Source organism: Suncus etruscus, chromosome 5 (assembly GCF_024139225.1).
Source record: "Suncus etruscus isolate mSunEtr1 chromosome 5, mSunEtr1.pri.cur, whole genome shotgun sequence".
Lineage (NCBI taxonomy): Eukaryota > Metazoa > Chordata > Mammalia > Eulipotyphla > Soricidae > Suncus > Suncus etruscus.
In genome coordinates, this window is record NC_064852.1 from 104,565,877 (window position 1) to 104,637,965 (window position 72,089).

Sequence of the window (72,089 nt, forward strand, 5' to 3'; positions counted from 1 at the left end):
TATGCTATTAACACATCTAAGGTTAATATTTATATATTTATTGGCTCTATGGCTATTTTCGCAGTTCTCAGGGCTTGCTCCTGACACTGAACTCAGGGATCACTCCTGGAGGACCTTGGAAAATTAGGTTGGATACCGGGGATCAAACCTAGAACAGCCATGTGCAAAGAAAGTGCCTTATTTTGTCTGGACTCTAAGGAAACAATATTTATAAAAAATTCTTTTTCAGTGAATTAACAAAATTTCCACATATAAGTAAGACATTAAAAATGTCTATTGAATCAAATGCTTAACAAAATAGGTAGTCTAGAAAATGTGGTTACAGAAACTAAAAAAATTACAAATTTCTGTGACAGGTCTATAACAAAACATTGGGGAGGATTTAAATCAAGCTCATGATACTAACATTAAAAATGTGTCACCTTTTGTATGCTTCTAAATAAGGATAAACATTGGATTTGGACTTGGAGAGCTTTTAGTCTTATACAGTCTTTCACATAAAAAAATTTATTTTATTTTTTTGTTTTGTTTTGTTTTGGGGCCATATCCGGCAGTGCTAAGGAATTACTCCTGGCTCTGCCCTCAGAAATTGCTCCTAGCAGGCTCAGGGGACAATATGGGACTCCAGGCATCAAACCCGGGCCCATCCCAGTCAGCAGTGTGCAAGAAAAATGCCTTACTGCTATGCTATCACTCTGGCACCACACATGAAAAATTTTAAAGACAAAATAAATACATTCTGGATTCTGCCTTGGTGTAATGCTCATATCTAAATTATCTAGAAAGCTGGAATAGTGATGCTCTAAAACTATGAAAAGATGAATCAAATAAAATTTTTATTTATTACAAAAAGTAACTATCAAATGAATATCACTAAGACTGGATTATAATAATAGTTGTGCAATCATGATATATAATGTGGTTCATAAGTTGTAAACTCCATTGGTGGAACATATTGATATTAATAAGGCTCTTCAAGTATAGGGAAAGAATATGTGAAAACTCCCCATACAAAACCTTTAATTTTTCTATACAAATAATAAATTTAAAATAATTTTAATTAAAATAAATATCAAGAGGTATCAACAAATAACTTTCTTAAAAAATCTAAGAAGATGTAAGAAAAGGCAAAGCAGTAATTACTAGTCAAAGGACATAAAATTAAATGTTTACTCTGGAGTTGATGTAAACTGGACACTAGTAAGAGAAACTCAGTTGAGGAGGTTGAAATATGGATACAGATTTTGTGTGCCTCGTAGAACATAGTGAAATCCCTGCTGTTGTGAAATATGTTGAATCTGGATCCTATAGGAGGAATGTTTTCTTAAACATGTGCATCCAAAAGAGAATCTTGGAGGAAGGATGTAATAGCTCTGTGGAAAGGGCAAGAAAAGTCATCCAGGAGAAAATAAGCTATAATCAGTGGAAAAAGAGCAAACGTTGGCTTTATGACACTAAAAAAAATCAGCATGGGGGCTGGAGAGATAGTACAGCGGGTAGGGCATCTTCCTTGCATGTGGCTAACCTGTGTTTGGTCCCTGCCTTTCCAGCCTCTGTGAGCCCTTCCAGGAGTAACCCTGAATCCGGAGTCAAGAGTTAAGTTTGAGCATAGCCAATGTGGCCCCCAAATAGACCAAAACAAAAAACCTAATTTCAGTAAAAGAAGGAGAACAAAAATTAAGAAGCTTATTTCACGGTCAATGTGGGGAGAACTAGATACTAAATCCATAATAGCAACAAGGAATGAAAAAATAGAGGAAGGTACCCATGGTGATCCAGCTATGCCTAAGAAATAGTCTTCATCAGTACAATATCTCCTAATTCCCACCATGAAGCTATGGTGCATAAGAAGTGGAAAGAAAAAGTAGTATACTTCTTAATCCAGAAGATCAAGAAAATATTGCTTAGTACACATTCACCCTTCGACCAACAAATTATGTGTGGAAATTTAAATCTATATACACTTAATATAATCATGCAAAACTAACCAACTGACTAAAAAGCCTCATGATCAATCTGATCACTAATTAGATCAAAGAAGAAACGTTTCATTAAAATTCTTTGTAAAGATTTCCATCCTCGAAGACTTTTTACAATCCAAGACAAAGCAGAAGTCTTCCATTCACCATGAAAGCACAGAGGGGAGAGTAAATGAACATGCAAGGAGTTTATAGTTAATCCCATGACAATATACTTCAGGGGTGGAGAAACCATGTATCTCCTAGGCCAAGGGACTTCATTCCCTCTATAATGTCCCCAATAGTTACTGTGCCTATGCAGGGGGGAAAAGAAAAGGGAAAAAAAGCACAAAACAATCATTTTTCCACATATTTATTTATAGATTGATTGATTTTTTTGACGTCTTTACTCTGGTGTAGAGATTGAAGTTGATATCTCCAATATTATTTTATTTTACTTTATTTTATCTTATCTTTATCTTTCTTTTTGCACTCCAGCATGATTTGATTTCAGAACCGAAACTATTGTGTGGTGCTTGTCTTTATTGCTCTAGTGCTCACTGGATATTTAATTTGATATGTCTTTCTGTATTGTTGTGGTGTTGCAATTACCTTTTTCACATCCTCTCTCAAACTGAGGTTGAAAGCCTCTAGAAGGACTCTGCTCATTTTCAGCCTACTTGACTTCTTTTTTTTTAATTTTGTACCCCAAACTATTACTTTTCTTTACTTCAAACAAAACTACATAACTCGATTTATCTAGCTCCACCTCTCAAATAGAGAGGGAAACAAGGACCAAACAGATATATGATCACTAATAGTAAGCTAGACAAAAAGGAGCCACCTACTCTAGCAGCCTGGGGGGTGATGGTGGGGTATATGGGTTGCAGAAAGGGAACTGGGATGGAGAAAGGACAAATTTGGTGATGGGTATTCCCCTTATTCAATTTTAATATGTACCTAAAATATTACTGTGAAATATATATAAGCCATTATGATCCAAATTAAAAAAAAAAAGAATTCTATGGAAAGAAAGGAATTAACCTCAATTTCTTTGGCCCTAAATATTATATATGTATTTCAAGCTAAAAATAAAATGAAAGAACAGCCATACATAAAAGTGAGCAAAATTATATAGTTAGTTAAGAATCACTCTATAGCATGAATGCAATGAAGAATGTGCTATTAAAAGATAGACTTTTTATGGGACACAGCAAAAGCAGTAATTAGGGGGAAACTCATAGCAATACAGGCCTATGTCAAGAAACAGGAAAATAGCAAAACCAACAGTTTAAAAGATCACCTCAAAGAATTGGAACAACAGCAACAGAGAAATCCAACCACAACCAGAAGGCAAGAAATAATAAAAACCAGAGCAAAAATAAACAACATAGAAACTAAGAAAACAATACAAAAAATCAATGAGACCAGGAGTTGGTTTTTCGAAAAAATAAACAAGATAGACAAACCATTGGCAAAACTCACCAAAAAAAAGAGGGAAAACACCCAAATCACTAGGATCACGAATGAAAGGGGAGAGATTACAACAGAACCCCAAGAAATACAACATATCATGAGATCATATTATGAACAACTTTATTCAACTAGGCTAGAGAACCCACTAGAAATCGACAGATTCTTGGACAAACACCCTCTTCCAAGACTGGAAAAGGAAGATCTAGAAAGTTTAAACAGTCCAATCACTTCAGAGAAAATTGAAGATGTAATTAAAAAACTCCCTAAGAACAAATGCCCAGGCCCAGATGGATTTACAGGTGAATTCTATCAAACATTTCAAGAAGACTTATTACCACTGTTCCATAAGCTTTTCCAAACCATAGAAAAAACAGGAATCCTACCCAACTCCTTTTATGAGGCTAATATCACACTCATTCCCAAAGAAGGCAAAGACACCACCAAAAAAGAAAACTACAGACCAATCTCACTAATGAACATAGATGCAAAGATACTCAGCAAAATCTTAGGAAACCGAATCCAACACTTCATCAAAAAGATCATACATCACGATCAAGTGGGATTCATACCAGGAATGCAAGGTTGGTTCAACATACACAAATCAATAAACATGATACATCACATCAACAACATGAAAGACAAAAACCACATGATCATATCAATTGATGCCGAGAAGGCGTTTGACAAAATTCAACATCCTTTCATGTTAAAGACACTCAGCAAAATAGGGTTAGAAGGCACCTTTCTTAAGATAGTTACAGCTATTTATGAAAAGCCTACAGCCAACATTATACTTAATGGCGAGAAACTAGAAGCATTCACACTAAGGTCAGGAACTAGGCAAGGCTGTCCACCCTCTCCACTCTTATTCAATATAACCTTAGAAGTCCTAGCAATAGCAATCCGACAAGAGAAGGGAATCAAAGGAATTCAAGTAGGGAAAGAGGAACACAAGCTAGCTCTATTTGCCGACGATATGATGATATACATCAAAAACCCTAAAGAGTCCACAGAAAAACTTCTAGAAACAATCAACCAATACAGCAAAGTGGCTGGATACAAAGTCAATACACAAAAGACAGTAGCGTTTTTATATACAAACAATGAAGTTGAGGAGAGAGAGATTAAAAATACAATCCCATTTAAGATAGTATCAAAAAATATCAAATATCTAGGAATCAACCTTACAAGAGAAGTGAAAGACCTATACCAGGGAAACTTCAAAACACTTCAGAAAGAAATTGAAGACGATCTAAAGAAATGGAAGAACATCCCATCCTCATGGATAGGTAGAATTAACATAGTCAAAATGACTATCTTACCCAAACTGCTATATAGATTTAATGCAATCCCTATCCAAATCCAGGAACAATTCTTTAAAGAAATAGAACAATCAATTACAAAATTCATCTGGAACCACAAAAGACCCAGGATAGCCAAACACATACTGAAAAAGGAGAAGTTGGGAGGCATCTCCTTACCTAACTTGAAACTATACTATAATGCCATAGTAATTAAAACAGCATGGTACTGGAACAGAGACAGGACCTCAGACCAGTGGATCAGAACAGAATTCCCAGACATAAACCCCAGATATACAGCCAACTAATATTTGATAAAAGAGGCAAGAATATGAAATGGAACAAAGAAAGCCTATTCAACAAATGGTGTTGGTACAACTGGAAACTCACATGTACGAAAGTAAAAATCGACCGATATCTCACTCCTTATACAAAAGTCAACTCAAAATGGATCAAAGACCTGGAAATCAGACCTGAATCTATAAAGTTTATCGAGAATAAAATAGGCAGAACACTCGAAGACCTTTATATCAAAAGGGTCTTTGAGAATGGAGCACCAATGGCAAGAACGTTAGCATCAAATATAAACAAATGGGACTACATCAAACTAAAAAGCTTCTGCATGGCAAAAGAAACCCTACTTAATGCAAGAAGACAGCTAACAGAATGGGAAAAAAATCTTTTCACTTGATATATCAGATAAAGGGCTGATATCTAGAACATACAAAGCGCTCAGAAAGCTGAGCCCCTCAAAACCAAATAAAGCCATAAAAAAATGGGGAGATGAAATGAATAGACACTTCTCTGAGGAAGACAGAAGGATGGCCAACAAACACATGCTCACCTTCACTCATCATCAGGGAGATCCAAATCAAGACAACAATGAGATACCACCTCACACCAGTGAGGTTGGCTCACATCAAAAATAATGGAAACAACCTTTGTTGGTGAGGATGCGGTACGAAAGGAACTCTCATCCACTGCTGGTGGGAATGCCCCCTAGTCCAACATCTTTGGAGAAAAGTCTGGAGAGTGCTCAAAGAACTCAGAATTGAGCTGCCATTTGACCCAGCAATTGCTCTCCTAGGCATATACCTCCAAGATGGAAGGACATTCATTCCAAAATACGTATGCACCCCACTATTTATTGCAGCAATCAGTATAATAGCCAAATCTTGGAACCAACCTCGATGTCCAACAACAGATGAATGGATTATTAAGATGTGGTATATATATACAATGGAATATTACATGGCAGTTAGAAATGATACAATCACAGACTTTGCAGCAACGTGGATGGACCTAGATCATGTTATGTTAAACGAAGTAAGTCAGAAGACAAAAGAAAAATACAGAATGGTAGCACTATTCTGAAACACCTAGAACACATATTTTATACACAACTAATACTTAACAATCAAATAACAGGGTTTAACATGGTAGAAACTCCGAACACTGTAATAGTCAACATATACGTGGGAGCAGTGTCCAAAAAACATGAAAAAGGAATAATGCAAAATTTTGATTACACAATATACCATAAAGAAAACAATAACAACAGAAACGGCAGCATAGAGAGAACAGGTAGGTAATCAGACTTCTACAACAAAGGCCTACAATAATCCCTTGGAGTTCGTATACAGGAACATAAGTATAGAACACCAAGGGAAATCACGGACTGCAATGGCAACATACCATAACACTACCTTTTAATGCCTTTATCTTACTATATTTTAAATAACCTCTTAGCTTTTCCGTCCACAGGCGCCCTTGGATACAATGGGCGGACAAACTAAGGTGGCAATTCGGGATACCACACGGGATACCATACCTTGCATGCACTACGAGATGGCCACGAGAAAACTCTTTAACATACACTTTATCTCTAGGTAATACCTCCATTTAGGAATTGAAGCACGTGATCATTCAGATCATCGAAGCAGTACCTGAGACGTACAGACTTAAACCACAGGTTCTATTCTTCGAACACTTTTAATCAAACCAGCATTCCCTTGCTATTCTCTCCTCTCTTCTTACTACTTTTCTTTTCTTTTTTTTTTTCTTTATTCTGCTTATTACTTTTTTCCCTTTCTCTTTCCCTTTTCTCTCTAAGGTATTTTCTCTTTTCTCTTCCTTCATACCCTTCCCATATACCTTCCCCTTTCTCCCCTCCGGAAATCCAACTATCCCTTTACCCCTCAATCCCATCCAGATCTTCCACCATATTAAAATTTTTCACCCTCAGTCCTTATTCTATTAGGCATCAAGATCGACCTCCTACTCAACGAACCAGTACCCTGCACCCAGGCGAGGGGACACCCAGATAAACCCACACCTCGTCTCCTGAAAGAAAAGACAGCCAACTCCCCTGTGGACTCATGCTGCGAGGCCCTCCCTACTAACTCTCCCTAAAACTGGGCCTAGGTCTAAAAGTATCCCCAATGCAAGAACTCTTCCAAGACCTCCCTGCCGCAAATTTTAATAATCTGAAGAAGGTCAGGGGATGTGTTAGGAAGATGCCTGGGAACCCACACACCACAAGAAAAACCCAAAAGACAATGGGAAAAACTGTACTTCCAACATAGGCATAAAACCTGTAATACACCACCTCTTACCTGCTCTCCCCCAAATGTAAGGTAGTCCTCTGCACCACTTTGGTTCCTTAAAAACTTTGTTAATTTATTTTATTTTTATTTATTTTTTTTGTTTTGTTTTGTTTTTTGTTTTGTTTTGTTTTGTTTTTAATTTATTTATTTATCTTTTTTAAATGATTGTCCTACATATATATTGGTGAGCACATACTTTTTTAATTCCCTTTTTTTTCCCCCCTCGTTTTTGGGTATGTGACCTGTTTCAGTTATCCCATCAATCCACCCACAAATATACAGACATTATAATGTAGCACCACTTCCCCCTGCAAAGGCACACTAAGTAAAGGGGAAATCTTACATAAAAAAAAAGAGCTCCTATCTACTAGAGATAGGAACTCATAGTTGTTTACAATATGGGGATATCTCCTGCCTTGAAAATATGTCATGTGGAATCAACTTAGACCTCAGGTGATTAGATACCATTCATTCAGCCTTGAACCCTTGAGCCCCGACATAGAAACGGCACAGCTCTTCACAACAGCTGCAGGAAACAAACTTTATCCGGGACAGCCTTGATACGGCGGGACTAACAACAAGGCCCAGCTCTAACATGTTATCCTGACAACGAGGAAAATGCGAACATCTTGACCTTAGAGCAGATTAGCCTACCTTACCAACTAACGACAAGACAAAACCAGAAGTCTTGGCACCCTTTGGTTAGTCCAAAAACCAAGATCGGGATTGGCAGATGACTGGCTGCAAGAACCACGACCAGACTGTATACATCTTGGGACCAATAAAAAAGTCCTAGTTTAGGGCTTGAACTATGACCTGCACAATAATCATGATCCCCAGTCCCAAAAGGTCCGGCAGAGATAATTGTAACGGAATGGGGCTTTTGGAAGCACAAAGAAAGACGCTATCCTAGGTGCCACCCTAGGTTCAGTGCAAAGACCAAGATCACCAACCACAGAAGATGGATTAAAATGATACTGAGGTAACAGAACCTCTAGAACCACAAAGACTGACTTCATCATAAGTCCCACCTCAGGATCTGTGCAGATACTGAGACCTCTAAACATAGAGCAGAAGTCTTCCACACACTAAAAAACAAAAAACAAAAAACAAAAAACAAAAAACACCATTGGGAAAGTAAAGGATCCTGATCATGAGCAAAGTCTAGAGTTGATCCCATGACAGTATGCTCCAAGGACAGAGAAACCCCATATCTCTTAGGCCAAGTGAATTCCTTTTCGAATGACCCCAACATTTACTGTGCCAGGGCAGGAGGGAAAAAACAAATACAAAAAGCACAAAATCTTGGTTAATATATATATATATATATATATAAAACCTTTATTTATTATTGTTATTATTATTTTTTATTTATTTATCTATTTTGGTCGATTTTTCTGTTTGGGTACGATTATTGAAAGTGTTGTCCCCAATTATATTTATTTATTTTTTCTTTCTTCCTTTCTTCTCTTTCGTTATGTGCTATACCATGTTTCTTAATTCAAGATTCAAGACCATGGCATGATTTTAGTTTGTTTGTTTTAGGTTTTTTTTTTTTTTGGTTTGTTTGTTTTGTCTGTTCTTTGAGGTGCTTATCGATATAGCTGAAGCCCTCAATTCATGGGAGGACTGCCCTGGTTTGTCTCTAAGGAGGCGAGATTGGGGAACAGGTGACTGGGCTGCTAGAGCAGTTCACATGATCTGTGGTGGTTATTCATTGAAAATGTACCTCATTATATCTGCTTTTGCTTTTCTTGGGCAGCCCTGTCAGCCAACCCACCAGCTGTTAAGCAGTTTACAAGTAAATGTAATTTTTTTTGTGGGGTTTTGGTTTTTTTATATTTTATATTACATTTTGTTTAAAGTCCTATGAATGTATATGTGTGATTAAATGGCTTTTTCTGTTTGAAAAAAAAATAGAAAGAAAAAAAAAAAGAAAAAAAAAAGAAAAAAGAAAAGTCATCCTTACCCTTCCCCAATTCTCTTCTCCTCCCAAATCCTTCCCTTTGAGTAAACTTAATCCCATCAAAAAAGAAAAAAAAAAAAAAAGAAAGCTATTCAAAAAAAAAAAAAAAAAAGATAGACTTAAGGTTTTCTCTACTGTCCTGTGTCCTGAACCTCTCCAGAGTGGGCCGAGAAGGGCCAGCAAAATCGCTTTCTAGAGTTGCCCAGGCTGGAAAGCCAAAGAAGACTGTGTCCGAGAGTGAAAACCGGCTATCAGCAGTAAATTGCAGAAAGGCAGGTCCTCTGTCTGTGACGTCAAGCCAGAGGAAGTTGCACCTGCTGTGTGATTACTAATTGGGAGAGACTGTGCGTGTCGCCTTTGTGTGTTTCTCTACTGTCCTGTGTCCTGAACCTCTCCTGAGTGAGCCGAGAATGGCCCAGCAAAATTGCTTTTCTAGAGGCTCCAGAAGAGCACGGCTCCTCTGCTTCTTTTCACGGCCGTGTGCTCTTTGTAAAGAATGAACCCCACCATAAATCACAGGAAAAATCACACTACAAGTGTGACAATGGGGAAACCTCACAGGCAAACACCATGCAAAAAGAATGAAGATGATAGCTCTGATGACACAAAAAAATACCAACTATCTGATTAACCTCTCAGAAAAAGAGTTTAGAATAGAAATATGGAGAATCCTCATACATTTCAAAGAAAATATAACTCTACTTGAAGAGAACACAAACACAAAGAAATAAGAAAACTCCAAATTGAAATAACAGATCTGAAAAACACGGTAGTTCAACTGAAAAACTCAATGGGGAAACTCTCCAGCAGGGTATCAACAGCCGAGGACAGACTCAGTGAACTGGAATATCAAATGCAGAACAATGCCATACAGCAGAAGAGACTGGAAAAGAACCTTAAGGCAAATGATCAGACAATGGAAAAGTACTCAAAGAATGTGAACAAATGAAAATAGAAGTCTTTGATAAACTCAACAGAAACAACATAAGAATCATTGGAGTTCCAGAGGCCCAGGAAGGGGATCCCCAGGACGAATAAACAGTCAAAGACATCATCACAGAGAAGCTCCCAGAGCTAAAGACTGCATGCAATCAAGTCCTGCATGCCCAAAAGGTACCAGCTAAAAGAGACCCAAAGAAAAACACCCAAGACACATCCTAAGTCACAATAATGAATCCTACAGATAGAGATAGAATACTGAAGGCAGCAAGATCAAAAAGGAGAATCCATAAGATTTACAGCAGACATATCACAAGAAACTTTCAAAGCCAGAAAACAGTGGTGGGATATTGTGACAAGACTGAATAAAATGAAGGCTTCACCTAGAATACTGTACCCAGCTCGACTCACATTTAGGTTTGAAGGAAGGATACATAGCTTCACGGATAAGCAACAACTCAAAAACTTCACAGATGCAAAACCAGCCTTAAAGGAAAAACTGAAAGGTCTACTTTAAGACAAGAGAAACCAACAAACACACCAAACTTATCTACAAAGATGACATTAAGTCCTATGACAATCATCTCCCCCAATGTCAATGGACTAAATGCATCAATAAAGAGACACAGAGTGGCAAAATGGAACAGATGAACCCAACCTTCTGCTGCCTATAAGAAACACATCTGAATAGTCTGAACAAACAGACTCAAAATCAAAGGCTGGAGAAAAATCATCCAAGCAAGAAACACCCTTAATGAAGCTGGGGTGGCCATATTAATATCTTACAACACCAACTATAGACTCAGAAAAGTTGTAAGGGACAAAGATGGACACTTTGCCCTAATCAAAGGATATGTGCAACAGGAACAAATCACACTACTAAACATATACACACCCAATGAGAGACCAGCAAATTATCTAATACAATTATAGACACATTAAAAGAAGACATCAATAAAAACACAATAATTGTGGGAGACCTCAACATGGCCCTGTCAACACTTGGTAGGTCAACCAGACTGATGAGGATTGAGCAGTCTGTTTAGCATGATAAACCCTCTTGGGAACAACAATGGTTTAAAACAAAACAAAAAGCAAAAGAAAAAACAGACCCTCCCTGGCCATGTTTTTAGTCAGTCACAATCTAGGTAACTGAAGCCTTATTTTTCTAAGAACTGAGAATTTTAAGTGAAATATACAAAAGTATGTATATGGTAAAATATCGTTACTTCTCTCTCAGATCCATCTTAATTCTACCACTATTGTAGCTTGGATACAATCCATAATACTTGATGGTGTCTAATGTAGCTATTCACTACAAACACAACAGAAAGTGCTTTCAAAAGAGTCTAGAGGACCAAATGCTTACCCAAATTCTCTTCTCCAGCATAGTCAAGCACCCCTCCATAGCAGAAACAAAGTTAAATTTTCTCATAGAAATAGGAGTCAGAGGTCCAAAATTAAAGTGTCTGAAAACTGTCTTCCATACAACCAGGCTTTAGGGGGGAATCTTTTTAATTTTCCTACTTAAGCAATGGTCACAATGTACCTGTTTCTGTCTCTGCAATATCACCTCCTTATTTTTTTGTCTTTTCTTTCTGAATAATTCAAGATGTTTTCCTTCCCTCAAGATTCTTACCTTTATCTACAAAACACTTCTTCTAAATAAGTTCACATAGATAGATTCTAGGGAATAAAATATTTGGGATTTGTTTAAAATGTAGGTTTCACCACATAACTTGAACCATCTTATTCCACCTCACAAATTGAGGGGAAAATAATGGAGGGCACCAAGACCAAACAGTCATATGAACATTTAGTAGAAATAAAAAAAAAATGATCAGTCTTAAACACCAAAAGCAAAGCCAATGACAACAGGATCGATACCCAATCTACAACAAGCTAGACACAGAGGGGACCACTAATACTAGCAGCCCAGGGGACAAAGGAGGGGGACATGGGATATATGATGGGAACAGGGGTGGAGGGAGGACAACATTGGTGGTGGGAATGCCCCAGATTCAATGTCACTATGTACCTAAAATATTACTGGGAAAGATTTGCAATCCACTTTGGTCAATATAAAAATAATTAAAAAAAAATAAAATGTAGGTTTCAGCCTTCCTCTACAGTTTCTCAACATGTTTTCTTTAACAATTCTTAGATAGTCCTCATTATAAAATAATAGGGAAATTTTTGACAGCTCTGATCTATCGGTGTCTGATTCAAATAAAAGCAAGAGGTAAAGCAGTAAAAAATAATTTGATAAATTTAATGATGTTCATATGTTAAAACATAAAATCTTTTAAATAAGGTACATTCATTTTCTCAGAGCATCTAATATTCAGATAATTTATATTTCATCCATGTTCCAACGATAAACTTTTGATTTAATAATAATTATTTTCTATAAAATGATATTACAGCTTAGACTAAAACAATATTATAAAATCACCCCACACAGGAAGAATGGCAGTACCTATTAGAAAAATGCTACAAACTCCATTAAAAATATATTTCTTATATCTTTCATTTGTCATAATAAACAGAATATATTTTTCCATTCTAAAATTATGTCACAAGAAATTGAATTAATATGTACAAACCTTATATCTGAGTGATATAAATAGCAAATACTGTAATAGTGTTAAAGATATATTAGTTACTTTTATTTAAAAATTATAGCTTTCTAATAAAAGCCTCTAAAATAGCTGAGAACTCAAAGTATTTAAGTTAGACATTCCCAATTTTTTTCAGGCACATCAGAGTCTAGTTTCTTATTTCCAGTTGAATTACTCTAAGTAGTAATAAGGGGAAAACAATAGTCAGTAGATATTGGGCCAGATCTTTTAGTTGGGAAAACAATTTGGAATTGAATAAACTTAGAGAGCAGAGGAAGGAATGAGGGAGAAGTTAGTTCTTTCCTACACCACAGCTTCTAGTGTACTTTATGGCCAGATTTAACACTTGGTGAGGAGAAAGACGTTATTGCTCCCATCAGGTGCCTGAGAAACAGTTCACTACAATGTGGCCCAGAAACCACTCAATGACCATTCCCAGTTATAGGCAGCTTATTTTTACGGATTGCACCTGCTTTTCGACCATTTCTATAAATAGTTTCTGATACAGTCTGTACATTGTAAAGCTGTGCAGGAACCGAATGGTCTTCTTCAGACTCTGAGTGACAGTTTTAGGGAAGTGGTATGTCTTCAAATGCTTGAGGGCCTCCATCAGACCCTTCAGGCTGTCTTGGTCACCATTTCTTATTCTCCACAAGCTGAGCAGCTTCAGGATTTGCTCGCTGGAGGTACATGTCTTTGTGGCTCTCTCAATGTCTTCCATGGGAACTTTCTTCCCTGGCAAGCTGTCCATCAGTCTGTGAAGCTGCTCCGAGGTGAGGTTGGCCTGTCCCATATGGCGTTGCACGTTGCTTTCACAGAGGCCAATATCTGCATCAAGGAACCCAGAGACATTCACATGACATATTTTTCTAAACCATATATTCTTCTAAACAATGATGAGCACACATTTCTTCCAGACTTTTAAACTTTTAGTAAAACATTTCCTCTCTTTTGTTGCATGAGGAAAGGGACAGGTGGGTGGGAGGTGTGATGGGTTAAGTGATACTAGTGATTTCTGAGAACTAAAATCAGTATTATTTTGTGTTAGAAATACTGATGTATGTTCTAGGTATCTGTCAGAGTTTCGTGGAAAACTCTCAATGTATAAAAACAACAAAAATAAAAAAGCAGCCAAAAAATGAACCCAAAAAACAAAATGTAGGAAACAAGAGAAATGCTCTATTTTCTAAAAAAAAGGTTTTGGGAAATAAAGACAATGACATTTTGGAAAAACATAAAAGGCTTTTTGAGTTAGCTATTTTGTAAGATTAACTTTCTCCAGTTGAGAGTGGACAATCTTAGAAAAGAGAGAGTTGCTTCAGTGAGGTCTTCAACAAACAGCATCACCAGAGAATTATCACCAGGGAAGAGGCCATCTGAAACACTAATCTATGAGCTCAAGAAATGTCCGTGGTTTAGAGAATATTTCAGTAATGAGGTAGGGCATATTTAAGAGAGGGAGTAACCAGTGTTTCTATCAAAGTCATTTAGAATCTCTGAGCCTAAAGGCAAATAAGTTCATCTTCCTGGGTTGAAGTGTCCTCATTTCTAAAATAGAGATTTGGTCTCCTCTAAGTCTCTGCTACTTCACTTCCCTTTTTGCTTCAGGGCTAATTATACCTTCAATGTATGTATGTTGGCTAAAACTTGAAAAGTTTAATCTTTGCACAAGTGGAAACATTCAGCTGTTCAAAATCTTCCTCTCCTTAAACTGGCTGCCTCCATTACACACTTCTTGGGGATATGTGAGACTCTAGTCACTTAATTACAAATCAAAATCAAAATGCATAGTTCATCATCATGACAGATTTATAATAAACTTCTGTTTGTTTTTTTATATAACTTTCCATTGTTTGTTGAAATCAGAACACTCCCTAATGCTTCTATTCACACTGGATAAAACTTAATATTTATTCTGCATTTTCCACCATCATCATGACTATCATTATCATACAACATCTCTCTCCCTTTCTCTTTATAAACTTAAAAATATGAGAGTACTTGGTTTTAACTAGCCCTTTCTTCAATAATGCTTAAACATGATACAAAACTTTATCTCATTAATCCTTATAACACATGCTATTAAAATGGTAATTTTAAAATAGGCATGTTGTGAGGATTAATGGAAAGATATCTGTTAGACACTTAGAAGCTCTCTGGAGAGACTTACCAAATAAATGCAAAATATAATTTGATGTTAGAACTGCAAGGTCAGTTCCAAAGTGCCAAACAACATTCAGGCATACCAGTTTGTGTGCTAATAAAATTACTAAGGAATATAAGGTAGATTTTTTGAGGCTCAGCCCTTCATTTAAGTTTATTCGTTTTGGGGAAAAGGGTAGTAGAAGTGATAGTAAAATCATGTCTAATGTCTCTTAGAATAGCATTTACACAATCACTTGGTAATAATTCCAAAGGGAAGAATAACATTCAATAAACCTACTGGAATATAGACTTGTTCCTGCTTGATGATAAATAGGTATCTTTGATTTTGGATCCTCTTACTTATTTCAGATTGCCATACCTTGGATGATCTTCTTGACCATATCTTGGTCTTTGTTTTCATGCTTCCACAACTTTAGCAGCTGAAAAGTTTGTTCTTGAGAGCTGTGCCGACGTTTTATTTTTTCTATGCTCTCTGCATTTATTTTGTTGCCAGGCAAATTCTCTACAAGGACACTGAGCCAGTTAGGGGTAATCTTTGTAGGAACAGCAAACCTGAAAAATGCCTCCTCACACAGAGTGACATCTGAAAGATAACAGGAAAGCCATCAAAATCTATCGAATAAAATTAAAAGGGAACATACCAAATCTATCTTGAATTTTCTAAGATATAAAATTCTAAAATGATAAATAGGAATGAAAATAGCCTTCTGTTGATGGGCCTTAGTAGCAGATTACAGCCCAACTTGACTTATATTCATACTAAAGTTTTTTTAATGCATTGGGGAAGGATTTAACAAATATAAAACAAGAATGTGATAGTGCTATAAATTACAATATTAATTCAAATATTAACATCTCATCTAATGCTTTTCTAGTAGTGTCCACAGAATATTTCAATTTCAAGACAAATATTACCAGTACCTTTAAAAGAGCTTGAAAGGGAATGTGGCATAGTATATTTTATACATATTTGGTAACATGGCATTTACATTTGAATAAAGGATGACAATAAAATATATCAGCATGTAGTCAGCAGTAAATCAGTTAAATAAAAACACAGGTTACTTAGAAGAGGGTGCTATGGAGTCTGGAGAGATAAATAGTATAGGAGCAGGGCACTTGCCTTTCACACTGACAACTCAGGTTTGATTCTGGCACCCCAAATAGTCCCCTAAACCCTGCCATGACTGATCCTGGAGAGCACAATTAGAAGTAATCCCTAAACACTGCCACATGTGGCCCCACAACAAAACAAACAGAAAAGGTTTCTATGGCACGAATGTTTAGGTAGAGTCACTATATTCCAATAATTAGGTATTTTTGAGCTTTAAAATTTGTTTTAGTTTTTGACTGCACCTTGCAGTGCCCAAGGTTTACTCCCAGCTCAGTGCTCCCTCCAGTCGGCTCCCCATTGATTCTCTGGAAATTCTGCAAGGCAGGGGCCTCTACACTAAACCTTTAACTCTTTCCCCAACCCCAGGAGTTTATCTTTGAATTCATCAAATCTGAATTGAATTCTGACTTTCTTCTTCACCACCTGTATTAAACTAGCAACTTTCACCATATTTTGTGAAAATTAAATCCTATTTAGCAAAGTATTTACACCTAGTATCTTATGAATGATTGTTTTTAAATGAACTAAATAAAGATCATATTAAAGTTAAAATTCACTCTATTTACTACTCTCCTCATTCTATATTTTAGATGATTGTACTAAGGCTAAATGATTTGCTTAAGATTTCAATTATACAATGCAAAAACATTCTGGGACTGGGCCGGAATCTTAAATCTTAACCCCACATTTGTATGTTTCACTCACTTCTGTAACATACAAAGATGTTTGAGAAGGGTGAAGTTGGTGAATGCCATACCAAATAAATAAGGGCTTCCCAAAGTGACTGATCTTGCCTCTAGGGATTGAGAAATCTAAGCAAAAGTAACCTCAAATGCAATCCAGTGGGAAAGGGAGCATGGTTTTCTATTGATACTCTTTAAGAAAATAGTTATCCAGCAATGGGGACACTGTTGGGTGTATTTTCTGCATAGACTCTGTTTGAGAACTCCAAATATGCTCAAAGGCACATCTTCGTTGATGTGATGTTTGATGGCCTGTAATCAGCCTAAGAATGTGAGTGATAAGGTGAGGAGACTAAAGTCATCAGTGCTGGACTAACCTGGGACACATTCGGAAAGATTACTTGGGCTTGGAGCCAGTGACCTTAGCTAAGTAAAAATGTCAGACTATCAAATGAACTTGGAGCTTCTCCCATAATAGATGCAGTTAACACTGCTTACAGCAAATTCCAGCTTCATATTTTTAATTCATCATCAAAGTACCTCACTTGGCTTCTAAGTTGTGAAAATAATTTTACAATTGGATCACTTAGCCTCACACAATCGTAAAAGTCACCTCTTCCCAATAAATAAGAGTTGATTCCAGGGTGAGAGCGAGAAAGAGTCTGGACTTTTATCTGTGAGAAGTTAAAAATTGGGGGGCAACTTTTGCTTGATGACATGGAAGTGATACATAGACACTAGTCAGAGCTGGTTAAAGTTCAGAAAAGATAAAATATGGATTTCACTTAAGATGGCCACATATTCAACTCAGAGGTGGAACAAGACTGATGTTTTAAAATATAATTACCTATTCCGCATCTCTTATTAGATTCACTGTTTCCAGAACATATATTGTCATGTGTTGCATTTCCTCTCTGAGTGAGATGCAGACCAAAATCACTACAATTTGTGTGTCTTCTACAGGGTGCTTTGTATGATGTTTCATTCGAGAAGAACCCATCTGGACATCTTTTGCAAACTGTATTTCGCTCTGGGGTTCCTATGAAAAATACCAGCAATTTAGTACCTTCTTCTCAAACACTTTCACAACAGCTACATACCCTCTTAACATACTTTTGGAAAGTGATTTCACTTAGTTTTTATTGCAACTAATACGCTGCACAAAGCTTGAAGCATGTTCATTTTTTTACTTCCTTGAACGGAGAGAAGGAAACTTCAACACTTAACCCCTTAGGCAGCCTCTTTTCTTTGCACAGTTTTGTTTTCCTGTTGCATGAACAACACTCAAGAAAATGAGAAAGGAGTGAGGGAAAATGTCCATTAGTCCTGCCTATGTTGATGTGTTCATAAAATCTTATTTGCAACTCTATTCTTCACTCAGTGATTCCTAAGAAACTGTGCTGGTATGTTCCTATGAAGTACCTGCTTTATCTTTCTTTGAGCTCAGAGCCCAGTGAATACTAATGGTTAAATTCCAATGGCTTTCTACCTAAATCTTCTCTTTCCTGAATCCTAATTGAGAAGCAACTCATAAGTATGCTAATCTTGAGAAGTAAAAATTTACAACATTATAATATACTTTTGAAGGTGCCATAAAGTTGGCTGCTATCGCAAAAGCGTAAGCCAGCAGTTAAGTTACCCAGCAAATGGAAATGATATATACCATGGCTTAAACCTTTGCGTTTTAAAAGAGCACAGTCATTAAAATTTCAGGGAAGGGTGACTACAAGGGCATTTTATTTCATGCTGAAAAGATACTAGATAAATTTTGAGAAATCATTTATAGAAAAACTTGAACCTGTCAACAACTAAAAATGCAATTAAAAATAAATATCTTCAAACTCTTGACTCTATTGTGCATAAAGAGATAACACATTATAGCATATTTGCATAAGAAAATACCTCCACCTAGTGTAAGCTAGTTGAACAAATTTGATCTACAATATTCATATATGGCTGTCTAAGGCCAATTTTGATTTCTGCAAAAGAAAAAAATCCAAAAGAGACAAATGAAAGAAAGCAAAAATTAATAAACTTTACTTCTTAAAAAAACCTTTTTTTACCTCACTAATCAAATCCTTCACCAAAACTGGAAAAATTATAAAAGGGTTATCTCCTCCTTTAGTTTTTAAGGGCCTTGTTGCTATTTTAGTCAGTATAAGGGACTGGCTAGGGGCAGAGAAAAAGATGAGGGGAAAACCTGGGTTGGGATCTTCACATATTAAATGTCATTTCCAAGGTTGCAGTGGCATCACCTCAGTTATCACCTAATTTTTTTTAATCTGCTGAAAATGCTTTATTGCTGTATCATACTCTTTAATTGAATTTCTCCTTGATGGCCAAATCCACAATAGTGTAAGTGATGTGTTTAGACAGGAATTCTAGGATACTCTGTCATTAATAATGTTCTAGGAATAAGTAGATTTGGACCTCTAGATCCAAGCTTCCCTTAGCCAATTGACACATATACTGAAAAGCCAATTGTCATTGTTCAGATAGAATGCTATGACTTGAGTCTACTCAGTTATTCTACTGAGAAAGTTATAGATATAAGGTTTTCTTTCACCTACTTAGCCTTTAGATTTCTTTGACAAAGGAAGCTAAGAATAATAGAAGTATAAAAGTCTTCATCTACATAGAGGCTTTATTTAACAAAATTTCCCAGCTTCCCCTCTATTATAATTGATAGAACTTTGATACAAAAAGAAATCCATCTCTTCTCTTTAAGTAAAAAACTTGGTTTCATTAATATCAGTGCAAATATAAAAAAGAATAATCTTGTAGGCAAAATGGAAATACTAAGAAGAAGTAGTTCTGCTGTGGGACTGAGAATGTTGCCAGTTAGTTAGGTATGGGTAATTAAATAAAATGATGATATTAACATATATAATGAAGAAAGTGAAAAATGTGGCGAGCCTTCAATGCAACAAAAAAGATACAGCTGTTGAGAGGGTGGAGAGATATACAGCTGGTAAGGCACTTTCCTTGCACACAATCTACTGGGGTTTGTTAGATCCTCAGCACCCTAAATGGTCCCCTGAGTCCCTTTAAGAATGATTCCTGAATGCAGAGCAAGGATGTGAGCACAGCCAAATGTGCCCTCTCCCCATAAGAAAAAAAAAAAAAGAAACAGCTATTAATTAATATTTAGCAGGGGTCCTCAAACTTTTTAAACATGGGGCCAGTTCACTGTCCTTCAGATTGTTGGCGGGCCAGATTATAGTAAAGACAAAAATTATGAACAAATTTCTATGCACACTGCATATACCTTATTTAGAAGTGAAGAAACAAAATGGGAATAAATACAATATGTGGCCAGCGGGCCGTAGTTTGAGGACCATTGATTTAGGGTATATTTTCATTCTTAGGGGGGCTGGAAATGGCTTATTTCCCACCAGAAACTGTACTGTGGGTTTTATGAAAGGGAGAGTAAATAATTGCCACAATGATACCTTTGTCCTAAATTGCCTTGCTGACTCATTTTATAGTCAGATTTTTATAATTATGTAAGAAAAGAATTCTGCTCTTTTCTTTATTTTTAAAAATATGCTCACTTATAAGCTAACCAGTTTCCCCTTAATTTATCTGAGTGTTCCAACTTACTGTATTGAATAAAATAAATGTTTTTGTTGGATGGGTTTTCTCATTTTACAACTTGGCTTAGTTTTGATTCCCAACGTCTCATTTGATTAAAAAAAAAAATGGGATGTGTCACTTATTTCTCCCTTACATTCCCAAGAGTTATTTTGAAGGATTCTTATGCAATTTCCACATTGTGTGATTAATCCATTACAGTCAGACTTTGGAAAGATAATAGACGTCAGTTTTTGAATAATTGACTTGGTCTGCCAACTGAAAGTATTTGTCTTCTAATAATCTAGACTGTATCTCTCATGTTAAGCTTTTAGTTACAAATAATTAGCATCTTCTAAACCAATAGTTTGAGACATTTTCTCATCTAATGGGAAAATGGCCATGCCTGGAGACATTTTTGTTGTCACAACTGGGAAAGATTGGTATTGGAAATTAGTGACCCAAAATCCAAGAATGCCACTAATGACTGCAATGCATTAGAACAGCTAACACAGAGAGAATTACCAAGCTCAAGATGTCCATGGAGCTGAAATCAAGGAACACTGCTTCAAACTAACCAGAATCTATGCCGTTTATGAGTATTTACACAAAAGTAAAAGAATACTTTTAATTTTCCTAAGTCATGAAAAGTACAGGCTAAATAGAAACTTCTGAGATGTGATGTGCATCAAAATGTGCATCAAAACTAAAAATACATGCAGCCTTCTCCGGCCTTAACCTTTTTGCTGTTCAAAATGCAGAAGGTGAAAGTACTTTGTAGACAAGTACTTTACTCTTGGCTTAACGATCTGTTTTGTCTGAGATAAAGAAGAAGCTCAGGGGAGAGAAGCTGCTGCTATGGCCTTTATCCTCCCAGACACTCAACTCCCAGGCCAAAGGAAGAACTAGCTTCGTTTTTATTAATGAAATGCATCTCCCTATTTAGTCTCTGTTCCTACATAATTAATGATAACTGCTCATTGTGAGTGCTCCAGAGCCTCATTAATATCAGCATAATTACTCTCTTGGTATCAATTAACATTTCTGATGTTTGTCAAAAAGCACTGCTGTTTCAAGATGGTCAGGCTGAAATGAAACACCGAGGTCTACAGCAACTCAAAGCAGCGCAACTCCTAGTCTAGGGCTTTTTTTTTTTTTTTAAGCAATCCATCACGCATCTCATTAGAGAGCAATTTGCCGATTTGAGATTTGTCACTAAATTGCCCTGTAGTGTCAATGTAATCCTCTGAGAAATGGTCCTTTGGCAGCCTTCCAGAAGTAGAGTATGTACCTAGCAAGTTCCATTATCTTGGCAATTTACTTTCCTGTAATGTCACTGTGTTCCCTTCAACTCCCCCCCCCCCAAATACCTATGTTGTGAATTTCTATTGCATGTTTCCAGCCATGGAAAAAATTATGCATACCAGGGTGTAGGACTCCAAACCCCGGGGGGCAGGGTCTGTGCTTGATGCAGAACTCCAGGTCCAGGTAGCGACCTTCCTCGCACTCACACACGCGATTGTGGGTGGCGTTGCACTCCTGCTTCACGTACTGCAGCTCCTTGCACACTGGGCTGCAGTACAGACACTCGACATTGTTGTGCCATCTGTCGGTGTAGTGGTAGTCAGGGCAAGCGACACACACGGTCTTCCAGCTTGTGGTGCAGTGTTGTTTAAGCGCTGTGCCAGGAGGACATTGGTCACACATCAGCTGCCTAGAAGTTTCTGGGTCATAATGAAGGTACTTCGGAGGAAAGGTTTCTTGGGTGGTCCATTTAATGGAGATGTCCAGAAGCTGAAAGGTGAAGAGGAAACTGGCATTTTGGCCTTATACAGGGCAGCTTGTCTGAGCAAAGCCATCATTGAATTCAAGATTTTCCTTATAAAAGATAAGCCATGAATTTGATGTTGGGAAATTAATATTTATGGGAGTGCAAGGAATTCAAACTATTAAAGATACAACATATAAGGGAATAGTCATGTACTGGAGTTTGTGCTCACTAATGGAAAGTCTTAGGTAGCTTAACTAAGGGCAAACCAGACTCATAAATAATTGGAGTGGAAAGCTCATCAGAATTGGAAGACTTTCATTTTGATGCAGTGCCAAATAACCTATGTTTATGAAAAATGCTGCACTCAAGCATTACGTTTTATTTAGTGAGTTGGATAGACTAGTTGATCTTTGAACTTATGTGAATCATTGATAAAAATGAGACGCATACGCCCTAGCCTTCTTATTTCTCTCTCAGGTTTGAAGTAAGAACTGGTATGTGGCAATGCCCTGCAGAAAATCTTGTACATGGAGTCCATGCTGGAAAATAATTCATGTATTTATTTACTTGGTAAATTGTTACTGAACCTTTAATTCATGCCAAGCTCTGATTTGGGGCACTTAGAATATAGCAGTAAAAAATGGGCAAGAGGGCCAGAGCAGTGGCGCAAGTGGTAGGGCATCTGCTTTGCCCACACTAGTCTAGAAAGGACTATAGTTTGATCCCCGGCATCTCATATGGTTCCCCAAGCCAGGAGATATTTCTGAGCGCAGAGCCAGAAGTAATCCTTGAGACTGTCACTGGGTATGGCCCCCCCAAAAAGGGCAAGAAATTTAGTTCTTGTGGAGTAGAAGGGAAAGTTTGAAATTAGCAAATCATAGATGTTATATAAGTTAAGTGATTTGGGGGGAGAATAGGGTAGAAAAGAAATAATTACAGAAAGGTAGGGTGATGATATTCTTCAGATGCATTGATTAGATAATAAAATTTAAGACTAGATAATATTTAAGCCTGTTTTTTCTATTCCAATACAGACTGATTCCAAACACAGTTATACAGAGTTGGATCACTTGAAAATATGATGACATGAACAGTTATTCTGATGAAGCATTCATTCATACAGCAGATATGGATTGAATTTCTACCAGGGAGATCCCAGAACTACATTAGAAATGATCCCTATTCCCATGGAAATTGCATTCCACTGGAAAGATTCCTAGAATGTTAAGACTCAGGCTTTCTTTAGAACAGGGGTCTCAAACTCAATTTACCTGAGGGCCGCAGGAGGCAAAGTCAGGGTGAGGCAGGGCCGCATAAGGGATTTCACCAAAAAAAAAGTCCTCAAACGTCATTATTAACAGTTTTAATTATTTCTTCTGAACATGAATAGAACATTGAGTGAAGATCATGAACAGTTCTTCTGAACATGGCATCTTTTGCCAATTCCTTGCTGCCAGAGACTTGACAGTGCTTCTTCTCACAAATCTGAACCACATTTGGCTTTAGAGAGAAAGCAGTTGAGACCCTCAGTATGACTTGAAGATGATCATCATTAAGTCTAGACCTGTACTTTGACTTATTGAAGTTCAATGTGGAGAATAACTTTTCACACAATTATGTGCTCCCAAAAAGGCACATGGTGTGCTTGAACATTCAGGAAAGCTCAGGGAAGCTGAGGGGCAATTCTCTCAAAAATTGCCCATGCATGTCTGCTTTTCCACTAATCTCCCTGAACTTGGCTTTGAGATCAGAGTTGCATTGCAGGTCAATGAGCTCCATTTGAAGCACAGGAGGGGCATCTTGTACATCAAAGGAAAAGGGGTCCACAAAAATTTGGAAAGTAGCTCTGTGCTTTTTGAAGTCTACAAATCTGTGATCAAATTCCTTCTCTAGCTTAAAAATAGCATCAACGTATTTCTCACCACTGAATGGTATACCTGCATCCACAAGTTCCTTGCATGCTGGGAAATGGCAAAGGCTTGTCAGAGAGAGCTGGGATTTCCATAACACAAGTTTTGTGGAGAATGCACTCATGTTCTCATAGGCAGCACTGATAAGCTGCCCCGGGCCTTGTAACATCTTGTTAGTACATTCAGCTTATGTGTGATGTTAACAAAAAAAGCTAAGTCCATGAGCCATTTGTGATCACTCAACTCAGAAACAGCATTTTCATCCTTCTCCATGAAGGCTTTCACTTCTTCTCTCAATTCAAAAAAATCTTTTCAGGACATTTCCCCTACTGAGCCAACGTACCTTGGTGAAATAGAGCACATCTTCATATTCTGACTCCATTTCCTCTAAAAAAGCATGGAATCACATTTGTTCTTTAAGCCCCTGGATCTGATTTGGTTGATGCATTTCACAACAACAGACATCACATTGTCACATGGCAGGCATTACTGCAAAGGGCCTGCTGATGGATAATGCAGTGAAGAGCAATGGCCTTCTCTACACCCTCCTCTTCAAATTTTTTTTGAACAAGTGCCACCAGTCTATTTTCCTCCCTGTCACCAATGGCACTCCATTGGTTATTATTCCAATAAAACCTATTCCATGGCAAACCTGCATTCTCAATGGCATCACACAGATGCCAAAATATCTCATTAGCGGTGGTCTGGCCATTCTTTGGAATTATTGTGAGCAGCTCCTCTGTTAACTCAAAATTGCAATCAACATCACGGACATAAATTGTGAGCTGTGCAGTGACTGTTATATCTGTGCCCTCATCAAGAGCAACTGAGTATGCATTAAAACATTTGGCTTTCTCACACAGTTGATGATAAATGTCACTTGAATTGTCAGAAATGCGCTCTGCCACAGTGTTGGCAGAAAGGCTGATTTTGCTAAACTGACCTTTCTTTTCCAGACAGATAATACTTGCAGCCTGTAGCATGCATTTTTTTTTAACAAACTCTCCTTCTGTGAATGGTTTCCCTGCCTTAGCAATCATCTCACTAACAATGTAACTAGCTACGACTGATGCAATATTCTTTGGTTGTTTTCTTGAAGAAATCTTGTTGCCTCATTAAACATGCTTTAAGACTGGCAACCCACTTGGCTTTCTCATTTCCTTGAGCATTCTCAGCATGTTTAGTTGAAAAATGGCGTTTTAAGTTGTATTACTTGTACACTGCAACTTTCTCTGAGCAAATAAGACATGTGGGGATGCCCCTGTGCTCAACAAAGAAATACTGCATCTCCCACTTTTCCTGAAATTGTCTGTCTTCGTCATCAATCTTTCTCTTCACTGCAGGCTTTGATGAAGTCATGATGAAGGTATGACAAAATCTAATTCTGTACTAAACTTCTCTCCCTTCTCTCCCTTAGGCCTCCGATAATGCAATGGACAGCAGGCAGGAGCAGAGGAAATGACGTCTGCACTAGATGCAAAATATTCATGATTCACAATAAAAAAATTGTATTAGTAAGAAAAAATATTGCAAAATATCACATTAAACATTTGCATACCCCTAACGGAACTGCTCGGGGTATGTGAATGTTTAATGCGATTTTTTTCTTCCTAATGCGATATTTATTGTGATTATTTGGTAAGCGAATAATCACGAATACTGCAATATCTGAAGGCCGGTTGCAGGCCACAAAATGTTGTACGGAGGGCCACAAACGGCCCGCGGACTGTGAGTTTGAGACCCCTGCTCTAGAACATCCTATAGTCTAAACTTTGCTCCTAGTATGGAATGATGTCTAGAAAATAAAGTGATCATCTCTCTTGAAATTAATAGGGAAGAATTTCCCAGAGCATACAGGGTGTTGCAAGTTTCCATACAGGGAGTCAGGAAGCAGTTTTTCAGTGTTGCAGGCTGCTCATTGGGAAGACTGCTCCACTTGGTATTATCTCTTGTATTCTTGATCTCAAATGGTTTTCAGGGGAGGTTGAAATAGTATCTTTGTTCATTATTAACAAGAGATACCCCTGAGGGAACAGTGGTGCTTGTGCGTTAGGGTGATCTTGTATTACTTGTTTTGTGTTCAGGGATTAATATGTAAGTGTGATAGGTCAAACACAATTCTTTTTTCCAATCTTTTTTCCTACAGAACTTAAAAAATTTCACAGAAAACTCCCAAGACTCTCTAGCTAAACTTGGGTAATTGCATAGGCTCTGTTGCTTGGGAGTTATTTCTGGCTGTGCACACAGGAGTGATCCCTTATGGTGTTCAGGAGACCATATATAAGGGAATTCAAGCTAGGGTTAATGGGGTACATGATAGATGCCTTATTTTCTACACTATTTTTCCAGTCTACCAAAGGACTTCTGAGTAGTTGGACATTGTTTTAGAAATAACGTAATTCACTTTATATTGGAAGATGACAAAAGTGAGGACTGATTGGAATAATATAAACTAAAAAATCAAAACAAAAAAACAAGCCATCTTATTCTGGGCTATAAAACTTTTAAATGCAACAACGATTTTCATAGTCATGGTCTTTGAACTATCCTCACAGTTTCAGGTTTACTCCTAGCTCTGTGTTCAGAAATATTCCCGGCTAGCTCAGAGAATCATATGAGGTGCCAAGTATCAAAATCGGGTCAGCTACATGCAATAGATAAACATGCTACCCACTTTTCTATTTCTCCAGTCCCTGATGAAGACTTCTGAGGAGAGAATTTTTTTTTCATTTTTCTGAGACTTCCTTTTTTTTCTTCATCAAATAAAGTGGTTTCAGATTTGTGAAAAGGTATCAGTATTGAGTGAACATATTACTCTTATTTAGAAATCATCAATTAATTCAAGTCATTTATCACCCACAATGAACCATCCATAGTAGAAGGAACTAAGTTATGGTGATGCACAAAATACTTCTTGCTTCCTTCAAGGATCTCAGTCTAGTGAGAAGGATAAAACAAAAAAAAAAGTGAAGAGTTCAGTCACTAACAATAGGAAGGAAAGGAAACCAGATACAAAAACTGTTATAGCTTGTTGAAAGTCTATATCTTCAAGGTTTTTAAAATATATTTCAAGGTATGTTGGAGGGAATTGGCTCAAATCGTCAGTGCTAATGGATAAAATCACTTAGAAACAATTTTCTCTTGCTGCTTTCTTTAATTTCCTTAAAATAGGCCCCTTTGAGGGTTGTGTTGCTCTGAAGGGTCTTGGGCCAGGTTGAGAGAGATGCTATTATCTCCTTTGCATACACTGAACAAGCACCAAAACCTCAGACTCATTGTGACTTTTCCTGATCTAATAAATTGTAGTTCATTTTTTCATCTCATCATAGTTCAATCTTGTCCATTTATTCCTCCTCACTGACTTTTTCCTCATTTACCACGTGATGAGGTTGTAATGAAAAAACAAACAAACAAAAAACAAACAAAAAATCCAAGATAATCCTTGTGCTTCTCACTAGAAAGAGCAGGATAAATTAATACAAGATATGACCAAAAATGCTTATATTATTTGTCTTCTCAAGGTAGCTAGACATGATACTTTTGGCTTCCAGAAATTACGCTTTGGGAATGTGTTTCCATTTCTTCAACTACAAGGACACTGAGGTTAAAGGATTTCACCAAGAATAAAAATAATAAAATAAATAAGGTTAACAGAAGGATTAGAGAGCAATTATGCTAACATTTCCAAGGCCACCACATGGAATTATATCATAATTTTTTTTGAAAAAATAAGAGAGCTTTGAGAAATTACCAATTTTATTTTTCAGCAAGTTTCATCATGCCTGTGTTTAACTTAAAATTTTTCCACTTTAGTGAATAAAACAGAATTATGTGTGGCCAAAATTCAATGTTTAGGACTCAGTCTCTGGTTAGCCCCAATCCCCAATCCCCACACAGAGTTTCTGGTTAAGATTAATAGGCCCTTCATGAACTCAGTCTTCTCACTTTCTTTCATCTATCTTACCATGAATACCAACATATAAGAGACCAGAGGACAGACCATCTTAATATTGACATTGACCTTTTTGCCAGCTAATGATGTTTAAAACTATTAAGGGCTTATACCTATTTCAGTGTAAAATTAATTCTCTAAAACAAATGATAAACATCTGTGAAGTCTAGGACTCCTGTGTTAGTGTGTTTTTAGAAGCATAAAAGTTATTATGTAAGAGAAGCAATTTTGATTTTCTTTTGTTTTTCTTTTTCTTAATCTCTAAAGAAAACGATGGACCCCCTCCCCCTTTTCCCACTCTTTATCCTACCATTCTCTTTGGTATAGACCACTCATACTTAAAAGGATTACAAAATTCTCCAACATAGTGGAAACAAAAAATCATTAAATTCTTCATGAAGTTACATAAATATATTTTTCTTGAAAGGACAGCAAAGCTTTTATTTCTAATAACTTTATTTCCTCCATTTTTTAATGTTGGACCAATCAAGAATTTTGTATTTCGATTTTAGCTATCTTTCTCCTTGAATTAAATGTTAGCAGTTATTGGCAGAGCAAAGTGACAGATGGAAAGATTTTCTAGTTCTACCATTGGAATGTTTTCTGGGCTTATTTGTTAGTTGTTGGGTTTTTTTTTTCCTTCAAAATTTAACTAGTAAATGAACTTGAAGACAAAAGCTTTGCTCTAACTCTTGTTTACTCTGGGGAAACCTCACAGCTGAACTTGGTTTACTGACATCCATTTTTCACATCCACACATGCCTTCCATTCTCCCCCATAAAATCAATTGATGCCTCAGCTCCCTAAGTTCTTAGCTAAGCCTTCTCCTCTAGCATGTCACCTTCTGTTGTCTACTTTTCCATGAAGTTTCATGCTTACCAAAAGTTGTATATTTGTTGATGAATCAGTGTGTTTGTTGCTCATAGATGGCAAAATCATCTACAACTTATAATATCTATCTAATTAGATGATTCAGCTGAATATTATGTAATCCAATAAATATAGATATGAAAATATTATTTTCTTAAAAAAAGTAAATAATATATTTTGGGAACAAGTTGAGAAAAATAAAGCAATACAATAAGCTATGCAATTTGGTGTAGGTGAAACAATTATAGAACCAAAATGGAATAAACATTCCTATTTTTCCAAAGTTCTTTTAAAAAAATAAAAGGATGATATAATTAATAGGTTTCATTAATGTCGCTAAGTTTTAAAATAAATGAAGAGGCATTAATAATAAATAACATTTATTTACTATAAATTATAATAATTTATTATAAATAATAAGTGGAGATAAGGGTTACATAAAAAGACAAAATGACTATCTAGTTATCAAACAGATATTCCAAAAAAAGACTTGGTCTGGTTTAGTTGAAGATTCTGTCTCTAGGCGAGGCAGTAAGAACAAATGAATTAAATCTGTTCCTAAGTACAGGCTGATTTTTTGTCAACAGCTTTTGCTAGGTAAATAGGGAAAAGATAATGCAAGTAATTATGATTTATTAGATGAATCCCTGGGCCAGAATATGCAGTATTTTGCTTCTTTTGGGTTGGAGAAACTATCTCCAAGGTAAATGGAATTTAATGTGATTTTTCTGCTCTATTCAAAAGTTTTTTTTAGTTGTCAGGTTTAAGAGAAAAGACTTTTAAATTAGATAGCAGTACCTTGTTTAAGTTTGGAATCAACCAGAATTGTCAGGCAAGGTTGGCTTAAAGTGCTTTTGGTACTGCTCTATCCTTTTATAAATGATTAACAGATTAACATTGCTGCAAGTCAGCCCCTGAAGAGGTTGATGGAGGGATGGAGGATGAGGTCTTTCCCCTCCAACTCGGAGCACACGTCTGCCACCCCATCGGAACGACGGTTCTGAGGTGAAACGGCTGGTAAACAGCTCACAGTCAGGCTTGTGGAAATATTAGCTTTATTCGGTGGACAAGACTGAAGTCCAAAGTCTCAGCCTTAGTTCCAGCGAAAAGCCTCTCGCCTTCCACAGACCCTTGTTTTTATCCCCCAGAATCAGGTACCACCCAATGGTGGGATCAGATACACCCAATGGTGGAAGCAGAATCAGTGGAAGCAGAGTGGTGGAAGAATACCAGGGCACACTCTAGGGTAGGGCACAATCACCGATAAGGGTAGGGTCAGTAACATAATAATCCCATAAAATATTTACTAGTAATTGATAAAAATAAACAAATATACAAGGGAAAAGAAGTTGAAGTGCAGGTAAATATTAAAAACTTTGCAAGGATATGTAGAGCTCTCAAAAATTTTGTTTTCCAGATCTTAGCATTCTTTCTCTGCTTCTGCTAATGATCAGAACTGAATTCAAAAAAGCACAAATTAATAATTTATATTCACAGGTTGGTATAAATACCTCAAAGTTTTCAGCTACAATTTCTGATATGTGGGGCTCAGGATTGGCAATATAGCTTTGAATTTCAGTTCTTAAATTCCTTTTCATTTCTGTCCACAGCGCCTTTCTTTGGAGATAATGCTTTCCTTTTACCACTTTATGAAAACTTTTTGGGATTTCTAGTGACCTGGATCAAATTTCAATGAGCATATGGTTAAGGGAAGATGTCAAAGAAATAAAAAAGCAATGGGGTATATGAATTGGAATGGAAACCAGATAGTGAATAATAAAATTGTCAATTAAGCACAGAAACATTCAGTCTGCCCTTACAACTATGAAACATATGAGGACTTTTACTATCAACACCATATTATACCATTACAAAGAATGAACTATATATAAATCCCTTTCTTCTGCTCATTTTATCCATCTCCTCTAGTCAGCACTAAAGAAATAGGATTACTCAGAAAAGTTGGGTAATCTGTCAAAGGTCACAGAGTTACTACATAGTTTATATTCTAATCTATAGAGAGGTTCTAGTCTAACCCTTCCTAAATTTATGGCTTTAAAAACCAGTCTATAGATAAACTTGAAGTCTGATGAAAGAGAGATAAATATAGCACAATGTGAAATAGTTTAATACATTTATCTATGTGTCTATGTATAAGATAAAATTATCTATTGTTAATCTTTTGCATATTCTATTTTATCTATTGCCATCTATCCATCCTGGAGAAAAATTTCCCTCCCTCTCACACACCCTCCCTTGAAAACTTTAAGACTAAACAAAAATTTGCACTTGTACTAAGCACTTGGTCATCGAACATCCCTCTTAATTTTGCTCTTCCTTCTCTTCTTCTTTCATTTGCCCCTGCTTTCCCAAGACTATTCTTGCAACAAGTTACCAGAGATAAGTATTTGACTCATTCTCTTATTTTTCTAAGGAATCTGGATTTAGAAACTCATTGCTAACAAGGGAACCAGAATACTTAAGCAGAACCTCTGGGAAGAAAGGGCCAGTTGGAAACTAGGACAAGAAACACCAATGTTTGCTTACACTCACATAATGAGCTATTTGATTTATTGACTCCTCTTAAGGGTCTCTTGTTTGCCCTATTTTACAGCACAGTTAAAATTCTGTCTATAGTTTGCAACACTTTGATTTTTTTAGCACAGAAGTAAAAAGAGGCTCTTCCTCATGAATTCTTTAACAATAACTTGGATGATTTTTTTTTTTTTTTGGTTTTTGGGTCACACCCCATGGTGCTCATGGGTTACTCCTGGCTCTGCACTCAGAGGTTGTTCCTGGTAGGCTCAGAGACCATATGGGATGTCAGAATTCGAACCAGGGTCCATCCTGTGTTGATCGCATGCAAGGCAAATGCCTTAATGGCTATGCTATCGCTCCAGCCCTAACTTTTTTTTATTTTAGATTTTTCAATGTCCCTTGCATTTACTTCCTTTTATCAGTCAAAATTGGCTGGGTTTTAGGCTAATTTGATAAAGAATTTAAAGATTTCTGTGGCTTAATAATAGCAAAATCTTATTTCTCACTCATGCTGCCTTCTTAGTGGATCTTCGTAAACTGTTAACATGGTTCTCTGCCCAGGTTCTAGGATGATAGAGCAACTAATCTTTGACTGATTTGCCATGCAGGAGGGCAAAGGACAAAAAAAAAATGTTAGTGGCACCTACATGCTCAAATTTGGAAGTGGTTCATCATTGACTAGAACTATTCATATCCCCAACCCCTACCAGAAGGTGCTAACAATTACAGTCTTAGCCATAGGGAGTATAAGGGGGAGTAGATTGGGAACAGTTTATAAAAAGCTATTCTGGTATTCACTCAACATCATTCATGCTTTCTAGTTAACCTTATTTTAGCCTAATATAATTCCAATGTGTTTTTTTGGGGGGATCGCATATTTTGTGGAAGGAGGTTGCTGCTTCCATTTATTTTATCCATTTTTAAAATTTAACTTTTTCTTTACATTTACAAAGTATTGCTTGATACTTGCATTGTTGCTATCCCCTGCTCACCATCGGAGTGTCAAGATTCTTCCATCATTAGACTGCATATTCAAAGAAAATAGAAGGATAAAGGGAAAGTTCTTGCTTTGCATGTGGCCAACTTGTTTCAGACCCTCAACTAGCATCAGCACCATCAGCAATGATTCCTAAGCAAAAGTAAGCCTGAGCACAGCAGGTATTCAATAGGTCTGTCAATTTACCCATTCTCAGGCTTACAGGACCCTAACAAAGAGAGGTATGCTATTGCCAAGTTCCTTTCCTGGTGCCTCCTATTGCTGTTTTCTCCTTGTGACTACAAATTCAAAGGAAATTCTGCTCAATGAGTCTACAGAAATTATTGCCAGTGAGCATAATTGCACTCTTTAGCATATGTCTTTGGGGAATATTTTGAACTTGGTTTCAAACTAACTGAAATATTAAAAAAATATTAAAAATATTAAAAAATATTAAAAAATATTTTAAAAAGTACATAAATGACTTCCTTCCATACTAGCTAAAGGCAAGAAAGATTTAACAATAGTGAATTTTATTTTTGCTTTAAGAGGAAAATATGCTTTTTTAAATTTCATTTTTAATTGCTTTATTTAAGTTCTGTGGTTATAAAATTGTTCATTGTTGGGTTTCAGTCATACAATGTACACCATACTTCTCCAGTGCACTCTTCCAGTCACTTATGTCTCCCTTTCTCCACACACACCTGCCTTGCTCTAGGGCAGGCAACTTGCTTCTCTTTTCCTCTCCCTCCCTTCCTCCCTTTCCTTCTATTCTCTCCTTTAATACACTGTAATGTGCACTATTGTCAATGGAATGAGGTGCCTTGCCTATTCATTTCTCCACTTTCAGCACCAAGTTCTTATCCAGAGTGATTAGTTCCAACTATCATTGTCCTAGTAGATCCTTCTTTATTTTAGCTACATTCACTGCTGTTTGTGGTGAATTTTCTACCCTGAGCTGAACCTCCAGACCTTTGTCTCTATTGTCCCTGGGTATTATTACCATATTATATCTTGTTTTTATTATATACCACAGATGAAGGAGATTATTCTGTTTATCCCTTTCCCTCTGGCCCATTTAACTCAGCATAATAGTCTCCATGTCCAACCATGTATAAGCAAATTTCATGACTTCAATTTTCCTAATAGCTGCATAGTATTCCATTGCGTAGATGTATTATAGTTTCTTTAACCACTCATCTGTTGTAGGAAAATGAACAGACATTTCCTCAAAGAAATACAGATAGCCAAAAGACATATAAAAATTGCTCCTCATCACTAATCATCAGGGAGATTCAAATTAAAACAACAATGAGATATCATCTCACACTACAGAAACTAGAACACATCATATAAAACAAGAACAACTAGTGCTGATATTGATATGGAGAAAAAGGAACTCTTATTCATTGATGGGAGTGCAAAATGATCCAGTCTTTTAAAAAAAGAATATGTCATTCCTCAAAAAGCTAGAAATTTAGCTCCCATATAACCTAGCAACACCACTCCTAGGCATATATCCTAGAAACACAAAAACCCAATACAAAAATGCCCTCTGCACTCCTATGATTAACACAGTGCTATTAACAATAGCCAGATTCTGGAACTATCCCAGTTGCCTGACAAGAGATGAGTGGCTAAAAACTTATGTTCTTAAAAACTCAAGTTCTTAATAAAACATAAAACTTATGTTCCTATAAATCTTACTACATAAAAGGAGATAACATTTTTAAAGCTCCTTTTGTAATCTCATTGACTTAAAATAAAAATTTTCACATGAGAGGTCAATGGAGTAGAAAAAATGACATTTTCATAAAAACCTTTTGGATAATTTACTTACCAGAAAAATTATCCTGACTTTTGTGTTTGGAATATTATGCAATATACAACAGGTTTTTAAAATGTACTATGTATTGACAGAAGCTTCAACTTAAGCCAAACCTTGGCATATCCTCAGCTTAACATCCTGCTTAAAATTGAGTACACGATACCCAAAGAAGTAAAGTCACCTGTTCGATAATTTTAGAGTCTAATGCAGAACTGAGAGTTAGTCTGTCATCTTTCTGCCATTGCAGAGGTGTTATAGTCACTGTGACCTACAACTGGATGCCAAAATTGAATTTAGTTTTGGTTGGAGATGTTGCTATATATGATGGTGGGAAAATTATTTTAAGAATTGAATCCTGATATTCATACTTTCTAGAACAAAAACAGATATTTGAATAATAAAAGTACTATCACATGGTAGATACACTGAAGTTGGGGTCGAAGATCTGAGAGAAATAGAATTTATTAAAGACAGTCCAAAAGCACAAATAAACTAGTCTCATTTGAAATCTAAATTCATCTCAGCACCCACTTTCCTACATTATAATTGCTTATATGAACTATTATAGAAAATGTTTCAAAATCCAGATTAAATCCAAACAAAAATTCTTAGACTATTTTCAATACTATTATAGAAGATGCTTGAATTATGCAATGTTTTCAAAATATTAAACCCTCATGGTTTTGGAGATAAGCTTCTAAAAATCACTATAAATAATAAAAAAAATCAGGTTCATTGATTTTTTTCTTTTTAATTGATTTTTATCTTTTTAATTTAAATGATTTTTTTTTTTTTTAAAAAAAAAAAGGTCTTTGGGAGTGAAGTTTCCTTCCTCTTGGTCCATTTGTGATCTGGCTGAATCAGAAGCATTAGGGAAACAAAATCTACCCAAGTATCTGTGTACTTGATATTCAATTGTTCTATTATCAGTTGAGAGAAACCATTGTAGCTATCCTAGCAGGCCTAAAGACTGTTTGGACCTATGGTACATTAATGTAGAGATTTCAGGTAGACAGAATTATAAAAAATAGGTCACTATAAAGTGCCTCACCTGGTGTTGTGAGCTAGTTTCTATCCCTTACAAGTCTCCAAAAGAATTCTTTATATAGAGTTTCTAAGATAGTCACACCAAAATATTCTGTGGTGTTGAGTTCCAAAAACTAATTATATGTCACATAAAAATACTGTCCTTGTATCTATTTCAAGTTGCCCATACCTCACTCTTTCTTCTTACACAGATAGTTTACAGATGTTGCTAAGATTTCCGATTCACTAGTTCCTGCTATTGTGGGTTGCTAAATTTTATTTTGATTTTTGTTTTCTTTTCTAAACATGACTGCGATTGCTGTTCATATTTGTGTTTTGTTTACCAGAATAGCAGAAGTATCAGAAATGTTTCTAAGGATGCTTTACCTTTCTCTGTCTGGCATGTGAAATCTTCCCTGAGATTAGAATAATCTGCTCTGGGTAAATGACCTAGGTTTTATACCTTCAGCTCAAGTTACTTTTCTGTTAATATTTTATTTTTTAGTCTCAATGCCTTTTTTATTTTCCTTGCAGTATTTTTCAAATACATCAAATGTATTGATTCCCATGGTTGAGGATATAAGTACCCAAAAGAGAAGTTAGAAAGTGGTTCTACTGACCTATGACTGCATCTTCGTGGGTCAATAATGAGAAGGTCCTAATTTGTTGCTTAAGAATGGGCCTATATAAAAATATACCCGTGAATCTATGGGTAGAGATGTATAAAATGATAATATCTTAGTCAGGAAGGCAGTTTGTTTATATTTTCATGTAGAGCAAAACTAATATGACTGACTGACAGTAAGCTTTCAGTTGAAATAGCCATGGAAACTGCTGATAGATTATACGGTCCTAGAAAATTTTAATGTAGTCTTTGACTCAGAAAATACACACTGAGAGTCACACACTGTAGGAACTGGGAGCTACAAATATGAATAAGATGAAAATCTATGTTTGCAAAGAGCTCATTCTTGGTTTACCACAGGGGTGGTGCTAGCTCCTAGAAGTTCTGGAAATTTGTGGGGGATTTTTGTTGATACAATCACTGTGGGCTTCTAGCTGTCTTAAACAATTAAGAACAATCTTACAATTTTCAAATGTCATACAGACAACCAATTTGCTACTGATATCTCAAAAATGTCTATCATTTTCTGAGCCAATGTTCAAGCATAATTTTAAATCTTACACAGGAGAATTTTGTACAATTTTTGTACATACTGGGCTTTACATCATAAAACTTTAAAACATAAAACATGAGACAGTTGTACTTGATTTTGTTTAAAACATTAGTCATATTTATTCACTGTTTCAAAAGAAAAAAAGAGCAAGCACCAAGTATGATTTAAAATTCCAGTGTATATCACCCAGTATTAGCTCTTAATGGTCTATTTAAGTCAATTCTACATAGAAGTGCTAAAACATACATAAAGATACTACATAAAGATGACAGAGTACCTATGCCAGAGTGTTGATTTAATAAAACTATGTGTTTAGGTTCAAATGTATATACTTCACTTTGAAAGAGAGAGAATTATTATAAAGACTTTCATAAGAAATAGCATAGAATAAATCTGTAATAATTGAGAACTATTTCCTATGGAGTAAAACTTACCCATACACCAATGATTTTGGCTCTTTAGTAACAAAGTAAGGACACCAAGCAGCATCACTATTTATGTGTGGAAAATGCAAACACAAATATTTGTAAGATCTCTCATCCTCTTCAGTAATATTTCCCAGATCCCCTCCCTCACACAAGCTTTTGTGAAAAGGGAGCATGCAGCCAGGGTGCTGCTGTGGGTTGTACAACACAACCTGATATTTTAGTGATTAAATGGAAGGCAAGAATTTTGAGTGTGTTCAGGGCTTCGTTCATAGGCTCTGTTATAGCTCTCCTTCTGGAGCTAAGTGGATGAAACATCTTGCTTAGAAACATCAATGCTGTTTCACCAAACAATGGAATTTGACAATTGGTGGTTTTAGCCTAAGAAGTAAAATTAAAACTAGATTGGACTTAGGGACAATGCTGAAATTTGCTAAATGACTGAAGTCAGAGGCTTCCTAGAGACAGGAGCAGCATTGTTTTGGACGTGACTCTACGTCATGTTCTTCGAGAAACTTTGAGATAATTTTCTGAAATAAACATGTTAGATAAATACATACTTCATCACTAGGTAAATAAATGTAAACATTTTTGCCCCCAATAATAAAACAGTAGTTAGAAAGTGCTTTATTCTAAAGAAAGCTGTCTTGAGAAATACAATCTCTGCCCTATCAGTTTCTTTTAATCCCTCACTCCAAGTTCCGCTGTTAAAACAGGAACTCAGATCTGGCTTTGAGAAGTTCAATGGATGCTTCTGTAACTGTAATGAAAAAATAGGCCTTTTCCAGGGGCTTCCCAGTCTAGTAGATGACTTCTGAGCCACATTAAAACATTTAGCATGTGATAAGGATAGCCTGCCTTGCAGAGTTTGGTTTGCACTTGACTCCATTGATGAGCATTCTAGACAAAGTCAAGAGGATAGAATTTTTCTTCAAGGCCATATTCATCCCAGCACATCCTCTGTGCTCACCAAATGGATTTAGAATTTTACTTGCCATACAGGTTTGTCCCTCTTAGGTTCTGGACAATGAGATTTTCCCTCTATCAGTAAAACATTCTACTATGGATCTTAAAAGTGACCATATCTCCCTCCTTTGGAATATTAACAGCCCTGTATTTACATAATTCACCTATTTTGAAAGACTCCCAATTATTTGTGTGCAAAATATGGGAAGGTGTTGTTCATATGTGGGTATATCAAGATATCCATTTTACAGAGTTTACTCAAGAGAGATTTAATATGTTCACATTTATTAACATGTCTTTATTCCTTTATTAAGTAAATACTGGTGGCAGCAATTGGAGTTAGGTCCCAAATATCCAAATTGATAAACACAGTTCTGTTGTTTCCCCTAGAAGGTCTGAATTTTGTTTTTTTTTTTTGTTTGTTTGTTGTGGGGGGGGGCTTCCAGTAGCAACCAGAAAGCCTGCAAGACAAATTCTAAATGAGCTGTAACACTAAAATTTCTGAGTGCAGAGTGCCCAGTAACTCAGCATCTTCTTTTTGTTATTTTCATCAGACTGCCATACGACATGCAATGGCCTTGTCCAAGATTATATTTAACACCAGACTGAGTTCCACAGAGACATGGATATTCTTCACTTGTCCACTTTGACTCAGATAGCACACCTGGTACAAAAGACTAGATCCTTCTAGTGCTTCCAATTGCAATATCTGTATCTCAATATTTATAAAAGGCCATTTGGACTCTAAATATATAACTACAAGGTATCTATTTACAGTCTTCCATGAAGTTATTTGACAACCTCTAAAGATAGAAATCTTTCCTGGTTATTTACTTATCTCAAGTCACACTATCAAGTCTTCTCTTAAGATAAGGCTGCTTCATTTCTGATATTTTTTTAGCTTCTGGGCCACACCTGGTGATATTCAGGAGTTACTCCTAACTATGCGCTCAGAAATCGCTCCTGGCTTGGGGACCTATGGGACATCAGGGGATCTAACCGAGGTCTGTCCTGGGTAGCCACGTGCAAGGCATACCATACCGCTGCACCATCTCTCTGGTTCTTCATTTCTGACTTGTTTTATCTACACACCTCTGCCACCACATTTCAAAATCTTTTCCATTATTTAAAAATATTTAGTAAAAAGTTCTATACACCAATAGTAATAAGGATGAAATGGACATTAAGAAAACAACCCCATTCACAATAGTGCCACACAAACTCAAACATCTTGGAATCAACTTGACTAAAAATGTGAAGGACCTATACAAAGAAAACTAAAACACTCTGCTCCAAGAAATAAGAGAGGACACATGGAAATGGAAACGCATACCCTGCTCATGGATTGGCAGGATTAACATAATCAAAATGGCAATACTCCCCAATGCATTATACAGATTTAATGCTATTCCTCTAAAGATACCCATGACATTCTTCAAAGAAGTGGATCAGGCACTTTTGAAATTCATTTGGAACAATAAACACCCTCGAATAGCTAAAGCAATCATTGGAAATTACTTTCCCCAACTTTAAACTGTACTACAAAGCAATAGTTATCAAAACAGCATGGTATTGGAATAAGGACAGGCCCTCAGATCAGTGGAATAGGCTTGAATACTCAGAAAATGTTCCCCAGACTTACAATCACCTAATTTTTGATAAAGGAGCAGGAAATCCTAAATGGAGCAGGGAAACAAGTGGTGTTGGCACAATTGGATAGCCACTTGCAAAAAATTGAACTTAGACCCCCAGCTAACATCATGTACAAAGGTAAAATCCAAATGGATTAAAAACCTCGATATCAGCCCCAAAACCATAAGATATATAGAACAGCACATAGGCAAAACACTCCAGGACATTACAGGCATCTTCAAGGAGGAAACTGCACTCTCCAAGCAAGTGAAAGCAGAGATTAACAGATGGGAATATATTAAGCTGAGAAGCTTCTGCATCTCAAAGAAAATAGTGCCCAGGATACAAGAGCCACCCACTGAGTGGGAGAAACTCTTCACCCAATACCCATCAGATAAGGGGCTAATCTCCAAAATATACAAGGCACTGACAGACTTTACAAGATAAAAATATTTAGTAAAATGTTATTGAATATTATTGAATATAGATTCTAAACTTTAAGTTGTTCACAAATTCAAGGAGTAGAAAGAATACGTATTCTGATTTAGCAAGATTTTTTTACACTAGCCAAAAGCTAAAACAGTGAAAAAAAATCATTGTGTATCCATGTGATGGAATACTATACAGTGATAAAAATGAGGGTATTGCCAGCAGGGGAGATCTCCTCTTAATAGTCAAGTAAAAGACTTAAACACTGAGAAGTACATAAATTTCCTTTCTATAAAGTTCAAGTCTAAGTTTCTATAGTGTTAGAAGTCAGAATATTGATTACTCTAGCAAGGACACAGTCCAGACAGGGAAGGCTCCGAGGAATGCACAGGAACCTGAAAATGTATTATTTATACAGCTGGAGCTAATCCTAACCATTCACTTTGAGAAACATCATAATAAAATTATAGTCTGTACAATTCTATGTTTAAGCAAAGATTAAGTTTTTTAATGTATTCAGATTGGTAGATACATATGATTATCATACTTACAAACTCAAGCCAGTGTTACTTTGCTATTTCATTTACATTTGTACATCATGGGAACTAATCAAAAGAACTTCTTAACCTTCATTTCTTCACTGTCTATGGGTGAGATATTAAAATTTAAATATTTACTCCAAGGTGTCCAAAATAAATGTGATTTAAAATTTCATTTTCTATCCATTTGCGAATGTCTGCTTCATATCAATGCACTTTCCACATTCTAGTAGCATAAAGGAAGTTATTCATTGCTTGTAAACAACCACAAAAAAATTCCACAAACTTGATTAGTACGGATTTAACTCAAAATAAAAACAAAATCATAAAGACTCTCTTTTTTTCAAATGCCTACAGATTTAGTCCTTATAAGACTTTATTTCAAAACTGTTAAAAAAAATAGCCCTACTTAACTCTGAATTCCAATTTTAAACTATATTTTGGTGCACGAATAACATCTGCACACGATATTGATAATTCTTTTAAATTTTAAATTGCTCAGGTAAGGAAAGTGTGTGTGTGTGTGTGTCTGTCTGTCTGTCTGTCTGTCTGTCTGTGTGTGTCTGTCTGTGTGTGTGTGTCTATGTGATCTTTTATTCTGGTGCTATTTATTCAAAAGGTCACCTAAGTGGGGCTGAGCATATTGTATAATCATACTCATGGCAACTCAATTTAATTGGAATAGTTTTAAGACTGCTAGCTCCTCCAACTTACTCTGATTCTAAGAGAACTCGCTATTGACCAATATCGATCCTAGTGATTCTCATTGTATCCAAATTGAACCTAGCAAAGATGGGAAGAACTAACTGGCGGGCATTAATAACCTGTGATGAAGAAAGGTAGTCAAGAAAATGATTATTGATTTTTTTTTTTAAAGAAAGCATTTATACAGAAAGATCTGGTACTCCTTTCTCTGCCAGAACTTTCCAATGCAAAAGGGAACCCCTAGTTGGAGCGAGCCCTTTTCCAATGGGGGGGAAAAAAAAAAAGGAAAACCCTAGTTTGGAGCAAGCCCAGACAGCTTCCAAGTCTGCGTTTCCAGAGCCCTGGGAACCTCTCCCAGGAGCTGAACTCTGCCCGCCAGAACCAGATCCGCAGCGAGGTCAGGAGAGCACAGGCGCCCAGCCTCCCCTGCGCCCGTGCCCGGGGACCTGGGGCTTACTTACCAGCAGCGCGCAGCACAGCAACTTGGTCATTGTGGTTCCCGGGAAACCTCAGGCACTGGGAGGCCGCGGAGGGGCGAGGGCGAGGGCGCTGTGTCTCCGCAGCCGGTGCATCGCTTTATATAGCGCTGAGCAACAGGAAGTCTTGGAGAAGAAGCTTTGATCACTCTCCCCAAACTCTGCACCTTTCTTTTTTAGGAACCTTGGGTGGGAGCGCTGTGTGTCCAGCTCCTGGGTTAACGCTTTCCGAGCCAAGGAGGACGAGATCAACAGGAGGGGCGGCGGGAGGGGAAGTCACCGAACCCGGGGAATAAAACTGCTCTGTAGCCGCACGGCTTTGAGGCCACCCGGCCCCTTCCCGCTAGCCGGCCTCTTGGCAGCAGCGGGAGACCTGCGGTGGGTGGGAGGGCTGGCACCGGAGCCCGTGACCCTCGCATTTGGCTCAGATCCGTGCACAGCAAGGAGTGAGTCCCAGACACTTGATCCTCTTCTGTCTGGCCCCTCAACTGTGGCTTATGAGAACTGGAACAACAGTTTCTGCTGCACCGTCTCCAGGCTCGCTCCGTTTGGGGGAATTGGGTCTCTTTGCTCTTCAAGATTACCTAGAAGGGATTTCTCCTTTGTTGCGTTCTAAAACTCCCCTCCCTTCTGCCCCTTTCCACTCATTTATTATTGTCTGCTGGAAATAGCACCATTGGATCTGGCTCTCTTGCCCTTAAAACTTTGAAGGTGGTGCCTATTTATTGCCACCATCGCCCAAAGTCTATGATTACCCCATTTAGTGTTCTGGACTTCCCTTAAAGCTCTTTCTGCTGTCCTCTAGTTGTTGAGAGAAGTTTGGTGCTTGGCATAAACTATCCTGAATACTTCTCCAGGGTTGCTCATCAGAGTGGGATTCCCTGAATGCATGGTCAAGTTCCCGTCTGACCACCAAGTGGGTCTCAGAGCACCTCCTGTTTACAGGTGCTGAAAACAACAGGGCAGATGAGGCTATGCACTAGCACATGGTCAAATGCTGAGTTCTATATCTCCCTAAAGGGGCAAGTTCTACTAGTCCAAAGAGAGAAGGAGACAAATCAAAAAGGGATTCTCCCTTGGGGGCCTGGGTTACCAAGTAATTTCAGATCAGTGCCTGACCCTTCTTGAAGTCATTCCACAAATGTGCACAGAGAGTAGAAAAGATTTCTAGGGAAATAAACCCAGCTTTATTCTACTGACTGTGAATTACAGAAGGACGTCTCATTTAACCCTGTCCTCCAGTGCCAGAGCATAATAGATTTGCAGTTTCTTACATGTTGTTAGTAATAAAAGAAGGAAATGGAACGAGGGAACGAGAATCAAGTTTTATACGATCTGAAGAGAAACCATAGTATGAGAACAAAGTTTTATATGACTCCAGCTCAATCCCTCAATGTCTGCCTTTCCTTTTTGAGATCTACAAGCTGGGCTTTTAACACTTGGACTTATCTGAGATGAGAACCGGATTGCGTGTTTTTATTACGGCATTGTTTGTCTATAATTTAAAGGCTTTTTTGACACCCCAAATGCCCAATGAATGACAAAAAATAGATATAAAAAAAAGTAGTTGGGCCAGAGTACGTGCATGCAGCAGATCCAGTCCCACACATGATCTGGGACTGGACAGGGTGGTGTAAGCATAATAAGTTTAAAGGGGAAAGATAATTACTGGACGGTCTAATTGATCGTTGGTATATTTCTACATTTTTCTACAAATTGAGAAAAGAAAAAAATATCGGATGGGGCTCCGGGACCAGTAGCCTTAGGTGCATTGGGTGTAAAACAACAACAACAAAAAAGGTCAAACTAAATACCCAGGCCAAAGTCAACAATAAAAACAAAAGACCCAAACTATAACAAGCTCAATACAAAATGGACCTGTTTCAATAGAAGTTCAGGGGACTAAAGGGGGGTGTATTGGATGCATGCTGGGAACTCTGGTGTAGGGAGGTCAACTCTGGTGGTGGGAATAAGCCTGATTCACTATCACTATATGCCTGAAATACAACTATGAAGGACTTGTAATATACAACGGTCTCAATGAAAACAAAAGAAGAAAGAAAGAATGAATGAAAAGATCCAGGCAAGAAAAATATAAATAAAACAGCAGTATAGAGAATGCCCAGAGAGAACTAATCCTTAGACTCTGACAGTAAACCTCAACTTACATTTAAAAAAAATTCATTTTTTTAAATTTGAGCCAGGTTTGGAGAGATGCAAGACAAATAATTTAATCTTGCTATCTCTCTGGCTCCTGAATATTTATATCTTTATCAACTACATTTCCTCAAAATGTTTTAAAGAAATAGAATATTCAGTAAGTTGTATTTTTCCTTAAAGGATAAGAGTAAAAAAAATATAGTAAAGGTGTGATAGTGGCAATCGCCAATGTTTGCATAGGTCCAGAAAAAAGGGGGAAATTGAAAAAAAAATCCTTGACCTGATTACAAAAAGGCCTCACCCCAGAAGTTTATTGGCATAAGACAGACTCTGGGTTCCAGGCTTACCAGTCTATCCAACTCCAGTCATTCTCAAGGTCCCGCAGTGAACTTAAAAATAAATTACTGTAGTAGAATGCCTGTCTCGAATACAGGCAGGGGATGGGAAGGGGGGAGGGGATAATGTTGCACTGGTGAAGGGGGGTGTTCTGGTTATGACTGTAACCCAAATATGATCATGTTACTTAAATAAAAATATATTTAAAAAATAGAATATTCAGAATACAAATATTCAGGAATCAAACTTCAGAGAAAATTAATAAAGGCCTGAGTCCTACCCTGTAAGCTCTTAAAAAATTTCTTTAAGATTCAGTCTCTTCATTGGTAAGATAAAAGATAGTGGTGTTATATAAATGTTGAAGGTAATAAATACATTATTTTAAAAGAGTGACATCAGGCTAGAGTGATAATACATTGGATTAATACATAACTTGCATGCATTATAAATTTAATCACAAGTATTCAAAATGGTTCCCCAAGCACTGCCAGGCACAATTACTGAGTAAAAAAACAGGAGTAACATCTGAGCATCGAGTATAACCCCCAAACAAACAACAACAAAAACGAGATACATAAATTATTTGCATGTATGATAATTTACCACAGTGTCTGCCACATAGACAAATATACAAATTTATAGCTATCATTTCCCTACAGGAGTATCCAAAGTATTTTTCTTCAGAGCCACATACCTTGACTTGAACTTGAAAATCACCCTAAGTGTGTGAACTAAGGCATGATATGTAAACTAGTTTGTTTATCTGCTTTTAATCTCTATAATGAGAATAAAATTATACAGACTGTTGATTATTATGAAGATTATTATGAGGAGTAACACTGGATGAAAATATAAAACACTCACAAAACTAACAATAATAAGGGCACATTAATTGCTAACTCCTGTGACTCCTATATATTTCTTTCTCTTTCTTTCATCTTTCTTTCCTTCTTCCTTTCTTCCTCCATCCTTTCATTCATTCCTCCCTCATACCTTCCTCCCTCCCTCCCTTCCTCCCTTCCTCCCTTCCTTCCTTCCTCCCTTCTTTCCTTCCTTCCTTCCTTCCCTCCCTCCTTCCCTTCCTTCCTTCCTTCCCTCCCTCCTTCCCTCCCTTCCTTCCTTCCCTCCCTCCCTCCCTCCTTCCCTCCCTCCCTCCCTCCCTTCCTTCCTTCCTTCCTTCCTTCCTTCCTTCCTTCCTTCCTTCCTTCCTTCCTTCCTTCCTTCCTTCCTTCCTTCCTTCCTTCCTTCCTTCCTTCTTCCTTCCTTCCTTTTTCACTTCTCTTCTTTCCTTTTTTTCTAGACCCACAACCACTCAGGGGTTATTCATGGCTCTGCACTCAGGAATCACTCCTGGCAGGCTTAGGGTACCATATGGAATGCCAGGGATCGAACCTGGGTTGGTTGCATGCAAGGCACCTTGTGCATGCAAAGCACCTTGTGACTTTGCTATCTCTTCAGCTCCCATGTTGGGACTCTTTTCTAAGATGAATCTAGATATACTTTTGTGAGGACATTAAGCACATATTTTTTATATTTTTTGAAATTTGTAGCTCAGCTCTCTAGATCCCTGAAACTAGATAATAAATAATAGTATTTGGTGTTAGTGACATGTGCTATTGATGAGTGTATAATTAGTTGTAATCTTGAGTCATAAAAGAGATTGCGTATTGACTATGTATTCTGGGGCCTGACTAATCTTTTTACTAATCACCAATTGATGAGACAGACAATCACTATGAATTATCAGTCACTACATTCTACATTTGTCATATTCCTGGATAAATCTGTCTGCTTCAACACTATCTGTGTCATCCACTATTGCCAGTAGCATCCTCTGAACACAATCAAGTTAAATGTCTCCATTGTATGCTCAAAATGGGAATGGACCAAGAAACTGGGGATGGAACTGATCAAAAAGTTTGAACATAAACTTGAATGACTACATTTAACTTCCTGTGACAGATTCCTTAGTGACAGAGGTCATAAATAACATTAAATAGAATGCCCTGTAAATGCAACTCCATGTTTCTGAGCACTAAGTGTGACACTGCCTGTTTAGGTAACTTTTATCAAATCATCTTCCTCATCTGTACTCTTTCTCTCAAAAAAGTTGAATACATTTTGGTATTGCATGACTGTGACAGTCTCTCTTCTCATTTCAAGCTTCTCCGAAGCCATAGGAGAATATGTCTAAACATTGGGAACTCCCATGAGAAAGACAGTTTATCTCTAGCATAGAAGCAAAGCACCTGGCCAAGAGAGCCATTAGTAGTCAACATTATAATGAAAAGGCCTGAAACAGCACAGGACTTGAATTAGGTCATTCAGGAACCCAGGATATTCTGTGGGCTCTGAAGAGATTGATCAAGTATCCAGAATAGCTCTAACAAAGATTCCTCATTTGAAAATTAGAAATACTATTTTAAAGTCATGAATAATATAAATTATAAGTTTGAAGAACAGGAACAAATTCCTTGTTAATTCATTGTTTTAAAAAGTACTATTTTTGATTTTATAAGTAAAGGAGGTAAAAGATTATGGGGCCAGCCTATTGGCTTTTATTGCATTTTATTAATGTTTGCCAGATTTTTCTCAGGTTAATTCTAATATCTTAGACAATATCTATTGATATTTATGATGCTATAAAATAGTTACAGAAATGTCCATAAGTTGATTTAACAAAAAGGAATGTATAAAGAAGGCAAGATTGTATCTCAGAAGACTTTCTGATTGAGTAAGATCTCTGCTTCTTATGGTACTGCCTCAAAGTGTCACAGCAGGAAACAATAGAGCCTTATTGTTTCCAGCTAGCTCAGAGGAACTGTCTTATAAGATTTCATTAAAATGACTCATTAAAAATGTGACATTAATGAAGCAATCACAAACTATATAAATGGACTGAATGCAACTTGAAAAGAAATGAAAAGGTAGTAAGATTGATTACCTGACCCTATGTTCATGATAATTAGATTCTTGTAAAATAATATTTAACTAGTGAAGAGGAGAATGTATAGGAAGAGTGCCCTTGGATAGATAAGATGAGGTGGCAGAAGAGGCTGAAGTGAGAGAACGTTAGGTGTGTGATTTGAAGGAATTGAAAGAAGCTGATACACAGAGAGAGTCATTGTAAGGACAGGAAAAGGATGGAGAGGGGAGTAAACAAGTATCAGGACCCTAGTTTTGAACTTCAAGCATCAGGGCAAGCAATGGTGAGCAGTTTCTTAAATACTTTTTTTTGTTTATTTTTGGTTTTGGGCCACACCCTGTGATGCTCAGGGGTTACTCTTGGCTCTGGGCTCAGAAATCACTCCTGGCAATCTCAGAGGACTATATGGGATGCCAGGAACCAAACCCAGTTACATCCCGGGTCAGCCTCATGCAAGGTAAATACCCTGCTGCTGTGCTATCGCTCCAGCCCATCTTAAATGATTCTTAAAATTAGCATTTCTTAAAATGTTTCTTAAACATTGGTGGGGAGTTCTTTCAAGTAGTTTCCAGGAGGCCTGAGCCCTCCTCCTGGTGCTTCTCAGCTCATCAAACTGATGGTTCAGGTTTGATCAGATCTTGTGGTGCCAGTCATTACTTGGGCCAGGCTGGCAGTGTTTGGGGTTCTCCAAAGCTGTACCTGGTGATATTTAGGGGATCATGTGGAGCCAGGATCTGACATTTGCACTATGTTTCTTAAATAAAAAATTTAAATGTAATTAATTAATTTATAATTAATTTATATTTTTAAAAATAATTATTTTATGTATTTATTTTTGGGGGTTTGGAGTCACACCCAGCAGCACTCAGGGGTTACTCTTGGCTCTGTGCTCAGAAATTGCTCCTGACAGGCTTGGTGTACCATGTGGGATGCTGAGAATCAAACCCAGGTGTGTCCCAGATTGACCACGTGCAAGGCAAATGCTCTACTGCTGTGCTATTGTTCCAGTCCTTGAAAATAAATATACTTATTATATATGTATTTATTATATTTACTTATATTAATTTATTTAATTAAATAAATTTAATTATTTTAATGCCCTGCATCTCATTAAAAATGCAAAAGGTATAAGTACAGACAATGAAGGGTAAATTTACACTAATCTTTACAGCAGCTACCCCTGCTAATGATTCTCATATTGTCTTCTACAAACACATTTACTTCATGTAAGCAAGAGCATACTCTATAGTATTAAAAAGGTTATTTTTGCCCCTGTAGAATCCTTTGTTTTCCATATTAGTGTTGTGTTGCAAACTGCAAAACTGTTAACTTAAGACATAAAATATATTATAGATTATAAAATTACAAAGAAATTAAGCAGAAGATGGCAAGCTAGCTTCAAGATGAGCAAGAGCATAAACATAATACCCTCTCTTACCTGGAGGGCTCAGAGGAGAAGTGGGAGGCTTGAACCACCTGAAGGGAGGTGGACCACAGCAGCTAGACTAGTGGAATCTGAACTCTAAGGACAAATTATCACTACAACAGCTTTCCATATGCCAAACTCAGACACGAATCAGCATGTTTCATGATGAGAAGTGGGCATACAATTAACACCAGTGGGTGCTCCTTTGAAACAGAGAACAATAGGGATAACAAGGATCATCTATGGGAAAACAATACTAGACAAGCATAATGAGAAATATCTCATTCTTTTTCTTTGTAGCACAATATTCTAGTGTATAAATATATAATTTATATCTTTGTAAATCAATGTTTTATTGATTGGCAATTCAAGTAATTCTGCATTCTTTCCTGTGTTCTAAGAACCATATGAGAGTGATCACACAATTATCTATATCTGTGTGTGCTTGAGTAGAATCTTACATATAAATTATTCTACATGCAACTGTGAAAACAATGGTCTGTGTGTTTTATATTTTAATGTTGCCAGAATGTTACCAGAATTTACCTCATATCATACTACTTTTAGTACTAATCTAACCAGTTTGGGGGAATTATTAAACTCACTTAATGCTGCTATTCTTTGTGACCCCTGTCAAATGGCATTGGAAAGAGAATTATATTTATCAAGTGAGAGTTCTGTTCTCTCAAACTGACACCTCCATTATTTGCAATTCAGGGTTTAGTGTGTGCTTGCAGCCCATCCAGAGAAGAGGAAGCTAGGATAATTGTTCATCAGCTTAGGCTGCCATGTCAAACATCAGAGAGCAGACATGTTAACCACAGACATATATTTTGTCACCTCTCCAGAAGCTGAGAATTTAAGATCAGGGTGCCAGCTTCAGTTCAGTCTCTTCTGGCTTGAATGTAGCCACCATACCATACCATGCATGCTCATGTGAATATATCTGAATAAAGTACTAGAACTGTCTCTGACCATCTAATTGCATGGTCATAATCCTATAAAATTATAATGTAACTTTAATTAGTACCTTAAATCCTTATTTTCTTGTATAATTGGTTGATGGAAAGGAGTTTAACTTATGGATCTGGGAGATACAGTTCAGCCTATTCAATTCAGACCAGTGAGTTCTCCCTTCACTTTTGGAACTCGTCATCACATGTTAATATACAATAGGAATTAGACTTTTAACATAATTATTAGCAACCAATAAATATAATAAATATTTAGCTGACATGCTAGTCTTTTCTCTTAACATTATTTCTCTCAATATCTTCAGTCTAATTAAATATATTATGTAGTTTAAGCAGTTCCAATGTATATTTATTTTGCAAATAATAATTAATATTATATATTCCTTGGTAAATACTTTAATAGAAGAATTGCATTAAATGGCATAATAGTCTCTTCCTATTGAGCTGAGGAAAATAAAATCAACTTTTATGTATTTGGATCACAGAACACAATTTTTTATTGAAGTTTCTGTCAAAGGTTATACCAAATGCATTATCTTTCAGGGTAAGTTTGGAAAGAGGTAAAAAAAAATCTCAGCAGATCATTACAGAGTATCAATTATGTCAAAAGTCAGAGAAATAAATATAACCAAGCCTTATAAATTTTGACCTTGTAGTCCAGTTGTTCCACTCAATTTAGTTGGAGTTTTTCTGAAACTCAGATATTATCTAATGCTTACTCAGTCCCTAAAAATTTGTTCCCTAATTAAATCAGATATATCTAAAACAACTACTCACCTGGAAACTTTCAGACAAATAAATATCTACATTAGAAGAGTAATGAAAAATATTGCATGCCCACTCAGTTACATTTTATAGTCCTGATGAAATTTTGAAATCTCTAGGATTAGCTCAAAGATTCAGTCCTTATCCCAACTCACCTGCAATTTGTCTGCACCTGGGTAATGAAGATAAGAACTATTCTAATAGTAAACAAAGCACTTCTAACTGGGAAATTCCCCTCCTTTAATTAAAACAAACCTTTAGCATCAAAGGTCTTGATGAAGTAGTTTCTTGAGAAACTGTCCTCCAAGAGATGATTACTTCTTGACACAATGATTTGCCTATTAAAAAGTTTAGCTTTAAGCAGTATCTGGTGACTATTAGGTGTAGAAATAGAGAAGTGTAGCTATTTAAATTCTGCTGAAATAACATCATTAGTAAAAAAACCAAGAAAGAAAATTTGCCTCAGTACCACTTAAATAATTTGTCATCCATTTATTCAACTAATATTTATTTAGTGCCTAGTAGGTGCCAGACACAATCCTTCATACTTCTGAGTTAAACAGAAGCAGATTCATACTCTAAAGTTTACAATTATATTGGGCAGGGAAAGTAATGAAGTAAATATAGAAAAAATGTTTTTAATTGTGATAGAACTACGTCAGAGAATAATGAAAGTTGAAAATCCATTATTTTAATCGTGTGTGGATAAATGGGTCACTTTAGCCATGTAGAAAGAATAGAACCAGATAGATGGTTGGATAATTATTCAGGACTATGGTCTTTAAATCCTTAGATACAGAGAAGCAGGGAAAATATTCTTAGCACCATCATTTCTAACAAAGTGCCTTTAATCAGTCATGTCACTTCTCCTAGCCTTCAAAGGTGACAGTTTATAAAAGCAATACATGTTATATAAAATATTCTAGTAGATAACAGCACTATAGTTCCTGAGTCCTAAAACACTATATCAATTGTCATCAATATTAAGACAGACTACAGTAAGAGAGAAGGGACAGAATTTGGTTGTGGAGATATACAAACAATGTGAATAGGAACAGCAGCCCAACTCTGTCACTACAGTTCCTCCTCAAATCCATGAAATAGCCTTTGAAGGGATTTCTTTCTGCGGGTACCACATGGCAGTCAGTAAGAATTAGGCAGGGAGAGCAAGGGAACCTGAGGACAGTCAAGGTCACCTACTGGTTTTAGCCAGGAAGAACACTATCTGTGCTAATTTCTACTCTCAAAAGACTCATTGCATCTTCCGGAAGGAATTTGAACAGAGACAAAAGCATACATGCACTTGGAAATCAGACCAGTCCACCAAAATTTGAACCTAGAAATAATGAATGTTCAGCAAGACACTCAAAACCTCTCTCTGTCTCTCTCTTCTCAAGCATGGTTGAGTCATTTAACAGAGGATTGAAGAATGCACTGCTTATGCACAGTGGTGCAGGGATCAAACCATTAAACTAGGGACCATTACATACAGGGCATATATTTGTTTCCTTTATTATCTTTCTGCAACCACACTCCCCAGAAACACTTTCTTGGTGAGAGAAAATCTCATAATTGGAATTTTAAAACTCATGAAATTTGAGGATATTCTTTCTAGAAAATTTATGTATCATCTCTTTAACTTCACATTCATTTTCAGAAGGCTCATGACCCATCATTTACAATAGAACAATTGATTTGCTATCTGGAAAACTTTTGGCTGATCCTTTTTTGGGGGGAAGGTTTATACCCAACAGTGCTCAGGGGATACTCCTGGCTCTGCACTTAGGAATCACTCCTAACAGGCTCAGGGGATCATCTGGAATGGTAGGTATTAAACTGGGTCATCTGCATACAAGGCGAGCATCCTACCCTTGGACTTACGATGTTATACCTTAGTCAATAATAATGTCTCATCATTTGCCAAATTTTAATATTCAAATTTTCTATATTCCTACTGAGGATGCAGATCCTGAATTTTAAATGTTATATAAGCATGGAGGGTGTTTTCCTTTGAGGAACACATCACTACCTTAGACCAGTCTATATAAGGGCTGATCCTTCAAAATTGTGTACTCAAGGAACACCTCAAATCTCAGGACTGCTGATCCTTCTTGGCAGGTGTGGGATATGTGATTGAGTCATTCTAGAATCTCAAAGATATATTTGTTTGAAGGTGTAGCAAACAGTGACTGATTCAGTAGCACCTTGGGTTTCAAACAACTTGGTACTTACCACAGTTTCCATTTGAAGGAAGCACTGCTGTTTCCTTAATGGTTATTAAATGCAGGGAAGATGAAAGGGAATAAGCAGAAGTTTCAATGGCTGTGGACACAATAGGAAAAGGGTTTTTTTGTAACTCCTAATCAAGTAAGATAAGGATGGAGACCTGGAAGTTTTGTAGACATGTGGTCAGTCCTATGAAACTCCTTTTAATGAAAATGAATAGAGCAGTATTCATTCTAATTCTGAAGCTAGGTGGCTTGCTTGCATGTGAATCATTCCTTGCCGACTATTCTGTTTACCTTCATTTGTTTTCATTTCCTGTCTCAGTTTTTAGGTTGTACAATGGAGACCCTAACAACACTAATCACTTCTTAGGATTTGTCTGGACATAGAATGGAATAGATTTTTGGTTTGGGGGGATATTTTATTTGGGGGGAGGCACACTCACTCAGGGCTTACTCCTGACTCTGCACTCAGGGTATGTGTGACTCAGGGGACCATATGGGGTGCTGAGCATTGAACCCAGGTCAGCCAGGTGCAAGGCAAAAAACTCAAGTAATATCTTTTCAACCCCATACATGGAATAATTTAGGCAATGTGTGCCTGCCAACAGTAGTATCATATATGCTACTTAAAACTTTAGAATGATTATACCTTGTGCTGTGTGCCCATGGACATCTAAGTCATTGAATAGAGAAAATTTATAGTTAGAAAGAATGTTCATTCTATAGTTATACTCAAAACTGAACATTCCCCAGCAACCTTGATAGTCAAATCACTCATCTGAGCTGATATGTCCAATCACTTTTTGGCCTTATGGCTAAGATCAAGTGGAGGAGATGAGTCCAAGTACCTGCAATGTTTTCAAACCTTTGTTAGGCACAAATAAAAGATATGTATGGAATTTCTTAATTGGAGATAGAACTAATGATAGAGTTACACATACTTTTTGTAACATAATAAAACTATATAAATAAAACAGATTAATGGATGGTATTAAGTTTATAGAACCTTAGAATCAAGGAAAATGTGTTTAAATGTAATTGGCTGGAATATCTGGAAGATTTCCCAAAACAAAGGAATCTTGAAAAATTTGCAGGACTTGGAGAGGCAGCTAGGGATTGTAGGCAGGAAAATGAAGACAACTGAAGGGCCAACAGTTGAAGAGTTAAGTGTGTTTTATGGTTTGGTGGTAGAGAAAAACATGCCTCACACTGTATGGTCCTAACAGATAGGAGATAAACTGCACAGCTGAGAGAAAACTATGTCACTGGTGCTAAAGATATGAATTAGAAAAGTATTGAAAGAAAAGTGTAGATGGTTTTTGAATCTTAGTGTTGTTAGATGAGCAGCAAAAGCTTAAAAGGGTTTCAAACATGGCTAAACTATGCTTAGGGCACCATCTGTAAGCCACATTATTCTTTTAAACATATATATGAATTTAATTGGATTGAAACCATTGTGATTTACAAAGTCCTTCACAGTTGCATTTCAGACATACAATGAATCAAAGACAATCTTACCTCTAGTGGCCACCTCCCTCCACCAATGTTCCTCAAGTGCACCCCATACCACCACTCATATGGCTTAAAAGATATTTTTCTATGATGAACCTCAAAGGGTCCCATTGACTAACCCAAAGTAACAAGTTAACAATATATTGAATCAAAACTAAGGCAAGAATTTCATTTCGACATTCTACTAAAAATTTCCATAATTCCTTTTATATTGCCAGCTGTTTTTCTTTTAATTCAAGTAATTATCCATCATTTATTTTTAACTGTTATTAAAACCTTGGCTCATATTTGAGGCCTGTAAATGGGTTCCAGGATGAAAGAATACAAATGGCTCATGTAATAGAGTTACTGGCCTATCTTAATGTTGTAGAAACTGGTCAACAGTTTGGCCATGAGACATGTTTCACTTTGTTGGTTTTTGGCTTTCCTTCTTTCCTCTCTCTACTTTCCTCAGACCCCAGCTGGATAAGCAGGGAAAATCCAACACTGCAGTTCTATCTTTTCTGGTTGGCTACCCATCTACGTCAAAGTGGTCTTGGCATAGAGCCTGTGTGGCTGGACAGGAGACCATCCTTGGACTGCTAAAATGATTTTTTTCTAATGGCTTCTTGATTTGGAAAGCCAATAGAATGTTATTTTGATTGGGGGGATTTTTTTGTTTGTTTGGTTTTGGGCTGCACCCAATGATGCTAAGGGATAACTATTGACTCTACACTCAAAAATTACTCCTGGTAATTCTTGGGAGAGCATATGGGATTCTGCTATTCAAACATGGGTCATCTGTGTAAGGCCAGCTCTTTACCCTCTGTACTATCTCTCCTGTTCAAGGTTGGGGCATTTAAAATGTCATCCTCAGCTCTAGAGAAATAAAACGAGCTAAATCATTTTCAAAGAAGTGACCTTGCTGGCTGGCATACTCTTTACAGCATAATTGTCTAACCTTAGCTGAGAAACCATGCTCCCCCATTGATTTGCATTTCCTGAAAAATGACTCTTTCATGGGTCATGGCGGATATAAACTCTGATTCCCATATGAAACTGTTGAGAGACATTTGTAGTCTCTAGTACCTGGCAGCATTAGCAGTTTTCCAGTGAAGGAACTGCTAGAGGGGCACACCCAAATATCTAGTTGCAGTAGGGATGACTGTAATGTGAAGGGGAAAAAGCCCAAGGTGAATGCTGACCTGTGAATGCCATGAGCCATTTCTTGTCTTCAAGGAGTGGTAGCCAGGAAACAATAGCCAGGAAACACTCAAGGAATTTTCTTGAGTTTATAGATATATACTTAGTGCATGTATTACCAGGGTGTTAATGAAAACTTAAGCAATTTGTAATCTAGTAGGGGATAGAGAACTATCAAGTCAAGATCAAAGACTTTTGTTCTTTACAAACATATACTTCATGAATACTTTCTCTCATAGCTAATTCAAAACTAATTCATTCATCAATTCAAGGAACTGTCTTGACACATTCTAAATACCTTTATTTTTCAATGTGTGATTTGTCATCTTGTACATATTATATAATATTTCATCACATTAAGTTGCCCCCCTTCATAATGTGATGATTAAAGTATCATGTATTAAAAAAAACAATGAGAACAAAATTTGGGGATTTTTCGTTATATAATAATGTAAGAGTTATCTTCAAATTTACATCTGAAATTTCCTCAATTTACAGTATTTTGCTTACTGGTATTTATTGTATTGTTATTTTATATTTTCCCTGGATGATTACTGTATCACAGATAACAGGAATTTTATATCCATTCCATCTTTGTAAACCCTATCAACTGCAAGGTTATTAAATTAATAACCTATTAACTATTGGATGTCTTTGAAATGTTAGTAGAGATGTTTTTTCTAGTTTAATAGAACATATGGGATTCTGGCGTTCAAACATGGGTCATCTGTGTGCAAGGCCAGCTCTTTACCCTCTGTAGGAGGTACAGTTTAATTTTATGTTTAATTTAGTGTGAGGTAAAATAGATATTACCCTTACCTTTCTGGAAGAAAGGAAATTAAATAAAATAAATAAAAATCACAAAAATAAATATGCAATATTATGTGAGGTGTTCAGAAAAGTAAAAATGTTGAAAATACTGTCAAGAGAATAAATGGGGTGTTTTCTAAATATATGCTGAAAAATCAAGGAAGACCCCTCAAAGCTGACAGTAAGCTGGTTTAGGCAATATATCCAGATAATTTTGTTATCTGGAATTTAAATAGCCATTCCTTTATGATTATTTTTTTTTTGGTATCTTTTTTGAGTGAAGTACTGAGAACTGCAATGTTGTTAACAATGGTCTCTTGTATACGTAATTCTAACACCATACCCATTATCAGAATACTCCCCTCTCTCCTGGAATCCCAAAGGCTCACTTCTTCTCACCCAAAACCATGCGCAAACGCAATTTTGTGGACCAATTCTCTCATTTTGTTGCTTTGGCCCTCAATTATTTTTTAAACCATGTCTAATTTGTCAATAAGTCTATAATATAAAAGCAAATCAGAGGAAATTTTGGGTTAAATGTAAAATGACAAACTCCTAGAAGATGAATGTTTACTGAAAATTTCATGTGTGGGGTTCTAACAAAAACCTCAGTATACAGATAAAATCAGGCTTATGGGGAAAATTGAATAGGTCATAAAAAACCATTCAATGTTTCTTAGAGTACACATGGCAGCTCAGAACAAGGTACAGGAAGTGTGCCAAAATATTCCATTTAAAAAGATCAACTATGTATTTGTATACAAATAGTAGATGACTGTTTAAAAAAATGCATTGTCTTTTCCACAAGTACAAACAAAACAGAAAGTAAAAAATAAGTCTTTTTCTGACTATAATAACATCCTCAGAAAGTTATCAATAAGTAACTTGGAGAAGACCTAAATCATTGTATTGGAGGCTTGAGAGTTATTTTAAATAATTCATATGAAGTAATGCAGAGAGATTTCAAAATCAATATGAGCACATCACAGTACACTGATCCTTTGAAATTAGTTTGGTCCATGTCTTTTTTAAGCCTGTTAAGTCCTTTGCAGATTTGTGGGCATTTGCCTGGAACGGAAAGCATTAGAGATGAATAAGAAGGTATGGTGTTATTTCTCACTGCTCATTTTTAAATGATATTGCTTCACCTTTATATGATTGAGGTTATTCAACTCCAACTACATATATATATGTGTATATATATATATATATATATATATATATACATACATATATATATATTTAATTCTGGAGTTCCAGTCTTTTATTGTACTCTTTTATTTCTTTTTATGTTTGCAAAATATCATTCCTTTCACACAGGAAAAAGGACCATGGAGGAATTTAGAAGGTTGACTCATCCTTAAATGTCCCCAGTTTTATTTAGTTTTCTATAGTGTGTCAAGGTTCTGTAGTTCATTTAAGATGTGTTTTTATTTATTTATTTTGTTTTTGTTTTTTGGGGGGCCACACCCATTTGATGCTCAGGGGTTACTCCTGGCTAAGCGCTCAGAAATTGCCCCTAGCTTGGGGGACCATATGGGACGCCGGGGGATCAAACCACGGTCCTTCCTTGGCTAGCGCTTGCAAGGCAGACAACATACCTTTAGCGCCACCTCACCAGCCCCTTAAGATGTGTTTTTATTTTCTGGACAGATTCACGGTCATTTTATTTATTTATTTATTTATTTTTGTTTTTCTTGGGGCCACACCTGGTGATGTTCAGGGATTATTCCTGGCTATGCGCTAAGAAATTGCTCTTGGCTTGGGGAACCATATGGGATGCAGGGGGGTGGAACTAAGGTCTGTCCTAGGTTAGCACGTGCAAGGCAGATGCTCTACTGCTCGCACCACTGCTCCAACCCAGTCACAATCATTTTAAAAGTGTAATTTAAAAATAAATTGGGGGCCGGAGAGATAGCATGGAAGTAAGGTGTTTGCCTTTCATGCAGAAGGACGGTGGTTCAAATCCTGGCATCCCATATGGTCCCCTGTGCCTGCCAGTGGTGATTTCTGAGCATAGAGCCAGGAGTAACGCCTGAACGCTGCTGCTGGGTGTGACCCCAAAAAACAAAACAAAAAAAAAATTGGAGAGTGGGGCCAGAGCGATAGCTCAGTGGTAGGGTATTTACCTTGCATGTGACTGACCCAGTATGGACTTCAATTCGATCTCAGGCATCCCATATGGTTCCCCAAGCCAGAAGCGATTTCTGAGCACATACCATCCCGTCACTGGGATGGCCCAAAACCAAATAAAAATTTTTTGGAGAATTATTAAAAATAACTTTTATGATTGGGATTCAGTCGATACAATGTACAACACCCATCACTTCACCAGTTCACATTTTCTGCCACTAGTGTCCCCAGTTTCTCTCCTTCCTTATCCCATCTGCCTCTGCATTCTACAGCAGAAATTTTTCGTCGTCGTCGTCTTCTTCTTCTTCTTCTTCTTCTTCTTCTTCTTCTTCTTCTTCTTCTTCTTCTTCTTCTTCTTCTTCTTCTTCTTCTTCTTCTTCTTCTTCTTCTTCTTCTTTCATCATCATCATTATCATCATCATCTTTTTCTTCTTTGTTTTTTCTAGCTCCCCCTTTTTTCCTTTTAGACACTATGGTTTGCAATATTGTTAATAAAATGACATCATACATCTCACTTTTTAAAAAATATTATTTTCTTTCTTTAAATAAATTTTTTGAATTTCATGATATACACAGTTGCAAAGTGGTTTATAGTTGAATTTCAGTCGTATAAGGTAGAAAGTTGTAATTTTTAATTAGCTAAAAACCATTTAAGGTTCCTAACTTCTTCCAACTTCTTGAGAATAATTATACTATTTTTAATTCTTTAATTATTTAAATAAGCCTTATGCAATGCAATTTATGGGGGCAATTCTTTGTGTGTGAGTGCACGTGTGTGTGTGTGTTTGTGTGTGTATGTATGTTTGGGCCACACCCTGTGATGCTCAAGGATTACTCCCGGCTATGCACTCAGAAATTGCTCCTGGTTTGGGGGACCATATGGAATGCCGGGGGGATCAAACCACAGTCAGTCGTAGGCCAGCCATGTGCAAGGCAAATGTCCTACCACTACTCCACCGCTCTGGCCCCATAGTAAGGTAATTCTTGCAAGAATTACATAAGATGCTTTTTTACCTATTCATGGGACTTTACTTTCCCTCACATGCTGAATAAATCTCCAGAGTAGTATCTGGCATAAAAAAAGATACCTGGAATCACTTTTTAAGTGCTAGTCTAGTGTACTGGTTTGTTTTGAGTAGTTAATATATTATAAATCATTAAATTTACCCCCAGAGACAAAACATATGGTGGGGGGAAGAGAGGGAAAGGAAAAATTTAAAGAAAATCAAAGTCTGTATAGGAAGCTTTTGTATCTGGCAACTATGATTTCTAACTGTATGAAAATACTGAAACTGGCATATTACAATGACTAAAGGACTAGATCACTGAATCAAGGTTTCAATTCTGCTTTGTGACTTGGATCCACTATGTCTCAGTTTATTCAACTTTATAATAATGAACATAGCAGTAATGACTGCAGTAATTTTAAAATTAAATTATATATTACACATAAGATTAAAATTTTATTAAGTATATACTCATAGACTTGCATAAGTAATGTAAACAATGTCGACTGCTATTATCATTCTCAGGCTGCTCAGAGGCTCAGATGAAAAGTTAAATAGTATAATTGATTTAAAGATCTTGCATAATTATAAATAAGACATTTTATTTAATAGAATACTTAAAAGCCTTAGATTTATAGTGGGAATTTACTTTAGGTTCTTGGGATTATAAATGATGACTCTATATTTTAATTTTAATAAGTATATTAGCATGGAACACATCAGAGTCTCTTTTAACAGAATTAGTATTCTATCTAGAAATTCCTGGCTTCCATAATCAAATATTTTCTGCAGGTCAGAAAATTTGGAGACTGGATTAATTTAGTAAGATTAAATATGTACTCAGTGCATCCACAAGAAAACATCATCATAAGAAAATTCCAACTCGGGGCCAGAGAGATAGCATGAAGATAAGGGGTTTGCCTTTCATGCAGAAGGTAATCAGTTCAAATCTGGCACCCCATATGGTCCCCCGTGCCTGCCAGGAGCAATTTCTGAGCATGGAGCCAGGAGTTTCCACAGAGCAGTGCCGGGTGTGACCCAAAAACCACACACACAAAAAAAAAAAAAAGGAAAGAAAGAAAATTCCAACTCAAAATAAAACTATTTGATATAGCAATGGACAGCTTAAAAGGATCATTTAAGTTTAACTATAGATAAAATTAAATATTGTAGCTCTTTATACTTATTTCATTATACTTTAGAGATTGTATTTTTTTATATGTGAGCAGAACACAATAATCTTTTCAGTACCTGTGAGATTTTTCAGGTTATTAGCCTGGACCTAATTTAGACTTGTCCAATCAGATTGACTTCTGAGTTTTCTGAATACCATGTAACTCCCTTGAATGATCCCTTTCTAAGAGTAGATTAGTAGAGTCAGTAACAAACAGATATCTGTTGTTCTCATATGTCGGAAACATTAAGGCATTTGGTTCAACAGACAGGAATCTGACAAAAATTATTTTTAGCATACCAATTTATCATAAGCTTAGTAAATTTCACAGAAAATGAAATGAAGTACTGAGAACTTGGTAGCATCATGAGTAGTGCGAGCATTCAAAATTATAGGCATTGAAAAGGATATTAAAGTGAGTAAAAATAATCGTTCTTCCTCCATATCTATTCACCAAGAGTCCATGAAATGTTGATCTTACATGGTAAAATAGACTTTGAAGACTTTATAAAATTAATTTATGGATGGATATATCATCTTGGACTCTTTTGTATGCTTAGTAAAATCAAACAGATTCTTTTAAGATTCAAAGAAAAGAATATCCAAGTAAATATAAGGAATTATGCCAATAAGAACAGAGGTAGGAGGGGTCAGTCTCTTCTAAAAGTTTGTTAAGCAAGTAACTTTTCATTTCATAAAGTATAATAAAAAACAAGCATAATAAAACAAGTATAATAAAATTAATCAAAAACATTGATTTTTATATTCATAAAACTAATTTTAAATATGTAATTATACATAAATACATGGAAATTATTTGGTGGAATTTTAAGCTATTTATGTATCACAGTAGGTTAAAGCAAGAGTTGGTTACTAATACAGAATTTGTAAGACATCAAATATTATATTTTTATAGCAAGATAGAGAAACAAATTAATTTATTCACTTATTCATCAGTTTTCTGAACTGATCCCATCTGCAAGATACTGTTAGCATTTAGCATCTGGTCCATACTATGCCTTTGTGAACCTTTTTATTGGGACCTTGGGACATATAATCTATAGCGGAAAAGCCCTCCACACATATATACTTTCCCTTATTCTTCACAAGAAAATACATCTGAATCCAATGAATTTTAATGGTGGTACACTTAATTCCCAGGGTCACACTATTTTTTCCATCTGGAGGCTAGATAATATGCTTTTCATATACATATTTAACCGTTCAGGGCCTTATGATAAATCTTTTCACTACAGAAGTTTGTTAGAATGTATTTTTAACTATTATTTTCACTTGAGTAAATGATCTAAATAGTAAATTGAGAGTGCTCTCTATCACTTCAAAAATTTGCGATAAGATTTTAGACCAAAATTTATTTTTGGAAGAAAATGTTATTTCACTAAATTAGTTTGCAGTGAGTTCATTGCAATTAACCAACTGATATTTAATTCCTAATAAGTTAAGTCCACATCCTAATTTCAGTATTTGGGAAAAGATTTTTTGTTCTGTTTGCAGGGAAGAAAAAATATGAGTCATGGTATGAATTTGAAATCTTCTGATATTTGAATTGCTCAAAATTTGTTATGGAAAGAATAGTTTTGCTATAAATATAAATTTCACAATATTTCCATAAAAATTACCATCAGAAAATAAGTAAATTGCCTTTTCCAAATATTTTAAAGTATAGTCACAGAATTACTAATGGCAGATGCATAATGTTTCAAATAAGTAGCCATTATCCTTCTCAAAAAATGAAAAGATTTTCCAAGAGAAGAGATAAATAACTGTGAGAAAATATTGATGCACAGGCATAGGTCTGGGCATTTGGCTCAGTGATAAGGTATGGATTTTTGACAAATCTCATCTGGGTCTCCTGACATTTTCATTTATCTCTCCTTATAGAAATTGCCAGACTCTAGTCATAGCAGTACTTGAAAGGTTGCTTGAACTTGTATGCAGTCTTCATTGTTTTGTTTTCTTAACTAAGAGAGCAATCATTTTCAAATTTAAGTTATTTAAATTAAAATATGGAACCAAGAGTATAGTGTCTATATTCTAGCTGCATAAGAGGTCTACATGAACTGATATGTGCTGAAATTTTTTATAAACTTCTTATAAAAACTCTGTTTCTCTTTTTTTAGGTTAAATCAAACATCATCTCTCTTGGAGTGGGAGTGGTGATTATAAGACTGATTTTGATCAATGAAATGTGAGCAGAACTGACAGTAACTTTTGGAAATTTTTGAGAGCCAGTATCAACCATTGCTTTATTCCAACAATATTAGTACTTCATATATCTTCCCCATCCCAAAATGTTCTCAGATAAGATTCATATGAAAATAAAAGTGATAGTACAATGAGTAGGCACTTGCTTTGCATAAGGCAAATTTAAATTTAGGTAATTTATGGTTACCCCTTCCAGCCCTCCAGTGATCCCTGAGAAAAGATACAATAGTAAATCCTCAGAACCACAGGGTGTAGTCCAAATTTCCTACCCCCAAAAGAGGGCAATATGATTTGGTTTCATTCTTAGACCCCCAATACACTTTAGGCAAGCCTTTGTTGTCTTATGCCACTGAAATACTTTGACAGCTCTTTATGTCTACTGCATAAACCACCCTGCTGAGAATCACATGCAGAGCACTTAACAAAAAGTACTAACCTGTAAAACTTATTCATTAGTCAAACAAAAATTGTCTGGTCACTGGCGACAGGGTTCGCTCTGCCCTGTTGTGCCTTTGTTCACTCTGAGGACTTCAGGGGAAACCTCTACATCTGTCTGCCTGTGCCTGTACTTCTGAATCCCCGAAGGTTTTTCAGAGGCCTAGGGAGTGCACCCCAAAAAACACTGCATTTTGAAGAAGCTGAGTGAGTACATTCTGGTGACAGGGTTCGCTCTGCCCTGCTGTGCCTTTGTTCACTCTGAGGACTGTCCACTAGAGGCAACAGAAGAGCAGGGCCGCTTCGATTTGCGGCCACGCAATCTTTCGAACCAATGAACCCCACCACAACACGCAGGAAAAACCACACTACAAGCATGACAATGGGGAAACCTCGCAGGCAAACACCATCCACAGAGAATGAAGATGAAAGCTCGGATGACCTAATAAACTCCAACCACCTGATTAACCTTTCAGATAAGGAGTTTAGAATAGAAATATGGAATATGTTCTTAGAACTCAAAAAAAGCATAGATCGATCTGAAGAGAACACAAAGACAGAAATCAGAAAACTCCAAACTGAAATAACAGATCTGAAAAACATGGTTGTTCAACTGAAAACCTCAATGGATAGCCTCACCAACAGGATATCAGCAGCTGAGGAGAGAATCGAAGTACTGGAAGATGTGATGCAGAAAAAACACAACAGAAGAAATTGGAAAAGAACCTTAAGACAAACTATCAGGCAATGGAAAAATTAGTCAAGGCATGTGAACAGATGAAAATAGAAGTCTTTGATAAACTCAACAGAAACAACATAAGAATCATTGGAGTCCCAGAAACCCAGGAAGGAGATCTCCAAGAAGAATCAACTGTCAAAGACATCATCAAAGATATACTCCCAGAGTTAAAGACTACATGCAATCAAATCCTGCATGCCCGAAGAATAGCAGCTAAAAGAGACCCAAAGAAAAACACCCCAAGACATATCCTCGTTACAATGACAAATCTCATAGATAGAGATAGAATACTGAAAGCAGCAAGATCAAAAAGGGAAATTACATTCAAAGGAGGATCCCTAATGTTGGAAGCCATAAGACTTAGAGAGCAAAATGGAGTCTCTGATGCCTGAGAAACCAAAGACCTGTGTACCTAACAGGCTGTACTGTGTCATTTCCCCCATGGGCCTAAAGGAAAGAACAGCCACATAATTTAGTTAGCAAAAGTCACAAGATGCTCCAATAAACCTCCTGAGTTGATAAGATATAGATCACATCCTGTTCAGCTACCATTGTGAAAGAATGTCTGTACAATATAAGGGTAAGCTGTAAAACTGGAAAGTCCATCCTGTATGACCCCCCTACTTTTCTATAGATGCCATGGAAAAGTACTGACTGTTACTTCCATATTTTGCTTATCTATAAAAACTAGCCCCCTTTCAATAAACCTTAGCTCTTGTTCAGCCAGCTTGACTTGAGCTTATTTCTTTCTCAGCCTCTTTCCTCCTTTTTTAGGTTGGATCCCGCTCATGACCCACAAATTACTTCATGATCCTCATTCCCACACACCCGCGGGTCGGGGGTCCCCCATTGGGGGTCGCAAGTGGCGCCCAAAATAGGGGCACAAGACACAGACTACCAACCGGAGGGCAATGCGTGAGCGAGTCTCGAGAGCCTGATCATAAGACACCGGTAAGACCCAAATTTGGGCAGAGTGCAGATAGGTCAGCCTAACAGTTGCAACTAAATAAAGCCATCCCATAGTCCCAGAAAAATGGGGACCACTATAAGTAAAGAGGAAGCCTTTGTAAAAAATATTAATTAGGCACTGACTGAAAGAAACGTAAAAATTAAAAAGAAGGATCTAGTCAAATTTTTTCTGTGTTTGCATGATATTTGTCCATGGTTTGTAATGACATGCCCTAGGGTAGTCCCCAGTACCTGGAATCAAATTGGAAAAGAATTGGCCGAATATTTTGAAAAATATGGTAAAGACAGTGATAAAAGGGTTATAAAATTTTATTGAAATATTTTAGGTCAAATAATTACAGATGCAAATTCTGAACCCTTTAAAAAAGATATAATTCAAAAAAATAGAGGCGCATATCTAGGCTGCATCGCGAAGCTAGTCCAGAGCAAGTAGCCTCGAAGAAATAAACCCTAAAAAAGAATCTCCTAATAATCTCTTATTGGATAATTGTCAGGACTCCAAAAGCCTTTCCAAAGGTTTCTACCCCATTCTTGCTAATGCCCCCCCTGCTAATAAAACTTTAGATCCCCAAGATATTCAAACCCTAGAAGATGAAGCTGCGTCCTATGATCACCATCAATTTCCCATTAGAACAGCCCCTCCACCTTATAATGAATCTCTGATTCCCAAACCTCCAAAAATTTTTAATCAACAGCCCACTGCTGCTGACTTAAAACAAAAAATGGAGGAGTTGGAGGAACGCTTGCAAGAGCTAAAAGCCATTAGAGAATTGGAGGAACAAATCTCACAGCTTCATGCTGGCAAAGAGGGCCCCAAGCTACAGTTCCCTATGTTTACCACCATGGAAAAGTACTGACTGTTACTTCCGTATTTTGCTTATCTATAAAAACTAGCCCCCTTTCAATAAACCTTAGCTCTTGTTCAGCCAGCTTGACTTGAGCTCATTTCTTTCTCAGCCACTTTCCTCCTTTTTAGGTTGGATCCCACTTGTGACCCACGAATTACTTCGTGATCCTCATTCCCACACCCCCGCGGGTCAGAGGTCCCCCATCGAGGGTCGCACCCTAAGACTTACAGCATACATGTCACAGAAACACTCAAGGCCAGAAGACAGTGGTGGGATATTGTGACAAGACTGAACGAAATGAATGCCTTACCGAGAATACTGCACCCAGCCTGACTCACGTTCAGGTTTGAAGGAAGAATATACAGCTTCATGAATAAACAACGCTCAGAAATTTCACAGATGATAAACCAGCCTTAAAGGAAAAACTGACAGGTCTACTCTAAGACAAGAGAGACCAACAAACACAGAAAAGTTATCTACAAAGATGACATTAAATCCTATGACAATCATCTTCCTGAATGTCAATGGACTAAATTCACAAATTAAAAGACAGAGAGTGGCAAAAATGGGTCAAAAAGATGAATGCAACCTTCTGCTGCCTACAAGAAACACACCTGAATAGTCAGAACAAACATAGACTCAAAATCAAAGGCTGGAGGAAAATCATCCAAGCAAACAACTGTTGCACCTCACTCAGGAAGGGCACACATTAAAAGTGTTGCACTCCTGAAAAAGAATTTATTTGCCAAAAAGGCCCGCTTAGAGCAGTCAAAATCAGTTGACCCTTTGCGTGGATTGTATGGCCATAATTCTAAAGTGGCTGTAACTATCTCTCTCATTATTTTTAACCATTACTAAAAATCAGGCCAGGCCTTAGTAATTCTTTCTAACAAGGAGGACAGTACAAATCCCTCCAAAAGTCTCCCACTAACAGCTCCCTGTGATCTATGCTACTTTGGCGCCAAGATCAGGTTTTTCCAAAAAATTAACTCATAGTAAAAGAATTTTCTGTTTCCCCCCCAAAACTCTAAAACATTTCTCTCGCTTCCCACTTCCCTGAAAATTACCTGTTTCCCCCTGCTTACCCAAAACAAAGCAAACCCAACAGAAACTGCCTTTTCACCTTCAGTATCGGCTCTTTAATATGCTAATTTTAGCCAGGGTCCTTCATTCTTTTCCCATTTTCTTTGATGTCAAAAATTTACACCCTGCATTCCAAACCTCAAACCTTAAAAGCAACCAGCTCAAAAAATAAATTTGTCTTCGTCTTTTTAGACGCAAGTCCCCATGCATTCTGTGTGGTCTCATTCATTTCTACAATAATGTTCTGTCTTTTTGCCATTTCGTGTACCCACTCTCTCCCCGTGAAGGATTCCCGAACTCCACGAAGAATCTGTTTGCAGGCGCTGACGTCTGCAACAGAATTGGCCCACAACAAACAACACCCTCAAAAAAGCTGCGGTGGCCATATTAATATCTGATGACACCAACTTTATAGTCAGAAAAGTGGTAAGGGACAAAGATGGACACTATGTACTCATCAAGGGATGCGGGGTCCTGTAAGCCCCCCGGGGGGGGCCCGGCCAGCGGGAATCGGCTGGGAGGCTCTCAGACGTCCGCACCTTTATTTGGCTGGGTTAGAAGAATAACCACACCAGTAAAAAATCTGAGAGAGGTTAGTAATAATGACCTCAGGCGATATAACCGGTCTAAGGCAATCTTTATTGGGGTCCAGCATCTCTTATATAGAGGAGGAGAAATGGGCAGGTAAAAAGACGGTGTCAATCATACATTTTGGCGCGAAAGCCATGAGACAAAGGCAGTAAATCGTCTTCCAGAGGGGAGGGAGAAGGAGTGACAATTTTCCAATCATTCCCAAGTCAGCAGCTTTCAAGGGATTGCCCTATGACCCTAAAGTGGGGTCTGCAGCTCACTATCCGGAACTATCAGCAGTTTGTGATGGGGCAAGTTTTGTTGCATAGTCATTAACTCCGGAATGAAGTTAAAGGGAGTAGCCTAAATCTGGGAATGGTATCGGGGTGTTTACTTTCTCTCCAGGGCTTCAAAGAGAATATCCTGCAGCTGCAAAATACCTTTCCTGTTAGCTCAAGGACGCACAGCAGAAACTGCACATAGGCAGCTTTTAGATGAAAAAAGCTGCATAAAGACAGAAGACAGAAAAATTGATCTCTGACAGGACACTGTCTCCAACAAAGGGATATGTGCAACAGGAAGAAATCAGACTATTAAACATATATGCAACCAATGAGTGGCAGGAAATTATCTAATACAATTACTGAAAAATCTGAAAGAAGAAATCAATAATAACACAATCATTGTGGGAGACTTCAACACGTCCCTATCAACACTTGATAGGTCAATCAGAATGAAACCCAATAAAAACATACTAGCCCTGAAAAGAGTTATGGAAGAAAAAGGACTAATAGATAAGTACAGGACACTACATCCCAAAAAACCTGGATACACATTCTTTTCCAATGTACTTGGGTCATTCTCCAAAATAAACTACATAGTGACACATAAAACATACCTCCATAAAATCAAGAGGATAGAAATCTTTCAGGCTACCTTTGCTGACCATAGGGCTCTGAAATTAGATGTGAACTACAAAGCCACAAAGAAGAAAAAGTTTAACAATTGGGAATTAAACACCCTGCAGCTGAACAACCAGTGGGTCCAAGATGAAACCTAAAAGGAAATCAAAAATTTCCTGGAAACAAATGATAATGAAGACACAAACTGCCAGAATCTATGGGACACAGCAAAAGCGGTCCTGAGAGGAAAATTTATAGCTCTACAAGCACACATCAGGAAGGAAGAAGGAGCATACCTGAATAACTTAATGACGCAGCTCAAAAAATTAGAAAATTACCAGCAAAAGGAAGCAAAAATAGGGAGACAGAAGGAAATAACAAAGCTGAAAGCAGAACTCAATGAAGTGGAAAACCAAAAAGCAATCAGAAACATCAATGAAAGCAGAAGCTGGTTTTTTGAAAAAATAAACAAGATTGATAAACCACTCGTAAAACTCACAAAGAAAGAGAGAGAGACAAATCTGATAACCTGTATCAGAAATGAAAAGGGGGCGATCACGACAGAAATTGCAGAGATCCAAAGGGTAACCAGAGACTACTTTTAGAATCTTTATGCTACCAAACATGAGAACCTAGAAGAAATGGAAAAATTCTTGAACAGTTATAACCTTCCACACTTAATTAAGGAGGATGTAGCATATCTAAACACCCCAATCACTACTGAGGAAATTAAAACTGTAATCAAACATCTGCCCAAAAAGAAAAGCCCAGGTCCAGATGATTTTTCTAATGAATTTTATCAAATCTTTCAAGAGGAGCTACTACCAATCCTAGCCCAGCTCTTCCATGAAATTGAAAAAACGGGAACACTCCCAAACAGCTTTTATGAAACGAACATCACCTTGATACCAAAACCAGACAGACACGCTGCCAAAAAAGAAAATTACAGACCAATATCCCTGATGAATACTGATGCAAAGATCTTCAACAAAATCCTGGCAAATATGATCCAATGCATAATCAAGTAGATCATACACTAAGACCAAGTAGGTTTAATCCCAGGAATGGAAGGATGGTTTAACATTCATAAATCTATTAAAATCATACACAACATCAACAACAAGAAAAATAAAAATCACATGATCATATCAATAGATGCAGAGAAAGCATTTGATAAGGTCCAACATCCATTCTTGATCAAAACTCTCAGCAAGATGGGAATGGAAGGAACCTTTCTCAATATAGTTAAGGCCATTTACCAAAGCCAGAGGCAAATATTGTCCTCAATGAAGAAAAACTGAAAGCCTTTCCTCTAAATTCTGGCACAAGACAAGACTGTCCTCTCTCACCACTCCTATTCAACTTAGCACTGGAAGTACTTGCTATAGCGATTAGGCAAGAAAAAGTTATCAAGGGATTCTCGATAGGAAAGGAAGAAGTCAAGCTCTCGCTGTTTGCAGATGACATGATACTCTACATAGAAAACCCTAAAGTCTCTACAAAAAAGTTTCTAGAAACAATAGACATATAGAAAGGTGGCAGGCTACAAAATTAACACACAAATATCAAAGGCCTTTCTATACACCAATAGAAAAAAGGAAGAAATGCACATTAAGAAAACAACCCCATTCACAATAGTGGCACACAAACTCAAATATCTTGGAATCAACTTGACTAAAAATGTGAAGGACCTATACAAAGAAAACTATAAAATCTGCTCCAAGAAATAAGAGAGAATAGGTGGAAATGGAAGCACATACCCTGCTCATGGATTGGCAGGATTAACATCATCAAAATGGCAATACTACCCAAAGCATTGTACAGATTTAATGTGATCCCTCTAAAGATAACCATGACATTCTTCAAAGAAGTGGATCAGGCACTTTTGAAATTCATTTGGAACAATAAACACTCCAGAATATCTAAAGCAATCATTGGGAAAAAGAATATGAGAGGAATTACTTTCCCCAACTTTAAACTGTACTACAAAGCAATAGGTATCAAAACAGCATGGTATTGGAATAAAGACAGACCCTCAGATCAGTGGAATAGGCTTGAGTTCTTAGAGAACATTCCCCAGACATACAATTACCTAATTTGTGACAAAGGAGCAAGAAATCCTAAGTGGAGCAGGGAAAAATCTCTTAAACAAGTGGTGCTGGCAGAACTGGTTAGCCACTTGCAAAAAAGCGAACATAGACCCCCAGTTAACATCATGTACGAAGGTAAAATACAAATGGATTAAAGCCCTTGATATCAAACCGGATAGCATAATGTATATAGAAAAACACATAGGCAAAACACTCCAGGACATTGAGACTAAAGGCATCTTCAAGGAGGAAACTGCACTTTACAAACAAATGGAAGCAGAGATCAACAGATGGGAATACATTAAATTGAGAAGCTTCTGCACCTCAAAAGAAATAGTGCCCAGGATACAAGAGTCACCCACGAAGTGGGAGAAACTATTCACCCAACACCCTTCAGATGAGGAGACAATATCCAAAATATACAGAGCACTGACAGAACTTTACAAGAAAAAATTATCTATTCCCATCAAAAAATGGGGAGAAGTAATGAACAGACACTTTGATAAAAAGGAAATACAAATGGCCAAAAGGCACATGAAAAAATGCCCTCGTCACTAATCATCAGGGAGATGCAAATCAAAACAACAATGAGATACCTTCTCACACTGCAGAGATTGTTGCACATCACAAAGAATGACAACAATCAGTGCTGGCGGGGATGTGGAGAGAAAGGAACTCTTATCCACTGCTGGTGGGAATGCTGCCTAGTACAGCCTCTATGGAAAGCAATATGGAGATTCCTCCAAGAACTTGAAATTGAGCTCCCATTCGACCCAGCTATTCCACTCCCAGGGATATACCCTAAGAACACAATAACACAATTCAGAAACCCCTTCCTCACACCTATATTTATTGCAGCACTATTCACAATAGCCAGGCTCTGGAAACAACCAAGATACCCTTCAACAGACGAATGGCTAAAGAAACTGTGGTACAATGGAATATTATGCAGCCATCAAGACAGATGAAGTTATGAAATTTTCCTATACATGGATGTACATGGAATCTATCATGCTGAGTGAAATAAGTCAGAAGGAGAGAGAGACACACAGAATAGTCTCACTCATCTATGGGTTTTAAGAAAAATAAATTCATTTTTGTAACAATCCTCAGAGACAATGAGAGAAGGACTGGATCACCAGCTCACTCCATGAAGCTCACCACAAAGAGAGGTGAGTACAGCTATAGAAATAACTACACAGAGAACTACCATAATCAAGTGAATGAATGAGGGAACTGGAAAGCCTGTCTGGAGTACAGGTGTGGGTGGAGTGGGATGGAGGGAGATTGGGGACATTGGTGGTGGAAATGTTGCACTGGTGAAGGAGGGTATTCTTTACATGACTGAAACCTAATCACAATCATTTATGTAATCAAGATGTTCAAATAAAGAAGGAAAAATAAATTGTCTGGTCTCCCTCTATATGCCACTTATTGAAAGTGATGGTGAAAAAGCAAATAGAATCCATAGCCACATGGAATTGGCAGCAAGCACCAGTCTGCTGCCACTTCAAAATGAGAAAGATGTTTCCCATTTATGTAAGATCATAAAGTCTTTGAAGGTAAAATCTAACAAGATCATAAAAGCTAAACTCTTCATATGAAGACAATGCAACAAAGAATAGTTATTCCTTATCAAGAACCAAAGGTTTGATAAATGTAATAGTTGTATTCTGATCAAAATATATTCTGGGCATGTCTTAAAACATGAGGTATGCATTACTGTGCCACCTTTATTAATACTTCATAGCTGCTTGACTTAGTATGTCTCTATTTTACCCAATAAAACTGTCCTACTTTTCTAGAGTCAATGTACAATTTGCTCATAGAAAAAACACACTCTAGTTATTACTGTGCCAATTAAACAAATTACCAGCCTAATATGCCCTCCTTCTACTCTTGGTGTATTAGACCCATTCAAGCTAAAGCATCATGATATCTTACTTAAAAAGACAAAAAATGGCCTAGGG

The 72,089-nt window shown here is 36.9% G+C and overlaps 1 protein-coding gene and 1 non-coding gene across 2 annotated transcripts; both read right to left on the bottom strand.

Moving 5' to 3' along the window:
• Nucleotides 1-13,015: 13,015 nt before the first annotated feature.
• On the bottom strand, nucleotides 13,016-41,857 carry TNFRSF11B (TNF receptor superfamily member 11b). Its single transcript, XM_049773460.1, has 5 exons — nucleotides 41,610-41,857; nucleotides 21,828-22,197; nucleotides 17,678-17,869; nucleotides 15,392-15,616; nucleotides 13,016-13,695 (listed from the first exon to the last, which is right to left on the bottom strand). Exons 1-5 carry the CDS (start codon nucleotides 41,637-41,639, stop codon nucleotides 13,307-13,309), a joined length of 1,206 nt encoding a protein of 401 aa, XP_049629417.1. The 5' UTR covers nucleotides 41,640-41,857; the 3' UTR covers nucleotides 13,016-13,306.
• On the bottom strand, nucleotides 38,278-38,338 carry LOC126009926 (U7 small nuclear RNA). The gene has a single exon (XR_007496089.1). It is a non-coding gene; the product is annotated as a U7 small nuclear RNA (small nuclear RNA).
• Nucleotides 41,858-72,089: the final 30,232 nt, after the last annotated feature.

Coding starts and splice junctions, on each gene's coding strand:
- TNFRSF11B (XM_049773460.1), bottom strand. CDS start 41,639: ATGACCAAGTTGCTGTGCTGCGCGCTGCTG. Junction 22,198..41,609: donor TGCTGTGCTGCGCGCTGCTG/GTAAGTAAGCCC, acceptor TTCACCTTTCAG/CTTCTGGACATCTCCATTAA. Junction 13,696..15,391: donor GGTCAAGAAGATCATCCAAG/GTATGGCAATCT, acceptor TCCTTGATGCAG/ATATTGGCCTCTGTGAAAGC.